This window comes from Cetorhinus maximus, chromosome 2 (genome assembly GCF_964194155.1).
Source record: "Cetorhinus maximus chromosome 2, sCetMax3.hap1.1, whole genome shotgun sequence".
NCBI lineage: Eukaryota > Metazoa > Chordata > Chondrichthyes > Lamniformes > Cetorhinidae > Cetorhinus > Cetorhinus maximus.
In genome coordinates, this window is record NC_135880.1 from 128052869 (window position 1) to 128124957 (window position 72089).

The window sequence follows — 72089 nt, forward strand, 5'->3', positions numbered from 1 at the left end:
ATGGCACCTCTCCAGATCCATCGCCTCCTGCACGTATCTTGTGATGGTGGCCAACTGGGCCTGGCCTCCGCCAGTCCACATCCGCTCTGCATTATTGTGTGCAGTCTTCTCCTGAAAAGGAGAGAGGAGCATTGATTACCTGGATTCCCATCGCATCCCTGCCACCCCAACCAGAGTGGGACATTGCAGGGCTCCAGTGATTCGTCACCCCATAGCTGCCGCATACTCACACGAAGAAGCCAGGGCTGAACCCCGCTTGTCCACGTGCTGCCTCCATCACTTTTGGCACCACACAATCTAACTTTGCAAAGCAAGGAGGCACAAGCACATGGAACACCAAGGGCAGTAGATGGATTGGTGCCCCGCCAGCTGGAAGCTCCCCTCCCAGCATGTTAGCACCCTGACTTTGACATGTTTTGCAGTTCCAGTACTGTGCCTAGGTGCAGATCCTTGAGGTTGTCCCCAAAACAGTACTCTGAGTGTCCGTCTACCACATGCAGTAGGTGCAGAACCCATCTCAGCACAACCTTCTCAGGGTGAACTAGGCATGGGCAATATCTGCTGGCCCACCCAGTGAGGGAAACATGCCGTGATGGATTCAGTGCTGCAACAGCACTCAGAGCTGGGGGCGGAGGGGGTGGGGGTGCTGGGGGGAGGCTGGGGGGAAAGCCTACCTGCTGTGTTAAGAGACCTCTGCCAACATGGTACTCACCTTTCCCGAGCGCAAGAGGTTGCTGAATCGCTTGCGGCACTGGACCCACATGCGTCACACCACGTCGTGGGAGCTGACTTTGTCTGCCACCTCCTCCAAGGCCATCATAATATCAGTCATCTCAGCAGGTATCCAAGCCAAAGAAAGTAGTTCCAGGAAGTTGGGGATAGGGGAGTTGGAGTTGCAGTGGCCGAGGCTTGTTTTGTTAAGCCCACAAGAACTCTTTCTCCCCCACCGTCCCCTTAAAAAAATGAAATTTTAGGGCCTTTTCAACCAACCACTATCTGATCCTGGCTCGAAAGTGCAAATCATAGGACCCCAATTTAGTTATTTCAGTCAACCCATTTTCCTCTTTAAGTGGCAGCTTGTGCTGCAGCCTCCTTGGCAAGGCCCAGGAAAATGGCAACTGTCATGTGTCTTGATTTTAAAATTTTCAACTTTATTTGCAAATCCCTCAGTGGCCACGCTTTTCCCGGCCACTGCAACCTTCTCCAGTGCTGTGACGTTCTGAGATACCTTCGTTGCTCCAATTCAAGCCTCTTTCACATCTCCAATTCTCCATCACTCACAGTGCCTTCAGCTGCCTAGGCCCTGAACTCTGGAATTTCTTTCTTAAATCTCTCCACCTCTCTATACCTCTCCCCTCATTTAAGATACTTCTTAAATCTTTGGGTAAGCTTTTGGTCACCTGTCTTAATACCTCCTTATGTGTCTTGTTCTGTTGCAGTCAGCACCATGAACTGCATCGAGGTGGCTGATTGTTGTTTGTTCTAATGAACTCTTTTCCCAATTGGGGTTCATGGTAGCAAAAATTAGAAATTGGACATTGGTGAAGGAAAAAAGATAAATTAGTCTATGATGGCTCAAAGAAGGAGAAAGGAAAGGATCCTGGGCGGAATTTTCCAAGCCCGGTGGTGCGCATGGAAAATATGGCGGGACCCACTTCATGATGACGTGAAGGCAGGTCGCGATCTTCCACTAAAGCCCGCCAATGGCAGGCCACGTTTCCTGCCATCAGTCAGCGGGGAGCTAATTGTAATACATTAGCATATAATTAAAAGGCTCATCGACTGCTGACGGGGTAAACTGGATCTGTGGAGGTTACAGGAAGAGGGGAGTCAGGTGGGCCGGTCACTCCCAGAGTCACCTGGGTAGACGGCCCCAGAGCGTGCACCTGCTGATCCTCCTCCCTATGGGTACCCGAGGGTCCCTGGCTGACTCCGTGAGTGGGAGGAATAGCTGGAATGAGATTGAGCTGCCCAGCACATCTCTCGCATACACACTGTTGGAGGCCAACTATGGCATCAGTGATGGAGTTAAGCCCACGCAGCAGTGCAGGAGTGATGTCCTGGGCCAAGGTCTCTATGGCGGCTGCCAACCTGCCTATGTTGACCTCGGTGCGATGTAATGCCGGCGCTATCACCTCAGCCTGAAGGCGGATGGACTCCTCCATTGTGCCTTGCGATCTGAGGAGTGCAGCAGCCATTCATTCCTGATGTTCCCAAGCTTGCCAGCTCCAGCAACTGTGGCATGACCGAGTCCAGATGCTCGTCATCTGGCTCAAGTTCAGCAACGTTCTGGCTTCCAGCAATCCTGTGAGTGCCAGACACCTGGGAAGTCCCTGCCCCCACCTGCTGTGGATCAGGCAGTGTTATGTGCTCACTAGATTGTGGTCCTGAGGCTACTCTAAAGCTAGGTCCCACCGAGATGTGTGTCTCTGCGCTAGTGGAGGGTATGGGTGAGCGCTGTGATGGGACTTCAGGGAGGGTGCCTTCAGATTCATCTTTGGAGGTTTCTTCACAGCTTGCTTGGAAGCTCTGGGTCATGGACTCTTTCTGCTGCTTCCCAGATGTGCCTGCGAAAGCAAGGGATGATAATTAGTACATGGCAGTGGCCTGTGAAAGAGGACACATCACTCACAGCATGGTTGTCTGATAGATGTTGCACTGCTGGATCCTCACTTGGTAGAGCGATGCAGAACTCACCATCAGCACAGGACCGGTCCCGGTCATCGCCGGCCAGCTGGATGGCTCTGTTTTAAAATTCTGTGAGAACTTTGAATTCCGGCACCCCCAAATATCTGCGACTTTTCCCTCCTGTTGTGAGGCAGTTTATCCTGCATGGATAGAGATGGGGAGAGTGTATCAGGGTGCCTGCCAGGCCAGATGATAATTATGCCTGGCCTGTGTGGGTGGTGAGTGGTCCCATGGACGGGGTGAGGACAATGGTGGCTAGTGTGTGAAAGAGTGAATGGTGATGTCCCTTGCACTGGCAGTGAGTGAGGGCCCTGTGGATGTGTGCTGGGTTTGTGAGCGTGTGAGTTGGGAGTGATGAAAAGAGTGGCTTACCCTGACAGAACGGAGGAGATCATTCATCCCTTTGCGGCACTGGGTGGCTGTCCTCTTCTGAAGGGCATTGGCACTGACCACTGCTGCCACTGCCTCCTAAGCTGGGTTGGTGACATTGCTACCTATCCTGCGGCTAGAGTGGGGGTAGAGCACATCCCGATGGGTCTCCACACTATCCAGCAGTCACTCCAGGGACTTGTTGTTGAAGTGGGGGCTGCAGTCTTTTTGCCTTTGCAGGCCATGTCTCCCAGTCAACAGTGGTGAGCTGGTGGCAATGAGCGCTTTGGTGGCCTTTTAAAGTTGGCGGCCGGCGTGATGCGACAGCAGGTGAGCAGGTGGATGAGAACCCACCCGCCATGGAAACAGTGTGTTTCAAGGGAGTGAATATATAGTGAGGTGGGCTGGGCAAGATATGGCGTGAAAACCCGTCATTTTCATCGGCGGGTAGGGCTCCATTTTACCCTCTGCTACCGCACTTAGTGCAATGCTGAGAAAATTCAGACCCCTGTCTCTTTTTCACTGTTACAAGCTGCAGGAATTCTTTTGTTCTCACTGTAGGGTTCCTTTAAAAAGCTTGTGCGTATGATGTTTAGATTTTGGACCTCACAAGCTGTGGGTAGCTCCACCGTTAATTCTTTTGTGTAAGAACATTAAAGGTTTTGTTTAACTGTGATGCCCAACTTTCTCTACAGTTATATTCAGTTATTTTGCAGTCATTTATCTGTGCTCTGTTTAAGATATAGATCTTAATTAAATTAGAATTATCGAGGTATCAACCTGTGAAAACATAGGGCAGAATTTTGCTGTCGGCGAGCAGGGGGGGAGCGGGGCCAGCTCGTCGACGCGTATAATGACGCGGGATGATGTTGGGCGGAACCCCCGACGTTATCCCGCCCCATTTAAATTTTCAGGAAGGCGGGGACACAGCGAAATCAGCTGCGGGCCCGCCGACCTGTCAATGGCCAATTGAGGCCATTGACAGGATCATTGAAACAATTAAAGGACCTGCCCGTCCAATCTTAAGGTTGGTGAGCAGGCCAGGAGCCCCGGCGGGCAATAGAAAAAACATGAAACCTCATCCACCGGCAGTATGAGGTTTCATGTAGGGATTTAAACAGTTTAATAAAGCTTTAGTGTAATTTATGAACATGTCCCATCTCATGTGACATTGTCACACGAGGGGGACATGTTAAGGGTTTTTTTTTCTATTTTTAATGTTTTTAAAAGTGTCAGTGATCTCCCTGAGGCAGCACTTAGCCTCAGGGAGATGTGTGCTCTTTTGTGCGCATGCGCAAAAGAGCGCACTCTGGCTTTTGGAGAATCCCCCCCGCCCGCACAGACATCACGCTGGGCGGGCCTTAACTGGCCCGCTCACGTAAAATGGCGGCGGGGCCCGTTTCTCTGGTGGGGATCGGCTCCCCACCCGCCGGAGATTGGGTCGGGCCTGCCCGCCCGACAGGCAGAAAATTCTGCCCATAGTCTTTTATTGTGTCTACAGTGAAATTCTGCTTAATTCTGTGAAATGATGTGGAAGTCTCGTGTTCCTGACATAATAGCCTAGATTTGCATCCTCAAGGCAGGCAGTGGGAGTTGGGAAAATTCTTGGCTTCCCTCCTCGCCTCTGTAGAAAGTACCCGCAAGGACTGGATTTTCATTATGCGGGGTGGATGCTGTTACGCCAGCTGATCCGGGAAAAAGTTCAAAGGCAGCCTTAGAGGCTACCAGGTGCAGGCTGTTTAAAAGGCCTTCCTTGATGCTGTGGGATTTCGCCCCAGTTAAAATAAAAACAGATATCATGGGGCAGTCAATTCTGGCACTCTATCTTCAGGCCGCTAATGCCTGTGGAAGGCCTGAAACTATTTTACAGCAGCTACGTACTTAATGCTGAAATGTGAAGTTACTAAAGGAAGGCAGATACTCACTTCCATTTGGTTTGCATTTATATCTTAAAGGTAACATATGAGGTAAAACTCAGAATATTATGCAAGATGCAGCTGGGACATTTTCACATTTCTATTCTAAGTGAAACTTGAATTGAGATCTCTGTAAAAGTCGGTGTTAGTCAGGTTTCGACCTAGTTGATGCTGGTTCACACTGCTACAATTGGTACAGATGAAAAACTGCTAATCCTGAAGACACAATATCTATTGGCAATGCATGTGCCTGTATTGGTCATTTAGTGTGTAAATTAAAAATGCATCGCTTTATGCATTAAAAACATTAAAGAATATTCACGAACAGCCTTCTGTTTTGAAGGCTCCTCTGCACTGAATTAATTTTACTACTAGCTATTGCAGCTGACCAAGGCTGTGTTGTGTATTGACTAATGCAATTGACACAAATGCACACTGTAAACTATGTACATAATATTCTAGGCCACCTGTCAATATGCTGAATGCAAACACACCACAGGCTGCAGTAGCACCTCAGGCACCTCATTATACTGGGGCTTGCAGCCACTGCACTCTCTTAGTCTCCAAACACTGTGGAGATCAATTGCCGTTTAGTATGCGCTGCATTACAGCAATGTCAACTTGTAGACAAGTTCTTGTGGACCAAGAAGCAGAGGTGGGGCTATTGGTGTTTTTTTTGTCTGCATTTGAACAATTGTCAGAAGTGCAGGCTGCAAATGGATGTCAGAATTTCTGAACAAACATCATTGAATCCTGTCACTGAAGTGCACAAGGGCTAATTTATTTCACATAAAATGCAATGCTCTTGAAGCTGCTGTGCACCATAAACAGCATACTTTATCTTCAAGTTCATAATTGAAACAAATGATCTGTCATAAAAAGTCATACACTTGAATTGTGATTTGTTTCTTAAAAGTGCTTTTCTTTCTCTATATGCAGACAGTTGTGTTTACCGGGAGTCAGAATGACATCCATTTTGTGGAACTAATTCTTCCCCAACTACAGGGTTAGGAGTTGACAATGTAAGATGGATGTCAATGCAAACAGAGGAGTACAAATGAAATATCAGCTGCTGGAATGAAAATTTAAAAATAAATAAATAAAAAACAAAATATGTGACAAACTTAGCAATTCCAGACGCTCCTTGTTGCTAGGTTCTTTCTTGATAGTCCTGTCATGGATGAAGTGCTGTTCGTGTGGCTTCTGATTAACCACAAGCTGATTAAGCTCTACAATATTAGAATATCAGGAAATCGGTTTGAAAATTTGTAATAATAACCATGGTTCGGACTATTCTGAGGAGAATGATAAATGAATCACAAAGTTATTTCCACATGCCCCTGGGCCCAGAAATTCAATGGCATTTTGGCCCTTATTCAAGAGATTAATAGGCATCATAACCGCCAATACAGTGGACAGGAAATGCATGCTTATTAGGAACAGAATGTGCACTGTCTACCATACTGATATTGGCAAAATAACGGGCTGAAGGCCTTGTCTATAAGAGTCTAACTCCGGTTTGAGGATCCCTATGCAAACTTGGGTTGTCCTGAGGCAGCCAACATGCCTATGTAGACAGCAGTGAGGAAAGCCAGGTCTACATGTGGCCCAACTTACAGGGCCTGCTGAAAGGCTGCCACCAACCAGGAAAGATTTTAAAATATACTTACCTTGATACACTTGATCGAGACTTTAACGACCCTCCGGTCATTACATTAACACAGGCCTGATTGCTGCAACTAATCTGGGCCTGACCACCACTCCCTATGGCCTGATCGCCCATTACCCTCCTCTCCCGATTGGCTTCCCATCGCAGTGCCTTTGAAGAACATACCTGATGGCCACTGTCAGTGATACAGTGGCTTGATCTGTGGGGCCTCTTCTCTGACAAGTTGCCTGCAGCCTAATGTTATCTACACCTCAGCCCAGCCAATCCATTTAGTTGCAGGCTTTGCTCCCTGTGTCCTATATATATACTGACTTTCAACTGCAAATTAATTTTCACACTCTTGGTTCTTTCATTTGTCTAATGGATTGTTTACAGGTGGTTATTTTTCACCCCGAAATCTCTTAGATAATATCAGAATGCTCAATGTCACCCATGGTGATAAATATCACCAAACAATGAATTAAAATTTAAATGGCATTTTGGCCCTTATTCAAGAGATAAATAGACATCTTAACCGCCAATACAGTGGACAAGAAATACATGCTCATTACAAACCGAATGTGCACTGTCTGGCATACTGTCTACATAACAGAGTACACAGTCTGGTAAACTTGTGTTGAAGTACCCCATTGTGTACTAATGTGCAATCTAACAACAAAATGGCATACTGCTCACTGGCTGTTGCCCTTCACCTCTAATAATAGAAGTTTTGTCCTTTAAGTAAGTTGAAAAGGATAAACAATTTTTAAGACAGCTAATCAACCCAGCTTCATAAAACCTGCCTTGTAGTTTGGGCTCAATTAATTGTGTGGATCAAACATTACCGGCAGCTAATAGGTATTTTTCCTGCATTTTAAGAATATACTGTCTTGAACGTGGAGCTGGGAGGAACAGGAGTGCAGTCACTGAGCCTTTCATTTTGTTGAAGGTTACACAAGAAGACTGACTTACTTCAAAGTTGTGAATCTGTTGGGGTAAATTTTCTCAGAACTCCTTCCAATCTGCCGCCACACCTCAGGCAAAATCTCGGGGGCAGACGACCCAGAAGGCAAAAACAGTTCGGACCAGTATTCTTAGTTCCCAGTTTTTACTGTTTTTTTCCTTCTGGGCAAGCTAATCATCAGAGGAAGCAACAGTCTAGCCTGGATTTTCTGCTCGCTTTAAATAGAGTCACTGAATTGTTACAGCACAGAAGGAGGCCATTTGGCCCTATGTGTGTGCACCAGCTCTCCAAATGAGCAATTCACCTGGTGCCATTCACTGTTTTATCCCCGTAGCCCTGCACATTCTTTCTTTTCAGATAATAATCTAAATCCTTTTGAACACCTCAGTCGAGTCTGCCTCCACCACATTCTAAGGCAGCGCATTCCAAACTTTAACCACACGCTACATAAAAGAAGTTTCTTCTCGTGTTCCCATTGCTACTTTTGCCAGTTACCTTAAAACTGTGTCTTCTCATTTTTGATTGTTCTTTTTATTCATTCATGGGATGTGGGCGTTGCTGGCTAGGCAAGCATTTATTGCTCATTCCTAATTTCCCTTGGGAAGGTGGTGGTGAGCCACCTTTTTGAACTGCTGCAGTCCATGTGGTGTAGGTACGCCCACAGTGCTATTAGGGAGGGAGTTCCAGGATTTTGACCCAGCGACAGTGAAGGAACGGCGATATATTTCCAAGTCAGGATGGTGAGTAGTTTGGAGGGGTACTTCCAGGTGGTGGTATTCCCATCTATCCTTCCAGATGGTAGTGATCATGGGTTTGGAAGGTGCTGTCTATGGAGGTTTGTGACTTTCTGCAGTGTATTGTGTGGGTCATAAACACTGCTGCCACTGTATATCAGTGGTGGAGGGAGTGAATGTTTATGGGAAGGGTGCCAGGCAAGCGGGCTGCTTTGTCCTGGATGGTGTTGAGCTTCTCGAGTGTCGCTGGAGCTGCACTCATCCAGGCAAGTGGAGAGTATTCCATCACATTCCTGACTTGTGCCTTGTAGATGGGGGGCAGGCTTTGGGGAGTCAGGAGGTGAGTTACGCGCTGCAGGATTCCTAGCCCCTGACCATCTCTTGTAGCCACATATTTATGTGGCTAGTCCAGTTCAGGTTCTGGTCAATGGTAACCTCCAGGATGTTGACAGTGGGGAATTCAGCGATAGTAATGCCAATGTCAAGAATTTCAAGGGGCGAAGGTTAGATTCTCTCTTGTTGGAGATGGTCATTGCCTGGCACTTGTATGGTATGAATGAATGTTACTTGCCACTTGTCATTCCAAGCATGGATATTGTCCAGGTCTTGCTGCATTTGGGCCTGGGCTGCTTCAATATCTGAGGATTTGCGAATCGTGCTGAACATTGTGCAATCATCAGCAAACATCCCACTTCTGACTTTATGTTAGAAGGAATACCACTGATGAAGCAGTTGAAGATGGTTGGGCCTAGGACACTGCCCTGAGGAATTCCTGCAGTGATGTCCTGGAACGGAGATGATTGACCTCCAACAACCACAAACATCTTCCTTTCTTTTAGGCATGAATCCAATCATTGGTGTGTTTTCCCCTGATTCCCATTGACCCCAGTTTTGTGAAGGCCCTTTGATGCCACACTCAGTCAAATGCTGCCTTGCTGTCAGGGGCAGTCACTCTCACCTCACTTCTGGCATTCATCTCTTTAGTCCATGTTTGAGTCAAGGCTGTAATGAGGCCAGGGGCTGAGTAATCCTGGCAGAACCCAAACTGAGCGCCAGTGAGCAGGTTATTTCTAAGCAAGTGCCATTGATAGCACTGTTGATGACCCCTCCCATCATTTTACTGAGGATTAAGAGTAGACTGATGGGGCGGTAATTGGCCAGGTTTGATTTGTCCTGCTTTTTGTGTCCAGGACATACGTGGGCAATTTTCCACATTGCCGGGTAAATGCCACTGTTGCAGCTATACTGGAACAGCTTGGCTTGGGGCGTGACAAGTTCTGGAGCACAAGTCTTCAGTACTATTGCCAGAATGTTGTCAGGGCCAATAGCTTTTGCAGAACCCAGTGCCATCAGCCGTTTCTTGCTATCAAGTGGAGTGGATTGAATTGGCTGAAGACTGGCACCTGTGATGCATGCGCGCGAAAGAGCGCAGAAATCTCCCTGAGGCACAGAGCTGCCTCAGGGAGATTAAGTTCACATTAAAATTTTTAAATAAAGAAAGATTAAAAATTATTTAGACATGTCCCCTCATGTGGCAGTGTCACATGAGCTGGGACATGTTTATGAATTGTGAAAATCTTTAAAATTTATTTAATGAAACCTTCAGGAAACCTCATCCTGCCCGTGGATGAGGTTTCTTGAAAAACATGAAGGCCGCTTGGGCTCTTTGCCTGCCCACTAACAGGGCAGCGTTGTTAATTATCTAAATTAGTTTCCTAATGGCCTTAACAGGCCTTTGACAATTTGGTGGGTAGCAGCCACCTCCGGTGCGGGGCCGCCGAACGAAAGATCTAAATGACGTACGGTGACGTCGGCATGCACGCCTGACACCACCGCATGTCATTTTACACATCGGCGTGCTGGGCCCGATCCCGCATGCCGACATCAAAATTCTGGTCTATGTTACAATGAACACTGTCCCCTAAATTTTCTCCTACTGACACTTGGTCCACTTGACCCACCTAATTCCTTGAACCAGGTCTGGCCATGCCTCCTTTCTCATTGGACTGGAAACATACTGCTATCAAAAACTTTTCTGAACACATTCAAGCAACTTTTGCTCCTCTCTGCCCTTTACTGTCCTGGTCTATATTCAGATAATGAAACTCCCCCATTATAACTACTCAATAATTCTTGCACTTCCCTATAATTTCCTTGCAAATTTGTTCCTCTACATCTTTCCAATTAGTTGGTGGCCTGTAGGCTACACCGAGTAAAGTAATTGTACCTTTTTGTTCCTTACCTCTAGCCAAATAGATTATGTCCTTGACACCTCTGGGATCCTCTCTCTCTACAATTTACCCTTAATCAATGCTGCCACCCACCCCCACCTCCTCCTTTCCTTCTGCTGGTTTTATTGCTCAATATTAGAATAACTGGCACTAAAGATTATGGAATGTTAATTGCAAATTGCATTTAGCACAACTCATGGGACAGAATTTTCTGCCTGTTAGGCGGGTGGGCCTGACGCAATCTCCGGTGGGCGCAGAGCCGATCACCGCCAGCGAAGCGGGCCGCACCGCCATTTTATGTGGGCGGGCCAATTAAGACCCGCCCAGTGTGACGTCCGCCAGGAAGCGCTATGCACTTCCTGTGTGGGTGGGGAGGAATCCCTAAAAGTGAGAGTGTGCTCTTTCATGCATGCACATGAAAGAGTGCACATCTTCCTGAAGCTAAGTGCAGCCTCAGGGAGATCGCTTCGACTTTTAAAACTATTAAAAATTGAGAAAAGAAAAATCTCTTACATGTCCCCTCATGTGACAATGGCCTCAATTGGCCATTGACAGGTCAGTGGGCCCTCAGCTGAAGCCTTCCTGAAAATTTAAATGAGGTGCGGTGACGCCAGGGGTTGTGCCCAACGTCATCCCGCGTCATTTTATGCGTCGGCGAGTGGGCCCTGCCCCCTGCTCGCTGACGGCAAAATTCTGCCCATGATTTTAAATTCAAAACTGCCCTTGAATCAGTCACCATTGGGAGTTTTGGCGAAGAGCACTTATTTGCAGACTCCAAAAATTAATCTGGATCTTTTGGGCGCAATGAGACTAAAATTAATGTTTTGAATGATTTTTTTAAAAAATTATTAGTGAACTGACTACTGTACCCAATCTAACTGAAAAAATATTTTCCATATTTTTTGAAAATGATTTTCAGTCATTTAAAATTGGGTTAGTAATAGGTGTTGGATTGACACCATTTTATTTTTTGTGATAAATGCTTTCCAGCTATATTAATCAAATTTTACCCAGTTACCACTACTAAGTGCATCAAGGAATTTTTCTTAAAGCAATATTTTAAATTTTTATTGTGTTACGTTTTAAAAAACTGCCTGATTGATCTACTTCATGGCAGATTTTATAATCAGCCACATGCAAATGGGTTTGAGCGGCAACTTGGGGAAAAAGCTTTACAACGGATTCATCCTGGGCACACTTTGTGCCTGTTCAACGCTTTACCGTTAAGCAGAAACTCTACCCCTGCCACAAGCAGGGTACTTCATTCACTTCATAATGTTAACTGTAATATTTATTGCTGTTCATCTTTTTATGCAATTAAATGATGTTATTCTTATCATCAATTTTAGGCAGTATTTTATGGATATTTGATAGTTTTAGTAACAAAGCAGATGTAACTGAAATATCACATTGCTGGCATAAAGCATTGATTGATTCTTCAGCCAAGGTCTTCTTCCAAGGCCTCCGAAAAGAACATTTAAAATGTTTAAATGTTGTTGGTTAAGGCCTTGTAAAAGCTATTAATGTCTAACCTGTACAGCATTTTCTAATTGCATATCAGTTCAATATTCTACCCTTGTTCACATTTGGCATTCATGAGCCTAACAAAGAGGAAGATTTCTTCATGGGCCTGTGTTCCAACAGGCTTTGATATAGTACCCAATCTGTATTGAGGAGTCCCTTGTTTTCTAGCATGGGAAGTGTTCTGGATAGTGTAAGGAGTCCAACATCCAGATATGTAACTCCTTCATGAATGGTACCCTGGAGCTACAGTGCAACCTGCCATTGAATATGGGGCCACAGCAAGGGCATCAATAGTAGAAGCCTCGGATGCACAGGCGATAGGAATGATTGACACATCATAGAATCACGGAATCACACAGTGCAGAAGAGGCCCTTTGGCCCATCGAGTCTGCACCAACACGTGAGAAACACCTGACCTACCTAACTAATCCCATTTACCAGCACTTGGCCCATAGCCTTGAATGTTATGACATGCCAAGTGCTCCTCCAGGTACTTTTTAAAGGATGTGAGGCAACCCGCCTCCACCACCCTCCCAGGCAGCGCATTCCAGACCGTCACCACACTCTGGGTAAAAAAGTTTTTCCTCATATCCCCCCCTAAACCTCCTGCCCCTCACCTTGAACTTATGACCCCTCGTGACTGACCCTTCAACTAAGGGGAACAGCTGCTCCCTATCCACCCTGTCCATGCCCCTCATTATTTTGTACACCTCGATCAGTCTTCTCTGCTCCAACGAAAACAACCCAAGTCTAACCAACCTCTCTTCATAACTTAAATGTGTAATCCCAGGCAACATCCTGGTGAATCTCCTCTGGACCCCCTCCAGTGCAATCATATCCTTCCTATAATGTGGCGACCAGATCTGCACACAGTACTCTAGCTGTGGCCTCCAAGGTTCTATACAACTCCAACATGACCTCCCTACTTTTGTAATCTATGCCTCGATTGATAAAGGCAAGTGCCCCATATGCCTTTTTCACCACCCCACTAACATGCCCCTCCAACTTCCGAGATCTATGGACACACACGCCAAGGTCCCACTGTTCCTCAGAACTTCCTAGTGTCATGCCGTTCATTGAATACTTCCTTGTCAAATTACTCCTTCCAAAATGTAGCACCTCACACTTTCCAGAGTTAAATTCCATCTGCCACTTATCTGCCCATTTGACCATCCCGTCTATATCTTCCTGTAGTCCAAGACACTCAACCTCACTGTTAACCACCTGGCCAATCTTTGTGTCATCCGCAAACTTACTAATCCTACCCCCCACATAGTCATCTATGTCATTTATATAAATGACGAATAATAGGGGACCCAGCACAGACCCCTGTGGTACGCCACTGGACAGTGGCTTCCAGTCACTAAAGCATCCTTCTGTCATCACCTTCTGTCTCCTACAACTAAGCCAATTTTGAATCCACCTTATCAAATTACCCTGTATCCCATGTGCATTTGCCTTCATTATAAGTCTCCCATATGGGACCTTGTCAAAGGCTTTGCTGAAATCCATATAAACTACATCAACTACACTACCCTCATCTATACACCTGGCCACCTCCTCAAAAAATTCAATCAAATTTGTTAGGCATGACCTCCCTCTGACAAAGTCATGCTAACTATCCCTTATCAAACCTTGCCTCTCTAATTGGAGATAGATCCTCTCCTTCAGAATTTTCTCCAATAGTTTCCCTACCACTGACGTGAGGCCCGTTCCCTGTAATTCATGTAGTTCCCTGGCTTCTCCTTAAATAGCAGAACCACATTAGCTCCAGTCCCCTGGCACCTCCCCCGTGGCCAGAGAGGAATTAAAAGCCCCTGCGATCTCCTCCCTTGCCTCCCTCACCAGTCTGGGACACAGATCATCCGAACCTGGAAATCTATCCACTTTTAAGCCTGCCAGCACCTCCAATACCTTGTCACTCCCTATATCAATTTACTCAAGAACCTCACAGTCTCTCTCCTCGAGTTCGATACCTTCATCCTCATTCTCTTGGGTGAAGACGGATGTGAAGTATTCGTTCAACACTCTACCGATGTCCTCTGGCTCCACCCATAGATTGCCCTCTTGGTCCCTAATGGGCCCTACTCTTTCCCTGGTTATCCTCTTCCCATTGATATACTTATAGAATATCTTGGGATTTTCCCTACTTATACCAGCCAGAGCTTTCTCAATATCCCCGCTTTGCTCTCCTAATTGCTTTCTTAAGCTCCACCCTTCACTTTCTGTACTCCAGTAATGGCCTCCGTTGGTTTGCTTCCATTGTACCTGCTAAAAGTCTTTTTTTCCTTCTCATTGTAACCTGAATATCTCTGGTCATCCATGGTCCTCTGGGCTTGTTATTCCTTCCTATCACCCTAGAGGGAACATGTTGAGCCTGTACCCTCCTCATTTCCTTTCTAAACGCCCCCCCCACTGCTCCTCTGTAGATTTCCCCACAAGTAACTCTTCCCAGTCTACCTTGGCCAGACCCTGCCTTATTTTACTAAAATCCACTCTCCCCCAATCCAAAACAATTTTTTGCAACTTGTCTATTTCTTTGTCCATAACAAGCTTAAACTGTACCATGTTGTGGTCGCTATCACTAAAATGCTCCCCCACCACTACCTCAGCCACCTGTTTGTCTTCATTCCCCAGAATTAGGTCCAGCACTGTGCCGCCCTTGTTGGACCCTCTACATATTGACCTAAAAAGTTCTCTTGTACACATTTCAAGAAACCCACTCCATCCAAGCCCTTAACACTATGTCTATCCCAATTAATGTTGGGAAAGTTGAAATCACCTATTATAATTACCTCTATCAAGAATGCACAAATAGTTGCCTCAAAGGCCTTTGGGATTCTAGTAACCCACTCTGGAGAAGCTGGTGCATGATTATAAAATTTAAATGAGGCTCTGTTCACCAGATTTTGGCAGCGGTTTGAATTTAACTGCTGTGGCTTGAGTTTCCCAGAGCTTGGGAAACCCAACGGTTAAAGGAAGGTGGGTGCTGCCAACTCCAGCAGTTAAGTGCTTTTCTGACACTTCCTGTGGGCCAGGAGAAGCATGTTCACTTCCCCCAAACCCTCACTTTAATCTTCTGCTATGATCTCTCCCTGCATGATCACTTCCCTCCAATCTTTTCCCCGTGATCTCTCCCTTCCCCACAACTGTCTGATCATTCCACGACCTCTATCTTCTCGCGTCCCACTATACCCTGATCTTCATCGATTGCCAGGGACTAACCCCAGAGACCTGGTTGGGGACACCTGCTACTGGTGTTCCCATCCAGTAATTTGCCAGCCTCTCAATCCAGCCGGCTACCAGGCATGAAATGGAGTAAAATAACTCTAATGAGGGTCTGCATTCAAATTTGGCAGCCCCCCCTGCTCGCTCCTCGCTGCTCCATAAATATTGAGGCCTTTGTGTACAAACACAATATCTGAATAATATGACACATACCACAGGCCTCGCATTCTCATCTAATATTCATCCAGCCCACACACTCCAAGGGATCCCCCCTGAACAGATCTACGCTATTTGATGTGCAGAGGCCCTTCACTTGCCTATTATGTTAATCCAAACACAAATTAATTTATCCTTTTGACATAAGAGCCGTGACATTTAAGATGCAATGAATTTGTCCACAGAAAATTCTTCCTGTAGTGCATTCTTTCTTCTCTCTTAGCATGTATCCCCTGACAATATTTACTTTAACATTCAATTTTGTAGTGTTTTTACATAGCAGGGCAGCATTTCTGCTTGCAACTGTAACAACTGTTATTTTCCTTCATGGGCAAATAGAGCCTCTGATGTCCATATTAAAAATATTTATGCCTAACTTTTATGGTCTTTTTTGAAATCATCGGCTCAATTATAGGAGGCACTAGATTCCCTGCCACTCCCCCCACCACAATTCCTAGATAAAAAGTGGAGGCAGCCCCCTGAGGGGAACACCAGCTACCAACTTATTGGTAAGTTGGTCGTTGGGAGGTGGGGGTTAAGGTTTGAGAGGTCAATGGGGGGGAGGGAAGCCTGATAGGGGTAAAACCTTAAGGAGCTCTCCAATGGCCCCTGGGGCACATTAAGGAGGGAACCCCCGCCCCCACCAACTCCCCCACACCCTCACACTCCACCTGCCACCAGCTTGCACAGGGAAACCTGCCTGGCTGGCTGCCTGGCATGGGGCTTTTCTACTGCTTGTTAAATCCTGGTGGTAGTGGTATGAAACTCTTAATGGCAATTAATCATCCACCTAAGGGCCTCAATTGGCTCACTGGTGGGCAAGCTGTACCCACCAAGCCCTCTGCTAGTGTAATTATAGTGGGGGCAGGAGTAGGTAGTAGGAGGTGGGCAGGCCACCTGTTGAATTCAATGAGCCCCACCGCCTTTAAACCCACCCGGAGGTGGCCGGGGTGGGGGGGAGGGGTGGGGGGGGTGGGTGGGGCGGGGGGGTAATAAAATCCAGCTCCAAGCAACTTCTGCCATGCTCTTGACAAGTTCATTGTGCCTTTGAGACAAGTTTGCCTATAAATATAGCCGTGCAGCGCTTGTTTTTTGTGCACCAACTCATCTACTAAGCCCCTAAGTGTGGTACTATTCAGAAAGAAAGAAACATTTGCATTTATATAATGCTTTTCATGGCCAACAGATGACTCAAAGTGTCTTACAGCCAGTGCATACTTTGAAGTGTAGTCATTGTTGTAATGTATGAGACTTGGCAGCCAATTCACACACAAGTTCCCATAAACAACAAAGTGATAATGATCAGATAATCTGTTTTTTGTGATGTTGACTGAGAGATGAATATTGGCTAGGAGACTGGATAATTCTCCTGCTCTTCTACGGAATACTATATTGAATCCTCTTCGTCAGGCTTACGCAATTCATGGCCTGTGAACTCAGCCCACCAAATATGTTGAGCATTCAGCTGATTGATATTGAAAAATGCTATAAAGCTGTTCCTCCAATCACAGGTTGGTTCCTCCCTGCATTTGCTGCTGATAGGCTTAGCAAGCCTGTGAGGGCGAATGGAACCTCTGTTTAAAATTTCATCCAAAAAAAAATAGCACATCTGACAGTGCAGCTTTCCCTCAGTACTGCATTGGAGTGTCAGCCTTGAATTTTGTGCTTAAGTTCTGAAGTGGAATTGAACCTGATACCTTGTGACTCAGAGATGTGTGCTATCAACTGAGCCATTGTTTATTCAGACCATGGAAATGTACCTATGTCCCCACCTAAAAATGAAAGCACCCCAATTTCAGTACCACCCTTTCACTTGCAAACTGTCAGCCATTACTTTTATTTGAAGCCATCCTCTCCCATCTCAAAATATATTCAGATTTCTCCATTCCAATAGTTATGAGTGTGCCCAAGCCCTCATCTGAAAATAGGGCTTTTCTCACATTTCATTCTGCCCTTCTCAATCCTGTTTGGGAATTTCACAGCTGGAATAACAAACTCTGGTGTTCATGCGAGTTAGTTAATGAGAAGTGCTAAAAGATTATTATCATATCTGTGTTGAGATTGATTGATAGGTGTTTGTTCCCATAGACAAAATTGGCTTCTTAAGAATTACACATTTCAAAATGACATCTTATCTCAATTTTGTTTGTAGGTTGAAGAAAAATGAGCATTTTTGCAAACAGGAAAGAAAAGCTAGTACTTTTTTTAATATTTTGACTGAACAGGGTATATGCACTTATACCTAGCCTGCCCATATCTATATACCAATAAAGATGATAAAACTTGTGAATCATATTTGCATTTAAATCATGTTCAGGAATATCCTCAGGTCTTCTATCTCTACGGTGTTCTACTCCAAGCTTCCTACTAAGTGTAGCAAATGTTTACATTAAATAACCACTTACAAAATAGTGTGTACAAGTCAATTAATGTATTTTCACTGTTACAAAGAACCTGAGCAATGTGCCATAGCAACAGTGCATATCAGGCTGCAGTACTGCCCAGAAAGGAATTATCTGTCTGCAATGGTTATTGATGTGTTGGGGATGAGACAGATTTATTCAGTGGCATAGAGAAAAAGATAAGGGAATTTGGGAAGACCAAGTAAGGGAAAGGAGGTGCCTAATGTAAAACTGACAGGGTAAAGAATTAGAACATCAGAATGAACAGAAGACTTGCAGGTTCAATGGTAGATATCTATGGAAAAGAGAATGCAAAAAGTGAAAGGATGCACAAAATAATTTTTAAATGTGGAATGACTGTGGAAAAATCACAGGATAATGAAACTAATGCAAGGGAAGGGGCTCTATTATTGACAGATAAAAACTGGGATAAAACTGCATTTTTAAAATATTTTGACTGAACAGGGTAAGGACAATAGGGATATGCTGCTGAGGGCAGCAGGAATATGCCAGGCGAGTACACAAAGTTCACTAAGTCCTTTAGGGAAGGAAATCTGCCATCTTTAGCTGGTCTGGCCTACATGTAACTCAAGACACACAGCAATGTGGTTGTCTCTTAATTGCCCCCTGAAATGTCCCAGCAAGCCGCTCAGTTCAAGGGCAATTAGGGATGTGCAGCAAATGCTGGCCACGCCATTGATGCCCACATCCCATGAAAGAATAAAGGAAAAAAATAATACAGGACAAAGAAAGTTGTGACATGAACCTGAAGTTTTGAAGGCTCTGAAGAAGAGTCATATTCAACTTGAAACATTAGCTCTAATTCTCTCTCCACCAATGCCCCAGTTCTGCTGAGTTTTTCCAGCACTTTCTGTTTTTGTTTCAGGTTTCCAGCATCCACAGTATTTTGCTTTTGTTTTAGTGGAAATTTAGAAGTCTCTTTCCCCAAAAAGCTCTTGAGGCTAGGCCAATTGAAATCTCAAAACTGAGATTGCTAGATTTTTGCTGAGTCAGGGTGTTCATGGTTAAGGAACCAAGATGGAGATAAGATAGAAATCATCCATGACTTAATTGAATAGCAGAACAGACTCAAGGGACTGAATAGCCAACTCCTATGTTTAATGACTGTTCTAAAATGGTTTTAAAGTACCCATGAGAATTAAAAATTGTCTTGTTATTTTAATTTACTGGCCTATTTTGGCTCCATGTCTATTTCTTTCTTCCGGAAAAAATAATTTGAAGTTTCAGCCTGAGCCACATGGTTTGTCAATGTGATGTTTTTTCATCAATCAGAAAGATCAGGAAATGTTATGTTATTATGATAATACTCTATAATTTGCATTATACGCCAGCAATAATGACTTCCAACATGCTGTCGTATATATTTCACATATAAGATTACATTTTTTGGCCCGTACCAGTTTGGTCCATCTCTCAATGAATGGTGACTTTTATCGTGGAATGAGCAAGGACTATTGGAGCAATAGCCTGAATTGTAACAATCATGTGTGAAAACAGTCTGCTGGAAATTGCTGAAAGGAAAGAAAACTGTTACAGACGATTATACCTGTCCACCAAGGTGTGAAAACTGATATATTTTTTCGCTTGAGTGATTCAAAAGAAATTGTTTCGTATCAAAGAGGTTCGACGCGACAAATATCCCATTACTGGCTGCTAGTTCCTTAGCTCTGGCAAGGATTAACCTGTTAACCTGGCTCAGTGAGTCCTTGAAGCTCAAGTCTTCTGCAAGTAAAAGTTTGAAGCTATGAACACTTTATTAAAGGATGGCTGAGGCTCAGCTGATTCAGCTAATTAAACTGCTTCATTCCAGGAAACTATAAGAAAGCTTTCTGAAAGGGATGCGTAAATAGCGTGGGTAGAAACCTGTACATATTGTACCCTTTTTACAGATGTAAAGTGTGTGCAAAACATAACAATCTGGCAATGCATGGGATGGCCTGTGCCCAATCTGCACAGGGAATGGTCCCTTGAATATATAAATTAAGGTTCTAATGCCTATAGCCATTTGGTGGTACAGAACTTGAGTATTCCTGAAAAAAGAGATATTTTTTGTCGAAGCTTTTCGTCTTGCACTCATCAGGCCAATTCACAAGGAAATACCAATGTCGGGGAAGCAACATATTTATACTGCATGAGAAGAGAGTGCTGATTGTTTGGCAAGTAGCTGAAACAGAGGTACAACAAAGACCAAATTCAGGATAGCAACAATATAGTTTGACTCACAGGAAAGTTAAGAACAGGTAAACTAGCTATTGAATTTTTCCAAGAGTGTATTAAACACAAGGATCATAATTTTCCCATTGGCGTGCGGGGCGGGCTCCTCATGCCAACACATAAAATGATGCACGGTGATGTTGGGCAAGCGTCCCGATGTCACCACGTGCCATCACGATATTTAAGTGGGAGGGCGCACGATGTTCTCGGATGCGCACCTGCCATTAATTAATCATGTAGTTAAGGCCCTTGAGACAGCAAATGACCGCAATTTTTCGGGGGCCGTGTGATCTTCAGGACGTCGCACGGGCACAATGGGCAGGCGGGTAGGGGACATTTGTATAAGCCTCATCCACGGGCGGGATAAGAGGGATGAGTGGGGTCGTGAATGTTATCTGTTAGATATTTAATTGTGAAAGTTATTGATACTTGTCTGTGTGAGCAGGAATACTTCAAAACTCATACCAGCTGCTTGGACAGGAGCAACAGCCTTCAGGTCAGCACTCTACTGTGAAGATCATTTTTGGAGCCTGCAGTTTTCAGGAAGCCTTCCCTTAGTCTGGGAATGGGAGTTATGCTATCCTCTGGAGGCACTTCCTCTGAGGAGGAAGGGAGGGCTAGAATAAGGAGGAGGCCAGGAGCATTCAGCCTCCAGGGGAGCCACCTTTGGGAGGAGAGGCACATGCAGAAGTGGCCGCAGAAGGCGCCACTATCCTGCTGCCAGGGTATACAGTGGCGAAGCAGCTACCTCAATATGTCGAAAGTGCAGTGCCGAAGGAGGCTCCATTGCTCACTTACTTCCATCTGTCAGATGATAGGCCCTGAGATCTGCGTCAACTGTATGAGTGGGCAACCCATGCCAGTGGCGCTAAAGGTCACAGCTGCCATCAACTTCTGTACCTCCGGCTCTTTCCAGGGCTCAGCGAGTGATCTTTGCTGAGTCTCCCAATCAGCTGTCCATACTTGTGTCAAGCAGGTTACAGACGCTCTGTTCAGGCGTGCATTGACTTTCAGCCACTACTGTTGGGGCCAGGCAAGCCAGACAGAGTGAACCAGAAGTTTTGCAGTGATTGCTGGCTTCCCCTGTGTCCAGGGTGCAATCGATGGCGCACATGTGGCCAACAAGGCACCAGCAGGTAAGCCCGGTGCCTTTGTCAACAGGAAGGGCTTCCACTCCATGAACATGCAGATAGTGTGTGATCACAGGATGCTAATTCTACAAGTCTGTGCAGCTCCCACAACACTTACATACTCAGACACTCCCAGGTGCCGAGGCTCTTCAGTGCTCCAACCCGGCTAGATTGATGGCTGCTGGGTGACAAGGGCTATCCCCTCAGAAGGTGGCTCATGATACCTCTCCGCCATCCAAGAACAGAGGCTGAGCAGCGGTACAATAGGAGCCATTTCTCCACAAGGGCTGTGGTATAGAGAACCATCGATCTTCTCAAGATGCGCTTCCGATGCCTGGACCATTCAGGGGGTGCACTCCAGTACCCCCCAGATTGTGTGTCGCTGATAGTGGTTGCATGCTGCACTCTCCACAATCTGGCTCTGGAAAGGGGCGATGCAGTGGACACAGAAGATGTAGACACAGTTGCCCCAGATGCACACAATGAGCCCAGCAGTTAGTCCGAGGATGAACACGCACAGGAAGATGTTGAGGGGGTAGATGCTGACCCGGGCAAACACCAGGGAGGCTTTAATCCAAAGAACCTTCAGCTAGCCAACCACAGATGGACCTTCAACACATGCCAGGTAGGCTTCATACTCGACACCTGAGTGCTAAATCTGCCCGGATAAGGAACATTAACTAAGGCCCTTGTCAATAAAGCTCAATGTCAAACAACTCACTCATAACATCATGAGGTCCCGTCCACCTGCAGAAGTAAGGAATCACTCTGAGCCATGGTTATATATGAAATTTAATGAGATTACAAAAGTACCTTCAAAAACCAAAAAAAAGGCATTGCACATCACACCAAATCTTAAATGAACTAATATGGGACAACATAAAAGCACCAGTGAGAAACCTGATGTGTCCCTGTTGTGCCTTAAATTTATGCTTACGGGTGCTACGTCTAAGTGCTGTCCCCTCGCTGGCACTGGCATCTGAGACAGCTTGCTCACTGTGCTGTACTGTTGGCCTCGATGACCTTGGCATCCACTGGCCCATGGAGCCTGTGCTGGCCCCGCCTGGGAGGGAGCAGCCAGTTACACAGCTGGCTTCTCCCCAGTTGCCGCAGCCTCTTCAATGCCACGGTCACTGGCAGAGGGCTAGAGGACTTGCTGCCCTCATCCGGAGCGCCTTGAGAGGAGCCCGCAGAGACGACAGGCAGCTGCTGCGCTGACGTGAGGTAACTTCGGACCTTCCTGCTCACTGTAGATGGATGGGCCCCAAGCTGGGATACTTGGTACCCAAACCGTCTCCTACACGGGCACTGATCAGCTGAGGTCAATGCCGCACTGAGGGCTTGCAGGTCTGCAACTACAGGAGGGCCTGATTGTTCTCCCGGAGGAGCCTCTCCATAAAGAGTTGCCACTCTCTTCATGGGGGAAACATGGTGCTCGGCCATGAGGCTCATTGCATCAGTGATGCTCTGCGTGGACTCCTCCAGCATGGGCACCATACCATGCAATGCCCCATGTATCTCCTCCAGATCGTCCCACATACCCTGCTGCACTTCCAGCGTTTGCTGTCTCACGGACGACTCCAGAGGCACATCATTAGCCACCAACCGAGCATGTGCCTGGCCCCCAGCAGTCTTCCGACTACGCCCTGGGTGCTCTCTGTCTCTGCCCGCACCTCAAACGAGTGTGAAGTGCCCCCACCACCATGCCCTGGGACTCTAAGCGATGATCTAATTCCCACTGAGGTGCCAGTATCTGCACTGGTACCTGCCTGGCAGAGATGGTGTGACGCTAGTGAGTCGATTTGCTCTGTGCCCTCAGGTGTAAGTGGTGAACCCTCTGTCTCCTCCTCCCGGCCCTGCTCGTTGATGCTGAAAGGAGAAACATGGACATTTGATTAGTTACAGTGCAGACAATGTCAATTTGCATGCCGGCCCCTGGATCATTATGTGCTCATCCTTCTATTATCAATGGCCAACCCATGTTGCAAGCTTCCAATACTGAGCAGTCAGCAGTGGCATGGCTGCTGGGACAGACAATAGTGCTCGGCAAGCATACCTCCCCATGGCACCCCAGCCTTCCCGTCACTCATGGACCTGGGTGCATGGCGTCTCTCCAGAACCTGCTGCTCAAAAGGAGTCAAGATGGCCAACTGGGCCTGGCCTCCGCCAGTCCGCATCCGCTTGGCGGAATTGTGTGCAGTCTCCTCCTGGAAAGGAGAGAAGAGCATTAATTTGTCCCACCTGTATATGGATTCCCATCACATCCCTATCAACCCAACTAGAGTGGGCAGAATCTTGCCCTCGGATGGCATGCGGGCCCCACCGGCTTGGCGGTGGGCGGGCAGCCGATCCCCACCACTGAAACGGGGCCCGCCGCCATTTTAAGTGGGCGGACCAATTAAGGCCCACCTAGTGGCATTCCCAACAGGAAGCGCTATGTGCTTCCTGTTCCGAAGGGGGGAGGGAATCCCCATCTGTCAAAGTGCGCTGTTTCGTGCATGCGCACGAAAGAGCGCACTACTCCCTGAGACAAAATCCTGTCTCAGGGAGACCAGTGACAGTACAAAAAACTTTAAAAAGACAAAAATTTAAAAATTATTAACATGTCCCCCTCATGTGACAACGTCACACAGGATGGGACATGTTAATACATTTTAATAAAGACCACATAAACTTAATTAATTTTTAAAAATACAGACATGAAACTTCATCCCGCCAGTGGATGAAGTTTCATGAATTATCTGGAGCCCGCTGGAGCCTCCTGGTCTGCCCACTAGCCTTAAGGTTGCACGGGCAGGTCTTTAATTATCTTGGTGAGCCTGTCATTGACCTTAACTGGCCATTGACAGGTCAGCGGGTGGACAGCTGATTTCGCTGTCCGCCCGCCTTCCTAAAAATTTAAATGGACCGGGATGACGTCAGGGATTCCTCCCAACATCATCCCGCGTCATTTTTCCCACAGCGACCAGGCCTCACCCCCAAATCGCCAAGGGGAAAATCCTGGCCAGTGGGACATTGCAGGACTCCAGTTCCTCATTGCCCCGCAGCTGCAGCACACACCCACCTTGCCCAAATGCTGTGTCCTTCACATGTGGCACCACAAGGTGTAACTTTGCTAAGCAAGGAGGCACAAGCACACAGAGCTCAAATACCAGCAGATGGATTGGTGCCCCGCCACCTGGAAGCTCCCCTCCCATCGTGTTAGCACCCTGACTTTGACATACTTCCCAGTTCTATCTGCTGGCCCACCCAGTGAGCGATACATGCCATTAAGAACTCAATGCTGTAACTGTACTCAGAGTTGCTGGGGGGGCGGTGGAAGGATGACGGCTGCATTAAGTGACCTCAGTCAACATGGTACTCACCCTTCCCGAGCGCAGGAGACCAATGAATCTTTTGCATTACTGGACCCATGTGCGTCGCACCACATCATGGGAGATCACACTCGGCCACCTTTTCCCAGGCACGTTTGGTCAGGTGGGGAGACCTCTGCCTCCCCTCCCTCAGAAGCAGGACCTCCTGCCATGCTGCCACCTCCTCCAGGAGGGCAGCTAGGCACTCATCCGAGAACCGAGGGGCACGTTGCCCCGCTGCCCTACCCTCCGGCCTGGCCTGCCCCGCTGGCCTACCCTCCGGCCTGGCCTGCCCCACTGGCCTACCCTCCGGACTTGCATGCTGAACAGAAGCCCTCTGCTGAGCCCTTCCGCCGGCCATTGTGAGCAGCCTTGCAAAGGCTGCCAGGCTTTCATTTAAACAGGCCGCTGGGTCACCTTTGGACCCGACGGTCTGCGCACGCCCACCACCGCCCGCCCTCTCCCACTATCCTCGGAAGTCAAGAAGTACGCTGGGTGGGCCTTAATTAGCTCGCCCACATATATATACGGCACAGATCTGATCGTAGGCGGTGATCAGGTCCGCGCCCGCTCCCGCTCGGCCCGCCCAACATGGGGAAAATTCTCCCCAAGGTTATGCCAGCTTTCTTTTCCAAATGTATTGATAATGCTAAAGTGGGACACAGTCCCACGGTTGAGTGAGCATTTATGCGAGATGAGATTGAACAGATTAGTAATAGGGCTACTAATTTACACCGTGCGCTACACTGTGCTTGGACTCAGGTGTGCAAATTTCTTTCATTTTTCGATTTGATCCATTTATGCCGTTATATTGCTTCAATAGATGACCGCACCATAAGCAGTGCCCGTTTGAAACACGCCCGCACTATGAACTCAATTAAGCAGAAGCGGTTTGGCAACACAAATGACACCACTAAACACAAGACAAGTCTCTCTGACCTTTACTCTCAGAAAGTGAGGAGTTTGTTCTTGCGCATGGTTTCAATTTTGATGTGCCTTCATCCCAAATCAAATGGGGATATGTATTTGCTGAGTTTGAACTCCTCTACTCCCAACTAACCTGCCACAAACCAGCGTACACTAATGATGTTTAATCCTTGAAAGCGCACCTAGCTGATCTAGCGCATGCATATTGCGGGATTCCGAATTAGCAGTCTGATTTTCACAAGCAGCATGAATGACTTACAGTGTTGCGGGGCCTTAAGAACAGCCCAGACATACACATTGGTAAACCTGACAAAGGGACGGGAATAGTCATCCTTAACAAGCGTGACTATATCAACAAAATGTCATTCTTAATGACAGGTCCAAATTTGTATCCATCGGACCTGCCACTCAATATAACCAGACAGCCTTGCTCGAAAGTAAGCTAAAGAAATGCTTGCTAGATTTGTGTAAGAGCAATGAACTGCTTCACGATATATATGACAGGATTCATCCTCATGGCTCGCTGCATCCACGTATGGATGGATGGCCCAAGACACACAAAAGTGATCTCCCTTTATGCCCTATGTTATCCATGACCTGTTCTGCACAGCATGAATTGTCCAAATGATTGCGCGAATTGTTACAACTAGTTTTGAACAAATTTTCCACATACACGGTGAAGGATTCCTTCACATTTGCGAAGACCATGCAGGACTTGCATATCGTTAGCAATGCTGTGTCCATGTGCTCGTTGGACATTGCTGGCCAATTCACCATGTTCCACTTAAAGACACCGTGGATATTTGTCATGGCGATCTAGACCCATCACCTTTGTGTGAATCAGTAGTCATTGAGCTTATGAACTCGGCAACTTGCGCTGTTGAGTTCAGTTTTAATCACACCATGTATGCCCAAATAGATGAAGTTGCCATGGGATCCCTTCTAGGCCCAGCTCTCACAAACACCTTTGTTGAGTTCCATAAGAAATATGCCTTCGATGGGATGGCACCCAACCTCCAACCCCTTGCATATTTCTGCTTTGTGGACGATATGGTTGCTATATTTAAATCTACAGCTGCATGAAATAATTCCCTAGCATGTCTTAATGGGCTCTATTCTGCGCTCAGATTCACTTTTGAAATGGAGCAATCAAATGAACTCCCTTTCCATGACATATTAGTTAAGAAAACTGCTAGGGAGTTCTCTGCCATGATCTACCACAAGCCTACCTTCACTGGTCAATATACCCATTGGGATTCATACAGTTCCATGCGCTATACGATTGGCCTTATTGGCAACCTCATAACTGGGGCCCAAGCCATTTGCTTACCATGCAAGCTTGATGCTGAAATAGGATGCATAAAGGACATCCTCCAGGATAATGGCTACCTTGATCAGATCATTTCATGCTGTGTATCGCACAAACTCAAACAGGCCCAAGGCCATCATTTTCAGTCCTGAAAAGTGCTCCGTCTACCTCAGATTAGCCTGGAAGGGCAAGGTATCTCAAAAATTCGAGCATTAGGTGAAACTAGCTGTTTCACGCTGCGGCTATGCAGTAGCAACATGAGTAACTCCACTAACAGGATGTTGCCATCAAGCCAAAAAGATGTTCTGCATATCACAGAAATGAGTAATGCGGTATATGAATTTCAGTCCCAATGTGATGCTCGGTATATAGGCCGTACATCCCAAAGACTGGCCGATCATATCAAACAGCATGTCCCTTCCGCTGTTTGCAACGGACAAGGTGCAGTCCGTACTCAAAACACAGTGTCCAACATTAGATATGGTTCCGCAATTGGACAACACTTGCTAAACAATCCTCTGTGTGCTAAGAGTTATGCTGACAACATTTTAAAATCATTAGTCAGGCTCGCAATGTGGCACATTTGCGTGTACTGGATGCTATATATATATATTAATACACAGGGCCCTGTTATTTGCAGACAGAAAGAACATGTACACATGTTGCGCCTATTTCAGCTAAACAAAATAAGTGACAGCCATTTGCTAGTTCATTCCTCAGGGAAATGTCTTGATCAATCATAGTCAAGCTGCCTGGTTTAAATTTCAAACAATACTTAACTGTCAGTGACAATCAACTGGTGCATTCTCCATGGCAACTCCTCTACCAATCAGAGGCCACTTGTCAACCAATCAGCACTCTCTTCTTATACAGCATTCATATGTTGTTTCCGCTGACATTGGTATTTTTTTGTGAATTGTCCTGATGAGTGCAAAGACAAAAGGCTTTGACAAAAAATGTCTCTTTTTCAGTAATACTCAAGTTCCAATGGCTGTTAAACAACCTTTTTCACAAATCAGTCACCTTATGAGTGGGACAAGAATTAGGCCCGCATTGTTCAGGATTCTTCAACAGCTTCTGTGGCCACCATGTTAGTTTTTAATTTTATTTTTTTCAATAGCACCTTCCTTCAGATTCAGGAGGAGCAGAAGTGTTCTTGCAAATGCACAAGATCACATCCACCCTTGCCACCTCTACTCCCATAACCTACAACAATCATCCACTCTGGGACTTACATATGTACATAACATACATACAAGTGAATTAGGAGCAAGAGTAGGCCACTCAGCCCCTCAAGCCTGCTCCATCATTCCATTAGATCATGGCTGATCTGAATACAACTTCGACCCCACATCCCTGCCTAACTCCAATAACCTTTCGCCCCCCCCTTGTTAATCAAGAATCTATCTAGCTCTGCCTTAAAAATATTCAAAGGCTCTGCTTCTACTGCCTTTCGAGGAAGAGAGTTCCAAAGACTCATAACCCTCTGAGAGAAAAAAATTCTCTTAAATGAGCGACGCCTTAATTTAAGTTCTAGATTCTCCCACAATAGGAAACATCCTTCCACATCCACCCTGTCAAGACCCCTCAGGATCTTAACAGTTTCAATTAAGTTGCCTCTTACTTTTCTAAATTCCAGAGGATACAAGCCTAACCTGTCCAGCCTTTCCTCATAAGACAACTTGTGCACTCCTGGTATTAGCCTAGTAAGCCTTCTCTGAACTGCTTCTAATGCATTTACATGTTTCTTTAAATAAGGAGACCAGTACCGTACACAATACTCCTGCTGAGGTCTCGCTGATGCCCTGTACAACTGAAGCATAACCTCCCTACTTTTGTAATTAATTCCCCTCAAAATAAATGAAAACATTCTATTAGCTAATTACTTGCTGTACCTGCAGCAAGTAATTGTGATTCATGCACTAGGACACCCAGATCCCTCTGAATCTCAGAGCTCTGCAATCTCTCACCATTTAGATAATATTCTTCATTTTATTTCTTCCTGCCAAATGAACGATTTCACTTTTGCTCACAATATACTCCATTTGACAGATCTTTGCCAACTCATTTAACCTAGCTATGTCACTTCGTAGCCTCCTAACATCCTCTTCACAATTTACTTTCCTACCTGTCTTTGTGTCATCATCAAATTTAGCCACCATTCCTTCAGTCCCTTCATCCTAGTCATTTATATGAATTGTAAAATGTTGAGGCCCTAGCGCTGACCACTCGTCAAATCCTGACAACCAGAAAAAGACCTATATATGCCAACTCCCTGCTTCCTGTTAGCTAACCAATCTTCTATCCAGGGCAATATGTTACCCCCTACACCAGGAGCATTTATTTTCCACGATAACCTTTGATGTGGCACTTTATCAATTGCCTTCGGGAAATCTAAGTATAGTACATCCACCAGTTCCCCTTTATCCGCAGCACAACTCCTTCAAAGAACTCCAATAAATTGGTTAAACATGATTTCCCTTTCACAAAGCCATGTTGACTCTGTCTGATTGCCTTGAATTTTTCTAAGTGCCCTGCTATAACATCTTTATAATAGCTTTTAACATTTCCCTATGACAGATGTTAGGCTAACTGGCCTGTAGCTTCCTGTTTTCTGACTCCCTCCCTTTCTGAAAAAAACAGAGTTACATTTGCTATTTTCCAACCTAATAGATCCGTCCCCAAATCTAGGGTATTTTGGAAAGTTAAAATCAGTGCATCAACTATCTCACTAGCCACTTCTTTCAAGACGCTAGGGTGAAGTTCATAAAACCATAAGACCATAAGACGTAGGAGCAGAAGTAGGCCATTCGGCCCATCGAGTCTACTCCACCATTCAATGAGATCATGGCTGATCTGATAATCCTCAATTCCACTTTCCTGCCTTTTTCCCATAACTCTTGATTCCCTTACTGATTAAAAATCTGTCTATTTCAGCCTTGAATATACTTAACAACTCAGCCTCTACAGCCTTCTGAGGTAAAGAATTCCACAGATTGTCTACCCTCTGAGGGAAGAAATTCCTCCTCATCTCTGTTTTAAATGGGCACCCCCTTACTCTGAGATTATGCCCTCTGGTCCTAGACTCTCCCATAAGAGGAAACAACCTCTCAGCATCTACCCTGTCAAGCCCCCTAAGAATCTTATACATTTCAATAAGGTCCCCTTTCATTCTCTAAACTCCAATGAGTACAGGTCCAACCTACTCAACCTCTACTCATAAGAAAATCCCTCCATACCTGGGATCAACCAAGCGAACCTTCTCTGGACTGCCTCCAATGCCAATATATCTTTCCTTAGATAAGGGGACCAAAACTGTTCACAGTATTGTGGTGTGGTCTAACTAGCACCTTGTATAGTTTTAGCAAGAATTCCCTATTTTTATACTCCATTCCTTTTGAAATAAAGGCCAACATTCTATTTGCCTTCCCTATTACCTGCTGAACTTGTATGTTAGCTTTTTGTGATTCATGCATGAGGACCTCCAAATCCCACTGTGCTGCAGCTTTCTGTAGTCTTTCTCCATTTAAATAATATTCTGATCCTCTATTCTTCCTGACAAAGCGCATAACCTCACATTTTCCACATTATAATCCATCTGCCAAGTTTTTGCCCACTCATTTAACCTATCTATATCTCTCTTTAGGCTATTTGTGTCATCCTTACCACTTGCCTTCCCATCTATTTTTGTGTCATCCGCAAACTTGTTCATCTGGACCTGGAGATTAGTCAGCCCGCAGCCCCAACAATTTACACAATACTATTTCCCTGGTGATTGTAATTTTCCTGAGCTCCTCCTTCCCTTCCAATTCCTGATTTACAGCTATTTCCGGGATGTTACTTGTGTCCTCTATAATGAAGACCAAAGCAAAACACCTGTTTAATTTGTCCATCTCCCTACTTTCCATTATCAATTCCCCAAATGTATTCTCTATAGGACCAACGCTCACTTTGTTAACTCTTTTCGTATTTAAATACCTATAGAAACTCTTACCATCTGTCTTTATATTACTAGCTAGTTTCTCTTATATTCTAATTTTTCCCTCCTTATTAATCTTTTTGTGATTCTTTGCTGTTCTTTATATTACTTCCAATCTTCTGGCCTGCCACCCGTCTTTGCATAATAATATGCTTTTTCTTTAAGTTTGATACGGCCTTTAACTGTTTTAGCTAATCACGGATAGTGGGCCCTCCCCTTGGAATTTTTCTTTCTCATTCAAATGTATATATTTTATGTATTCTGAAATACCCCTGTAAATGTCTACCACTAAACTTTTATTGACTTATTCTTTAACCTCATTTGCCAATTCACTTTAGCTAGCTCTGCTTTCATGCCCTCATAATTACCCTTATTTAAGTTCAAAATACTAGTCTTGGACGCATTTGTTTCTCCCTCAAAATGAATGTAAAATTCAATATTATTATGATCGCTGCTACCTAGGGGGTGCCTTCATAGGAGGCCATCAATTAAACCTATCTTGTTGCTCAATACCAAGTCTAGTATAGCCTGCTCTCTGGCTGGCTCCAGAACATGCTGTTCTAACAAAGTATCCTGAAAATATTCTATGAACCCCCTCGTCTATGCTCCCTTTGCCCATCTGATTTTTCCAGTCTATATGTAGTTTAAAATCCCCCATGATTATTGCTGTACCTTTCTGGCAAGCTCCCATTATCTCTCCTTTTATACACTGTCCTACTGTATAGTTACAATTAAGAAGCCTGTACGCCACTCCCACAAGTAACTTCTTGCCTTTATCATTCCTCATCTCAACCCAAACCGCTTCTGCATTCTGGTTTCCCGAACTTAGGTCATCCCTCTCTAATGTGCTAATGCCATCATTCATTAACAGAACCGCCCTCCACCTTTTCCTAACTTTCTGTCCTTCCTAAATGCCACGTACCCTTCAATATTCAAGTCCCAATATATGTCATCCCGGAGCCATGTTTCTGTAATAACTATCAGATCGTACTTATTTATTTCTATTTGCGTGATCAGTTCATCTGTTTTGTTTCAAATGCTACATGCATTTAGATGCAGTGTTGCAAATGCTACATGCATTTAAGTACCTGAAGGCTACTGAAGGTGAGGCAAGTAGCCTAAACTTGTTTTTTTAATGTGGTTTGAGCTGCTTTGTGGAGGTGCAACCAACATCAGCAGCTCACCCTGAAACTGCAGATGAGGCCTAAGAGCCATACAATTTCTTTCAATCCTCAGCCTGTTTCTTCACTCCCTACTTCTGTAGTGCCGAGAAGCTATAAGCCAATTTTAACCCCTTTGTGAACTGATTCTTGTTTATTCGTAGATACATTTAGTTTTTGGTTATGCATGTCATAAAATTTATAAATACTGCAAAGGCTATGGGCTTTGAAAACATACCAGCACTAGAACTCAGATCTGTGCTTCAGAACTTGTCGTGCCCTTAGCCAAGTTGTTCCAGTACAGCTACAACACTGTCATCTACCCAGCAATGTGGAAAGTTGCCCAGGTATGTCCTTTCCACAAAAGAAGGGCAAATCCAATCCAGTTAATTACCGCCCCATCAGTCTACCCTCGATCATCAGTAAAGCGATGGAAGGTGTCACTGACAGTGCTATCCAATGGCACTTACACAGCAATAACCTGGTCACTGGTGCTCAGTTTGCATTTTGCCAGGGCCACTCAGCTCTTAACCTCATTACAGCCTTGGCCCAAACATGGACAGAAGAGCTGAACTCAAGAGGTGGGTTAGAGTGACTGCCCTTGACATCAAGGCAGCAGTTGACTGAGTGTGGCAGCAAGGAGCCCTAGCAAAACTGGAGTCAATGGGAATCAGAGCGAAAACTCTCCACTGGTTGAAGTCATACCTAACCCAAAGGAAGTTGGTTGTGGCTTTTAGAGGTCAATCACCTCAGTTCCAGGGCATCCCTGCAGGAATTCCTCAGGGTAGTGTACTAGGCCCACTCATTTTCAGCTGCATCATCAATAACCTTTATTGCACCATAATGTCAGAAGTGGGAATATTCACTGATGATTGCGCAATGCTCAGCACCATTCATGACTCCTCTGCTGCTGAAGCAGTATCTGACCATATGGAGCAAGACGTGGACAACATTCAAGCTTGGGCTGATAAGTGCCAAGTAACATTAGCACCACAGTGCCAGGCAGTGACCATCTCCAACAGGAGAGAATCTAACTATCTTCCCTTGATATTCAATGGCATTATCATCGCTGAATTTCCCATGATTACCATCCTGGGGTTTACCGTTGACCAGAAACAGCCATGTGGCTATAAGAACAAGTCAGAGGCTGAGAATTCGGCAATGTGTAACTCATTTCCTGACTCTCCAAAACCTGCCAACTATCTTTGAAAATGTTATTTATATAAAAGTCGCCCCTTCAATTTCTTCTTAAAAAATTGGACTCAGAAATTTGACTTTTACACAGGTATATATGGTACTTCCAGATCAGTACTTTAGCCCTTATAAATTTGTCTATTGGTGCAATATTTTCTGTAATCTAAGTTGATCGGTGTCATAGGGCTGAATTTTTCCAGATTCCTGGAGACAAGGCACAAAGCAGGATTGTGATGGAGCACTCTCCACTTGCCTGGATGAGTGCAGCTCCGACAACGCTCAAGAAGATCAACACTATCCAAGACAAAGCAGCCTGTTCAGTTAGCACCTCATCCATCAAATTGAACATTCACTCTCTCCACCACTGATGCACAGTGGCAGCAGTATGTACCATCTGCAGGATGCACTGCAGAAACTCACCAAGATTCCTTTGACAGCACCATCCAAACCCAGCCCTCTATCACCTAGAAGGATAAGGGCAGCAGATACATGGGAACACCAACTTCTGCAAGTTCCCCTCCAAGTCACACACAATATCCTGACTTCGAATTATATCGCTGTTCCTTCACTGTCACTGGATCAAAGTCCTGGAACTCCATTTCTAACAGCACTGCAGGTGTATGTGCACCACATGAACTGCAGCAGTTTAAGGAGGCAGCTCACCACCACCTTCTCAAGGTCAATTAGGGATGGGCAACAAATGCTGACCTAGGATGCCCACACCCTATGAAAGAATATATTTTTTAAATGTGTAAAAATCGATCTCATGTAAAAGTCATTCCATGATTTTTTGGTTTAAAAGTTTGTAATTTTCGATATACCTTATGTAAAAGTTGTCCTTAGATTTTTTAGGGATCAAAGCCCCAAATTTTCAGAACCAAAGTATAATCCAGCCCACAGCTGTTACAAGTGATTCACAAACATAGGCCATGGACTATACAATCTGAAATTCAGAAACCAAAGACCGGTACCAGGGAGTGAGAGAGTGGGTATCACTTGTCAATTTTATGAATTGCTGTGTTTTCATCATTTCTACTGGAATTTGTTGGGTTTTACTTTAATTTGTTGATTATTTGAAAGATGAAAACCAATGATTTTATACTGCGTGGGCCCAAATCAGACATGCATGTCAACCCCTCAATAATATTATTTGCATAAAGCCAACCCTTCAATTTCTGCTTAAAAAATTAGACTCAAAATTTGACTTTTACACAGGTGTATATGATAATTCCAGATCTATTTTAGGCCTTGTAAATTTGTCTATTGGTGCAATATTTTCTGTCATCTACGTTGACTGGAGTCATAGGGCTGAATTTTTCTGGATTTCTGGAGACGGGGATGGAGGCAGGTGAGCTGGAAAAATAGCGAGGTGGGGGGGCTTCTGAGCATCTTGGGGGGGGCTTCTGAGCATCTCCCCGCTGCTGAGCAGTGGACCCATGCACCTCTGAGCCACTGCATCAACCCAGCTCTCAACATTCCTCAAAACTGACAAAATACGGTCGAGGCTGGTGCATGCGTTCTGCATTTACTTGGTGGCATGTGGCTCTCCATGAGGGTCGCCAATCTCTCAATGGATGGAGCCATGTGCTCATAGGCCAGACACATGCCACCCATGGCATGGATGGACTCCTCCATCGTGCACACATGGTAGTGAACAGACTCTGGGAGCTCTGACAGATGTCCATACATTTCTTGCTGATGCTCGATCAGCAGCCACTTAGCTGACAACCCTCAAATCTCAGCATCGGCATGGAGCTGAGCATTGCTGGGCCTGTCCTGACTCCTCCAATAGAAACTAGCTGCCAATTTCACTGCCTCTGTCACATGCTCCTTACATGTATGCTGTGCTCACCAGCTGGTGCCACCCATTCTAACAATGCACCAGGCTCTACCGATAAGTGCTGGATTGACGTGATGGTGCATCCTCAAATGGCACCTGCTCCTACAACTGGACAAAGAAAGAGTGTTGCCCAACTCCCCCACTTCTGTGATGCTCATAGGCTGTTCCACTTTCAGTGGACATCAGTGTGGAACTGGGAGGCCTGCTGCTTGCATTCCACTATGCTTAGCACTGTATTGAATGCTAATGATTAGCTATGGCAATCTGGTGTGATGCTACCCTCTGTCTTGATTTTCCAGCCCCTTAGCAGATGGTCTTGGAGGCAGATGGGGGCTTAAAATCATGTGAGGCGGTGTCGAAAATCTGCTGTCTTTACACCAGTTGCTGATTTTACAAGAAAAGGTATTTAAGGTGATTAAAGTGGCTTTTCACTGGCAGTTTATTGGCCTGTTTCAACTTTCTAATAAGTGCATGGGACTGCGGGAGCCACAGGGCAGCATTACCCCGACATGTTTATGAGGGCAGCAACAAGGTGGAGGCTGAGGTCGTTCCAGCATTTGGCAGCCATGGGGTGAGGCAGGTTGCCTTCACAGGAAAACTAGGGCAGCATAGCAACAGCATATTGCAGCAAGGAGGGGGAATTAATGTACCAGGGATTTAGGTAAAATTCTCCATAATGCCATCTGACTGCTGGCATGAGGATGCATTGAAAGGGGGCTGAGAGTGGCTGGGGTTGGGTTGTTGGAAGATAGTGACCCTTGAGACCATCAACACCATGAAGCTTCATAAACATCATCCACTCAGGAGGCAGGATGTCCAGCGAGGAGGAGCACCTGATGAGGAGGGAGGTGCACGCACAAAGATCTGGACAGCAGCAACCTCATGGCCACCTGCAGGGGCAGCCTCAGGATGGGGAAGTGGTAGAAGGCCGCATAGGGGACCACGAGCAGGCCAACACAGAAAAGAAGATGTCCTGCAGCAAGAGTGTACGGTCAGAGGCTGATCTACCTCCAGATGTTGGAGAGGCAGTGTTGGAAAATAATGCCTCTGCCCCGAGAGACCATCACAGACCTTTGTGCCAAGCTGGTGGATGAACTGAGCACCGTTGGCACTGGTTTTACTACCAATATCAATGGGGCGCAGTTCATCCACCCTTGATTGGATCACTAATGCCAGTGCTGATGAAGGTCGCCGTGACCCTTAATTTCAAAGCTCTAGTTCTTTCTAGGGGCCCACTGCAGACTTGTGTGGCTTCTCCCAATCAGTGGCACATCATTGCATCAAGCTAGTGACAAATACCCTCTTCAGGAGGGACAGTAAATACATCCATTATCACACTGATCCAGACAGTCAGTCTGAGAAAAACAGCAAATTCAGGGCCGTTGCTGGATTCCCCAGCTGCAAGGTGTGATACACTGCATACATGTGGCCATCAAGGCTCCCACCAGCCAGCTGGTGGCCTTCATTAACTGGAAGGGATTTCATTGCATCAGCAACTGGCCTGCGAGCATTGCCAATAGATTCCGCAGGCATGTGCACGGTGCCCTGGAAGCAGTCATAATGCCCACGTACTCAGGCACTCCCAGGTGCTCATGTTATTCATATCCCTCGCAAGCCTTCAAGGTTGGATTCTTGGTGACAAGGCCGACCCATTAAAGAGGTGACTCCTGATTCCAGTAAGGAATCCTAGGACGGAGGCAGAGGAGAAATACACCTGCCACCTGGTGACCCGAGCCACTATCAAGCAGGCCATAGGTCCCCTGATGTGATTCAGGTGCCTGGAACGTTCCAGTGGGGCACTTTAATATGCCCCAGTGAGGGTCTCCAGATAGTGGTGGCCTGCTGCACTTTGCACAACCTGGAGCTGCAGAGGGGCAGGCCTTGGCCAAACGAGGGTATAGTGGAGCGCAAGGCATCCTCAGGCAAGATGTATGATGAGCAAGCTGATGACCAGCCGCAGCATCCGGAAAGACATGAAGGGTCACTTGGAGGGCACATTGACATAGCGGGAGGTGTCCATACGTACACAATTCAGATGTACTTTCCACATCATCCTCCCAGTGAAATTAAGGTCCACCTTTGCCCTCCACTGTTGCCATTCACCTCAGTTGCAAATCCAGGCTCCTTTACCCTGTATCAATTGGTGCATCTGCATAGTCAAAAAGACAACCACAGATGCTATGGTACCTCTCAAACAGTCTCTGGGATGAGCCAGAGTATCCCTGCACTTCCAAATGGTGTCCAATGGCAGATGTAAATGTTGACATAAAAAATATCACCTTTATTATAAACATTTGCATACAAAAGTAGTAAAACTTTAGCCATCTATTCAATTGTGAAGTCCAAATGTATCTAATGTTATTTCTTAAATGTTATATAAGTGTTCCTATGTGGTGCTCCCCCTTCACTGCTGGTCGCAATGGAGGCAGGCTGCTGACCTTGCTTCCCTGTGAGCTGGGATGACCTTGGAGGCCGTCCTCTGGTTTGCCTGATGCCTGGAAGCTCCCGGCATGCTGAGACACTCATGCACAGATTCAAGAGCCTCCTCCATTATCATGGCAACTTGAGCCGCTGGTGTCATTAGCCGAGGAGCTTCGGTCCACGCTTGGAATGCCCTCTGAGGACCTCCATGAAGCAGAAGGCAGCTGCTCCTCCTCCCTCACAGTACACACTTATACTGCTCTGTTGAGCTGAGATAGACAAGGAACTGGGGGGCACTCCCAGGCTCCTTGTTCCCCCTCTACCTTGCCACAGTTACATTGAGCTCATGGACAAGGGGGCAGCATGCAGATCTGTGCTCATCTCCAGCATCCACTGGTGGTCTGCTGGATGTAGCTCTTAATGAAAGTTGCCAATCTCTTGCTGGAGGATGCAAGACATGTAGAAGAAAGGGAAGTGGCAGCACGCATGGCGACAATTACAGCACTCATGCATAGACTCCTCCACTATCCAAGTCAGGGTGCAGATACCCTCTGGAATCTCCACCAAACTTTCATGGACCTCACACAGAACTCCCAGCATCTGCTGCTTCATGGATGACTCCTGAGGCTCATCATCAGCCTGGGGTTCAAAAGCAACATGGTCTCCCATAATCCTCCGAATATTAGTGGCCTCAGCCAACTCAGCCTCCGGCAGCTTGTCAGGTGCATATATGGTGCTCTACGCGCAAGCACGTACCAGTGAGGTGAAAGTGTCTGCCCTGGTGGACCATGATGTAATATGCCTTTAAGGGATATCATCATGATATCACTAGAAGGGAAATGTGTCATCCAGTCTTAGTCTCACTTTTACTTTGAGCAGAACACACACACCCAGCTCTGATGCCTTCAAGCTTTACACCTATGCATAACTGTTCTCACCTGCCTTATCTTAATGAACTCACAGTGTGTTTACCCAATCCCTTATGAGTGATTGCTGCCGTGTGTCTAATACAGCAAATAAGTCCAAGGTATTATATCATGATAAGAACATAACTGACCTTGCAGGATAATGAAATGATCACTGCACCTCTGAGGCACCCTCCTCCTCTTCAGAGATGTACGATTGTCCCCCGGAGGCAGCAGTTCACATGGTTGTTGACTTGCATGAGAGAGCAGAAAGATTAAAAGGTTTTGTCCTTCCAAACATGAGCCTTCAGAGCCAGCTGATGTTCAGATTGATGTAAGTGGAGGGCACAGGAACACCATCCCTCATGCCCACTCATGTGACTACTCACTCTCTGGCGCTCATTCTCCTATCTCACTATCCATAATGAAGCAGGTGGCATGCTGCCCTGCCAGTTCCAGATCCTTCTCTTCCATCGGCATTAGGATTGCAAGAAATGGTACCCTGCTGTTGGTCCGGGCCCTTTACTTCACACGTGGGCTCTGTTCTCTTCCAGGAACAAGGAAGAGGAATGCTCATTGCCCCATGAGAATAGGCACAATGCCTAAGAGGCCGGCACCCTATTGCTCACTCATTCAAAAGCAACTGGCATTCAACCACTCTAGAATATCCTTGCAAAGGTCGCCACTGACAGACCAGTACCTATTGACCAAGCTGTATCCATTCCTCTTCTAGGAAATGTTGCAGCCTTAACCCATTGTCAAAAACACGGTGGGCTCTCCCTCTCCAACACTTCTCCATTTGTGAATGCCTACGGGAACCGCGGTGTGGGATACTCACCGTGGCAGAGCAAAGAAGGTCATTGGTGTACTTACAGCACTGCAGCCACTTTTCCCAGATGCTGCTGATCTTCATCCCAGGGCTTGTTTGATTAAAATGGGGGGAGTCTTCCCCTCCTGTCCCTGGGGAAGATTACTTCCCACCTTTCCCGAGTAGCCTGATGGAGATCATGCAGGGAGCCATCACCGTTGGGCCACCTAGGATCTACCATCTGCCATGCCAACAAGCACCTCTCCTGGCAAGCAATGCCTGCCTTGCCAATCTCTTGGCCTTTCCCCACTGGCAGGGCTGCTGGCTGCATGTTTAGGGAAGGCTGGCTTCAAGGAAGGCTCCATATAGGGAGGCCTTTGGGTGCACTCCAGTGCTGGCAGGCCTTTGAAGATGGTGCAAGAACATTCTTTGGCATTAGCTGATGCCGCAGTTGCCAACTCACCGCCCGCCTCCTACTCTGGAATGATGTCCCCTTGCCTGCCTGCATTTAATTGGTTGGTGGCGTAAGAAAGAGATACAATAGGGGATTGGCCACTCATTTCCAGCCCTGGCAGTCAAACCAGCTCGAAAAATCTTGGTCATTGTCCTTGTTAAGCCTCTCTGCATGGGTCACGCATGTCACTGCATATGTCACGACGGTCACATTATACATGTATGCCAGTCATCTTGCCGGCCCTCACTAGATCATTGAAGCCCTTACAGCACTGTTGCCATGTTTGTGCCACAACCCCTTCACTGATCACTTCTTTGCTCACCTCCAGCAAGGCCTTCATCGTGAGGCTCCCTGGCCTCCCCCCTATGTTATGTAAATTGTACCTCTCTTACACACCACCTGCAGGAGCACCTCCAGGGAAAAGTTACTGAAGCATGGAGTAACCCTTCCTCATAATGAAGCTATCGCCCAATTCACAGAATTTCATTTCATCCTGCAGCTTTCTCTCTGTATAGCTAATATGAAGGCTGCAGACCACCCTTTAAAGTAGCATCCTGAAGTTCACTGCCAAGACTAACTCCCTCCTGCCACCTGTTATTGGTTGGCTCTCTTGGAGCCCTAATATTAATTGAGCAAGATACCTACAGAACCAAGACCCCGAATTACCCCAATGTTGGGACCTCGAGCTAATTGGCAAAACCCAACTCATAGGACCGGATTTTATCTACTGAAGTGGATAGCTTGAGCTGGGAAATTTTCCAGACCCATTTTGGTAAAAGTGAGCTGGGGGGGGCGGGGGGTGGGGAGGGTGGGGGATGGGGAATGAAGTCATTAATGCTGAAGGCAGATGCTAGGGGGGCATTGAGTCAGGCAAGCATCATGGTCAGAAGGCCCACCTCAGTTCCTTGGGACTTGGTCCTAGTTATTTTAGAAGATTTTACACCCTCTAGCCCTCGCCATCACACCCCTCGCTGCATAATCCACTACCCATGTCTCCTCATACCCATGTTAACTCAATGCCACTCATGCCACCCACTCACCCAATGGTCCCTCATAACTCCCATGCCATCTCAATGCCAACTCACCCAGTATCTACCATGGGCTGACCTCAGGAGCAATGTGGAACTGAAATAAAATAAACTTCTAAAAATATAATATAACTCTTACAACTCTTACTATGCAGACTTGATAGTGAAAAAAACTAACATTCATGAAAGCATCAAAGATTTTAGATCTCCTCAAGTAGTTAATCTCTTATAAAAACAACCAAACGTCTACTTGGACCGCAAAGCCTTTAATACCTCTTTAAGCTGTTGATCAAACTGTGAACTCAGTATCCCCTGTTAAGATCATTGTATCATTTGAAATTCAGCCAAGCATTCAAGATGAAGAGACCTTAGGGAAATATAACAAATAATTCTACTGAAAATGCTCAAACAAATGCTACTCCAGCTGTCCTGTCAATTAAAGCAGTCCAGCAGAGGTTTTTTTAAAAAAAAATCATTGACAGCTGCAGCCAGATTTTTTTACAGTTTGAAGAGCAGGGGTTTTAGAAAAATGACAGTTAAACAAATCTTTTCTGCCCTTTAAGAGTGTTTACATTTATTCCATCAATTTGTGACTCCTACACTGCTGGTTAAGGCCCTTGCAACAGCTAAAAGGGGGTCTGTTTGAACTCAGCACTAAGTTCAAAAGGCCCTGCTGAGTTTGGGTTTCCTTCCTATGTGATTGACCACACCACTCCCTTTCACCTACCAGCAAAAATTGGATCTGTTGGAAATGGGGTGACACTTCCACATCCGGGTCCAGCCCACCACCTTTAAAGATCCAGGGAGTTTTCCTGACTCCCAAAAATCCAGCCCTAGTATCTCCTGTCGGAAAGTTTGCTTATGTGGATTCAAGTGTCTGTTGAATCTTGTGAGACTGTTCAAGAGGCTGACGAGGAGAATACTTTTAAAATCAAAGTGGGATTTTAGAAGTTGATAATACTCTGCTGTATCAGAATCATCTGAAACTTCCAAAGACCTTCATGCTGATTTGCATCATATAAGTTAATGGCTTATGGTTTAAATGTCCCTCAGTAATAGATCAATTTTTTATTAATTTTGTTACCATTTAATGTTTTTTAAATTTCATTTTTAAGGTTGGAGTGTATACATTATTAATGTTTTTTGTTGAGTACTTGAATTGTGAAGACAGACAGCAATAGTGTGACACTTGGACACATGGTAAAGCTGACAATAATTAAAATAATCCCATAAAACGTGTTATTAAACTGCTCCTGAAGCCAGAATGATTATATAATACATTTTATAACAATTTATCTTCTTTGCCTGACTGAGATATCAGTTGAGTGTCTCCAGTGCTCAAGATTTCTATCAAAAGGACAGAAGACAAAACAGTACCATGCATATATATGCACTAGGAGATCTTCCAAGACATTATGGACATGCAAAAATGATGAGTAGGAAAAGACTAACTGGTCATTCAAGACTGCCCAACACAATTGTGATGCCTGAAGCATTGCCAAGGTAAGTGTTATCTCATGTAAGGAGCTATGCATTATTTTATAACAAGTCAAATTATTATATCCAAGTAGACCTTTCCAATTAGGCATAAAGAGACTGCCTTGAGGAAAGATGACTGCAACTACTGTTTATCCATGTTTAAAGCTTGTCTAAAGCTTTAACTCCATAAATGTAGAAAGTGCTTCAAATAGGAACATACTAAGAGTCATCAGAATCTAACTGTTGTTGCAAATAAAAGCTCATCTCTAGCTTAATTGCTGCATGTAAATCTCTATCACGCACTCAGCTTAATTAGGGAGCGACCTCAGTTGTTGCAGAAAGTTAGGATTCTTCAATTCTTGTCTCATGTTCTCTAAGCCTACACCTATGTCAAATCATGCCAAAACCTATATCTTAACACTGGAGCTAGCTCAGTGACAAAGATACAAATAATCTTACAAATATTCCCATCCTCAATAATGGAGGAGCACAGCACATCAGTGCAAAAGATAAGGTTGAAGCATTTGCTACAATTTTCAGCCAGAACTGCCGAGAGGATGATCCATCTCGGCCTCCTCTGGAGGTCCCCTGCATAGCAAGTGCCAGTCTTCAGCCAATTCAATTCACTCCACTTGATGTCAAAATATGGCTGAAGGCACTGGATAGTGCAAAGGCTATGGGCCCTGACAATATTCCAGTAATAGTATGAAGATTTTTGCTCCAGAATTTGCTGCACCCCTGGCCAACCTGTTTCAGTACAACTACAACACTGGCATCTACCCGGCTATGTGGAAAATGGCCCACGTATGTCTGTACACAAAAAGCAGGACAAATCCAACCCAGCCAATTACTGCCCCAGCAGTCTACTCTCAATCATCAGTAAAGTGATGGAAGGGGTCATCAACAGTGCTATCAAGCAGCACTTGCTTAGCAATAACCTGCTCACTGATGCCCAGTCTGGGTTCTGCCAGGGTCACTCAGCTTCTGACCTTATTAGAGCTTTGGTTCAAACATGGACAAAAGAGCTGAACTCAAGAGGTGAGTGAGGTGAGAGTGACTGCCTTTGACATCAAGGCAGCATTTGACTGAATGTGGCATCAAGCAGCCCTCACAAAACTGGAGTCAATGGGAATCAGGGGCAAATCTCTTCACTGGTTGGAGTCATACCTAGCACAAAGGAAAATGGTTGTGGTTGTTGGAGGTCAGTCATCTCAGCTCCAGGACTTCACTGCAGGAGTTCCTCAAGACAGTGTTCTCAGCCCAACCATCTTCAGCTGCTTCATCAATGACCTTCCTTCCATCATAAGGTCAGGAGTGGGGATGTTCACTGATGATTGCACAATGTTCAGGACCATTTGTGACTCCTCAGATATTGAAGCATTCCATGTCCAAATGCAGCAAGACCTGGGCAATATCCAGGCTTGGGCTGACAAGAGGCAAGTAGCATTCACACCACACAAGTGTCAGGCAATGACCATCTCCAACAAGAGAGAATCTAACCATCAGCCCTTGACATTCAATGGCATTACCATCACTGAACCCCCCACTATCAAAATCCTGGGGGGTTACCATTAACCAGGAACTGAATTGGACTAGCTATATAAATAATGTGGCGACAAGAGCTGGTCAGAGGCTAGAAATCCTGCAACGAGTAACTCACCTCCTGACTCACCAAAGCTTTTCCGCCATCTACAAGGCACAAGTCAGGGGTGTGATGGAATACTCCCCACTTGCCTGGATGAGTGCAGTTCCCACAACACTCAAGAAGTTTGACACCGTACAGGATAAAGCAGCCTGCTTGATTGGCACCACATCCACAAACATTCACTCCCTCCACCACTGACGCACAGTCACAGCAGTGTATACCATCTACAAGATGCACTGCAGGAATTCACCAAGGCTCCTTAGCCAGCACTTTCCAAACCCATGACAACTACCATCTAAAAGGACCAAGGCAGCAGATCGATGGGAACACCACCACTACCTGTAAGTTCCCCTCCAAGTCACTCACCATCCTGACTAGGAAATATATTGCCGTTCCTTCACTGTCGCTGGGTCAAAATCCTAGAACACCCTTCCTCACAGCACTGTGGGTGTACCCACACCACATGGGCTGCAGTGGGTCAAGAAGGCAGCTCACCACCACCTTCTCAAGGTCAACTAATCAGCCAGCGATGCCCACATCCCGTGAATGAATAATAAAATATATATTTTGTTGCTATTTGTGGGAGCTTCTGTGTGCTCTTTGGCTGTTGTTTTTCCTGCCCTACAGCAGTGAGGACATTTCAAAAGTAATGCATTGGTTGTGAACTTCTTCAGTACATTCTTAGGTGCTGTATAATGCAAGTCTTTTTTCCTTCTTTCTTTCCTGCCTTTCCTTGTTTCCCTTCTGCAGTAAATATGGTTTATCTAGTGTGTAATGTGCCTTTATGAATAATACTTGTTAAGGAAGATCACATGATCTGTCATAACCAAGAGTGGAGCAGTGCGGGTTGCCTCAGAGTCAGTGTGGAGATAGAGTTGGAGTTGAAAGCACACATGTAGCTGCTGCTGAGTATATTGTAAATAAACTTAATGTTTCCACCCAAGAAGTGCCTGCAGCTCAACTCTATCATCAATAGTAGCATCTCAGCCACCCTCACAACAATAGGATAAAAAAGGGTTGAACAGAATAAATCAAATTAGAAAGAAATTGGTACTTTACCTTGCGCAGTGATTGTAAGTAGCAAGCTCTGTTAGAATCAAAGGAGTAACCCCTCTCAAATTGCTGCAATTTGGGAGAATTGATCCTTTTGAACCAGCCACAGATGATTGGTCTCATTACATAGAACACCTCACGTTCTTTTTTCAAGCAAATAAGATTACGGGGGAAGAGAAGAGGCAAGCGACCCTCTTGAGTACTTGTGGGAGCAAAAGCTAATGTCTGATTCAAAGTTCGACAGCACCCAGTGCTCCAGATTCAAAGAATTTTGATGAACTGATGGGCCTCGTGAAGTGTCATTTTCAACCAAAGCCCTCAGTCACCATGCAGAGGTTCAGGTTTAATTCATGAAATAGAGCCCCGGGAGAGACAATTGCATGCTACGTGGCAAATTTGAAGCACCTAATGGAACATTGTGAGTTTGGTATGACTGTAAACAGCATACTCAGAGATCATTTAGTGTGTGTGTGAATGAGGACACTATTCAGAAAAGATTATTGTCCGAAGTGAACCTGGATTTCAAGAAGGTGCTAGAGACAGCGCTGGCCATGGAAAGCGCAGTAAGAGATTCAAAAGCAATAAAGGGTGCACAAAATGGCGCTGTCCTCCACATGGAGTGGGAAGCCCCAGCCAAAAAGGGTGTGAAAATGCAAGACTGCCGAGAAGCGGCAAACAGCCCCTGCTAGCCGAAGGATAAAGAAAAATAATTTAGCAGCGAAATCGAAGAATAATTTTAACAGAGGTGGAAACAATCAGCCTTTTAGCGAGTGGCAGGTTAAAAAAATTGAATGCTAAAATTGTCACGGGAATGGACATATAAGGAGGGAATGCAAGGAAAGACTCAAGCAGGCTGGTAAATAGAAGAAGCCCAATGAAATCTACAATGTAGAAGAGACTGAAACAACAAATTCAGATATTGTTTATCATTTATCCATTGTTTAATCTGAAAGTTAGAAAGACAGAACCAATATTTGTCACAGTGAAAGTAAATGGCAAACCTGTTAGAATGGAAGTGCACAAGGGAGCTTCCACTACAGTAATTGGGGAACATATCTTCAGATTTTTGAATAATGGCGAACATCAACTAAGTTTAGAAGAAACAGCCGCCAAGGTAAAAACATATACAGGTGAAGACATTCAAGTAAATGACATAAGCAGAGCAACTGTTCAATATGCAAGCCAGTCAGCAAAGCTAGCTGGGATGGTGGTAGCAGGTGAATGCACAAGTCTCCTGGGGTGAAATTGGTTAAAGGAGATTAAGTTAGAATGGGCTGAAATTTTCCAATTGAGAGCAAGCAGGCTACCAGAGTCACTTGGAAAGCATGCCACCGTCTTCAAGGACAGACTTCGGAAAATCCAGGGCCTGCAAGCAAAAGTTCATGTGGATCTGGGAGCAGCTCCTTGCTTCATGAAGGCGAGACTGGTGCACTGCGAGGGAAAGTCAACACTGAACTGAAAAGACTAGAGAAACTGGGCGTTACACAACCTGTCCAGTTCTCAGAAAGGGCAGCACCCATATTCCCCTCCCTTAAACCCCACCAAAGTGTTCGAATTTGTGGAGACTACAAATTGACAGTTAATAAAGTAGCTAAGCAAGACAGGCACCCCATTGCAAAAATCGAAGGCCTGTATGCCAAGCTGGCAGGAGGGACATCGTACATAAAGCTTGATATGAGTCATGCTTATCAACAACTGGAGTTGGATAATACATCCTGGGAATTGGCCACAATTAATACCCACTAAAGTTTGTACCAATATACACAATTGCCTTTCAGTTCTCCTCCACTTGTGCCATCTTTCAGAGAACAATAGAAAGCTTACTGCAGGGACTGCCCCATGTTGTAATCTATTTAGACGATGTATTGGTGACAGGATTCACAGTAAAAGAATATTTGGCAAACTTCGAAGAAGTCCTAAAATCTTTTTTGCAAGCTGGAGTGCATCTAAAAAAAAAGTGCATGTGTGAAATGAGGGAGGTCATCTATTTGGGTCACCGGGTAGATTCACAGGGCCTCCACCTAGTTGAGGAAAAAGTGAGAGCCATAAGAGAGGCACCTGCGCCAAAGAACGCCTCAGACCTCAAATCATTCCTAGGAATGATCAACTATTATGGGCAGTTCTCACCCAATTTATTTACAGTGCTGGCCCCTGCATTCTCTATTCAAAAAGAATCAACATTGGTCTTGGGAGGCATCCCAAAAAGAAGCTTTCATAAAGGTGAAACCATTGTTGTACTCTTCCAATCTATTAGTGCATTATGACCAGACGAAAGATTTGGCGCTGACATGTGACTCATCTCCCTACGGAGTGGGAGCAGTGCTCTCTCATCGGGTGGATGACGGCACGGAATGGCCAATAGGTTACATATCAAGAACGCACAGCATGGCAGAAAACGGGTACTCGCAGAAGGATAAAGAAGACCTATCTATCATCATTGGCGTCAAGAAATTTCACCAATACATACACGGCTGCCATTTTACAATCATTTCAGACCACAAATCATTGCTAGGATTGTTTAGTGAGGACAAGACCATATCACCAATAGCTTCAGCAAGAATACAATGATGGACTTTAATTCTGGCAGCATACGAATACACTTTCGTACATAGGCCTGGCAATCAAATCGCAAACGCCGATTCCCTTAGCCATTTACCTTTAATTGAAAATGATGTACACGTCCCAATTCCACAGGAACTTGTTTTACTGTTAAATTTCTTAGGTTCCTTGACAGAATGCACTCGACAGATTAGAGACTGGCCAAGTTGGGACCCAAGTATTCTCAAGTATGAGAACAAGTGCTACAGGATTGGTCACAGGAGCCCATATCTGATGAAATGAAACTGTACTTCAACAGAAGACATGAAATAACCAGTCAGAATGGCATCTTATTGTGGGGAGCATGAGTGAAAGTTCCTCCAAAGGGAAGGGAGCCACTTTTAATTGAACTATGCAGTGCCCATCCAGGAATTTCCAGAATGAAGACCATAGCATACAGCTGTCTATGGTGACCTGGGATAGATGGCAAAATAGAGAGTTTAGTGAAGCACTGTGTGCAATGTCAGCAACTGCAAAAGTTGCCAGTGACAGTTCCATTAAACCCATGGGAGTGGCCAGGTAGACCCTTGGTGCGGTTACACATTGACTATGTTGGGCCTTTCCTGGGAACAATGTTTCTGCTCATTGTCGATGCCCATTCAAAATGGTTGGACATATATGAGGTGAAGTCACCAATGTCGGTCGCTACAGTTGAGAAACTACGTCAGAGTTTTGCCATTTATGGACCATCAGAAGTAGTCATTTCCGATAATGGCATGGCATTTACGAGTGCGAGTTTCAATGGTATCACTCATGTGAAAACTGCACCGTACCACCCTTCCTCAAACGGACAAGCCGAAAGGGCGTTTCAAAAGTTCAAGGCAGGCATGACAAAGCTAACTGGCGATTCCTTGGCAACCAAGCTAGTACACTTTCTTTTTCATTACAGGACTACCTCTCACAGAACAGATGTCACACCTGAGGAGTTATTGTTGAAATGCCATTTCAGGATGAGATTGAGTTTAAGAATACAGAATTTAGAGGGGAAGGTGGGAAGGAGTCAGGGAAGCCAGAAAACTAGACATGATTGGCATAATCGCGAGAGGAAATCTACCGTGGGAGAGCTGGTATATGTGAAAAACTTCGGGGAAGGACCAAAGTGGTTACCGGGTGAAATATGTGTGCTGACTGAACCTCTATCTTACCACGTGAAGGTGGAAGGCCAGATCATCCAGAAACATGTGGACCATTTAAGGAAGAGAGAGACAATTCTCCAAGATTTGGTTCCACCAGTGGTCATGACCGGGCTTGCATTTTCTGTTGGGGATATTCAACCCAGGACTGACATGTCTGATTTTCCTGTAAGGGTTGAGGATACAGAACTGCAAGTGCCCACCGAAGCACCTGATGCTCAGGCAACTCCAGAAAAGGAGGTTCCTGACAAAGAATCTGAAGCTGTGGAGCTGTAACATTCCACATGTACAAGGAAACCACCTGAAAGACTGAACTTGTAAATTCCTTACCAGTGTAAATATTATATTGTCTTGAACAATACGTACTTGTAAATATAATATGTATAGTGCGCTAAAGGCGGAGAAATGTAATAATTATGGTTTTATTTCGTGTGTAATGTATCTTTAAGAATAATACATGGTTAAGGAAGATCACATGATCTGTAGTAACCAATAGGAGAGTAGCGTGGGCTACCTCAAAGTCAGTGTAGAGATAGAGTTGGAGTTGAAAGCACATGTGTATTTACTGCTTAATGTTTCCACCCAAGAAATTTCTACAGATCAACTCTATCATCAATAGTAGCAAGTCGGCCACCCTTACAACACCTTCCTTTCTTCTTTCTTTCTCTTCCTTTCTTCCTTTCTCCCTTTCTTTCCTCATTTCCTTTTTCATTTCCCCACTACCTCAAAATGGTGATTGATAGGAAACTCGTTGGAATCTGGTAGATTCCACTCCAAGTTTCAATAACTGACAGTCAAATGATTTGGTTTGCATCCTTGGCCTAGACTGAAATTCCAGGCTCCTCAGTCATTTGGCAACGCAAAGCAACAGAAAAACCTCCCATTGTTATTCCCATCTTTGTTTCTGTCAAACTATTTATCCCTTAAATATAGTTATTTTATGGAGCGGATGATAAAGTCTGCTATGTGATAAGTTTATATTTATTCAGTGCACCTCCACTGAAAATGTCAACACAGAGAATATCAAATAATTGTGCTCTTGGAGCTTGTATCAGCACAGTTTTTTATCTTTCCATTATAGTGATGTTGATTACTATAGATACAGCCGTGAGTTTACTTCTGTAGGAAAATTCACAGTCAGAATTTCAGGATAAGCATAAATATGATAATTTTAACATTTTCCACCTTTTTTCCCCACATATAGACCTAAAGCTCGCAGCATGCCCCCATGGCTGACATTTCACTCTTGAAAAGCCGCATAGTATTGTATCCAGGACACACTATACCATGTCTCTATGACATTAACATTCTCATTATTAATAGCCAAATTATCTGCTTTAAGATTGCTTATTCGTCAAAAAGCCATGTTAAAAGTTGTCTCCAGACAACCCTTGCACAATTCATGTTACCCATATTACTTTATAAAGTAAAGGAGAAATAACGAGCAAAGAGCAGGACAGAAAAAAAATGACCATGAGATAATTAATACTGAAACCATGAAATGCCAAGCTTACTGGAGCATTTTTATACCTTTTCTGCTTCTAATTGCTTTCTGCCAGATGTTTACTATACTATAGTGCATTTAGAGACCGAAGGCCCAGGAGGGTATGTATTAACCTTTAAAAACACAATATTGCTTACATTATCATCTGAATTTTGACACAGTAATAATTTATCCATATTATGTTTAACATATTTTTTTTTAAAAGGGTGGCATGGTAAATCAAATATTTCCAAATATTAAAGTCCTGCCAAGAGATTATAATTATTTGAATGCAGTGTTTTGTCGTTCCCTCCCTTACGACTTTAGTCAGCTGTGAGCCATGCAAAAATCTGATACACACGGATAGAAAGAAGGGAAACAGAATCTGAGCTGTTTAAATGAAGATAATCAGAGGGTGCACCAATACCAATCAGTTTGTAAAATGGTCTTCAATATAGTCCAGTGAAACACCATTTGTTTACAACGACAATGTGTTCCAAGAGCTGTGATTTCTAGTCAAATTCATATCAGAAAGGCCAATAATACTCATCTGATGAATTTCTGTCTCTTTCTGGCTAATTCACCTGCAACTTTCCTTTACAGCATTGCATATTTTCTCCACTCCTGCTCCCCCAGTTTGACTAAATTAAGAATTTGACTAATGTGAATTTTTTCCATGTAAACTTATACCCTGCCTTCTGTTATTTTATTTAGATTTTGAATATGGGGTAAGGTAATAGAGCAACATTTAATGCCTAATACCTAGTCACCCTTGTGGTGGATCTTTGCCCTTTGATCCAACCTTTGGTGATGGAGCCATAGAAAGTGGCATTAAGTAGGGAATTCCAGATTTTGACCCGTGAAAAACTTATGAGTATCCTGATCAGGGTACCGTATGGCTTGGAGGAGAACTTCAATGTGTAGTGTTCCCATAATATTACTGTTCTTGCCTTTCTTGTTTGCAGAGGTTACAGGACTGGTAGTTAGTCTCCCAGTAAGCTTGCACCAAATCTGCAAATTGACCCCAGTAAATTCTCAATCTGGCTGACTTTCATAGCAAACATTGGGCAGGCAGAGAGTGGAGCAATTGCACCACCCGCCCAATAGCACTAGCAGCAAACAAGGCTCATATTATTTTCATGGTTGGCCCTCAGCTTCAGAATTTACATGAGCTGCCAATGCTCAGCAAGTGACGACAAGCAGCTCACTCATAGTGGCGGGGCTTGGGTGTGCAGGAAGAGATATACTATGGCTCCTCTATGGAGAAGTATACCTTAAAAGGGGGGAAAGAGGCAACCTCAGGGCAGGGTGGGAGTGGTGGTCCACTGAGGGAAAAAGTGGCTGTAGGGAAAAAAAAATGAGGCTGGATGAAACAATCATGATCCTCCTTGACCCAGAAAAAAATTAGTGGCACCGCTTTTTTCTATCAGTTTTCAGAGTGACCTGTAGCAGCCCCATTAAGGACTACCGGTTAGGCTTTTCCATATCCAGGATCAATAGCCAGACTGAGTGTGATGCAGAATATACCTATTGATAACTGAAAATTGCTTTGAATTCTTCCAAACGCCATAGAAACCCATTTTCAATGTTCTGTTAGTGCTCTCGCCTCAGTGTGCATTATGAAACCTGTTTGCTCACAAATTTTTCTATCAGCTTGTAATAGACCATAAGCTGTGATAGTTTATAAACCATCTTCAATGACTGCAATCTGTGGCATTTTCTGTTACTTCGTGAATTCACTTTATTTTAAAACACAGCACTAAGTATAACTTGATGCTAAAATTCTTCCAGAAACTAAAGAAAAACATGATGCAACCTCTCAAAATGTTACTGTCCTTTCTTCTGTTTGCCATTCCTTCTGAATATATCCCAATCTCTCAGTGTGCCTCTGACTTATGTGTTAAATTGTATGGCTTTCTTTTTAAACCAAACAGGGCAGGGCTTGCAAGCAGGAATTCCAGCTGACAAACTGTGTAAATGAAAAAATAATCTGGCATTGCATTTGGCCTCTCTATTGTAACCCTCAGAAAAGTTAGAAACATTTCTAACTTTGCACTAGAATTGTTTTGTGATTGAGAGCAAGCCTGATCATTGACAGAGTGTAGCTTGACTTTTTGTTTGCAAATCCTGCTCCACTCAGTAAGCTGCATTATGTGAGGTGTCGTCTGCCACATGGCTGAGTCTGCATCAGCAGGAAAATTAATGCCAGTTTCTGAACAAAGTTGTTCTTGTTGAAAGGTATCAAGCAATACTCCACATAGGTGGTAAAATGAGTTGGGGGTACAAACCATTGATGATTTCAATAAATAGCTGAATTGACTCCAGAGGATGAATTACCCATACCTATCCTTATGCTCCTTAAAGATTGGATTATTGTGCTAGGATATGTGCTATTGGTGTTTTCTGTGCCTTTCTATGCACAAAGCCTGTTTTTGTGCCTCAGTAATGTTCTCATGCATATTTGTGATAATTTCACATCATTGACTTCATTGCCCTTGCCTGTGTCACAACTCAGCGTCTTTGTTAGTGCCATGCACATTCCCAGTCAACACTTTTCCCAGATTTCACATGTTCACTAATAAATAGATGTAGGTAATCTCAGTCCAGCTTCTAGTGAGTGTCTATACACCACAAAATCGTCTTAAATTCTACAATCATACTCAATAGAATCTAGGTACTGATTTAGGAAACATAAAACAAAAAGGTCACACAGCTAAAGGCGAGATGTTTTTCTAAGATTGGATCCAAAACACATTGTTGGAGCAAAGTTGAAAAGTTTTACTTTGCACTTGACCATTTTGTTCTTGGTGCTGAGCCTGTGGCCTGGATTCTACTCATTGTTAGTCATGCGTTTTGTGTGGTAGTGGGACAAGCAATCAGATAAGAAGTCGCACAATTGAGCTTTTACCAATCACTGCTATTTCTGGGATTTTCCACTGGAAGTGATGCTGGTCAGTGAATATATAAATAGAAAAAGGGTGGTCAAAAGAAAGATGGGGCTGTTTAGGCTTGGTAAAGGTAATGTGGCTGATAATTGTGTATATGGACTTCCAGAAGGCATTTGATAAAGTGCCTCGTCATGGACCTTTTAGCAAAAAAAAAGCCATCAGATTAATGGTACAGTGGCAGCATGGATACAAAATTGGCTAAGAGACAGACAGCAGAGTGTGGTGGCTAACGGTTGTTTTTCAGACTGGATGGTAGTATACAGTGTTGTCTCCTAGGGTTTGGCATTAGGACTATTGCTCTTATATGATGGGGTGGTTGCCTTAGAGCAGTTAAAGTGGAGGAGATTTGACAGAGGTGCGATGGGTTTTGATAGGATAAATGAAGAGGACCTTTTTTGTCAGTGACAGAAGAATTAGTAACTAGAGGACACAGATTTAAGGTAATTGGCAAAAGAACCAGAGGCAACATGAAGGAAGTTTTTTATTTTACAGAGAGTTGTTGTGATCTGGAATAAACTGCCTGAAAAAGAGGTCGAAGCACATTCAATAGTAACTTTCAAAAGAAAATGGAAAATACAGTGCTATCAGGAAAGGCCAGAGGAGCGGGCCTAATTAGATAGCTCTATTGAAGAGCCACCTTAGGTATGATTGATTGCATGGTCTCCTTCTGCACTGCATCATTCTATAATTCTATGATATGCCTGTCCAAAGGTGCTAATGATGGGGTAACATCACATAACTTTTTTCTGTCATTACCAAAGTAAGATCACTTGCCACCAGCAACGCAAGCATATTATTGGGTTCTAGCATTGCTAAGAAACAGTGGAAGCTTGTTTAAATTATAAATTCCTCCTTCAGGGAATTGAATCTACCGAAGGGTAAATGTTTCAATCCTTCTGCTCACATATTCTACATTATTGTCCTTGTCTTTCTACTGACCAACAGATAGTCATTTCTGATCCACAGCTGGTGCTCAAGATCTGCAACTGCAATGTTCCCTCACCTCAACTAAGGCAAGCTTCCTAGTGAAAGTGGAAGTACCACCAGTAGTTAATTAGGGTGGTCCCAGGCAGGTAGCCCAGGTCAGCAATTGGTCAATTAGCTAGAAGGAAAGCCCACTTTGTCACAGATCCAATTCCAAATCTGATGCTGAGGAAAATATGACCTGAGATGCCCAAAATGAGAAGTACTTAATTTTCCAGCATGAACATCTTAATGAGCACAGCATTTATACAAAGAGTATTCTACTCCACGACTTTATTTTATTTTAATGTTATGTTTGGCCAACATGATCAGCTTTAATTCAGAATCAGCAGCACACGTTACCATTTTAATGCAGGATCATCAGTAGGTCAAAGTGTACTGTGGCAGAAGGAGATTTACCCCTCTGTTCTCGATCAATAGTTATCCTGGGGGACATGAGTAAATGGAACTATGGCATCCAAGCTTACAAAATAACATAACAGAAGGCTAATAATTTAATATAACTGTGATCTGTCAGTTCTATAACATAAATTCTACAACAATATACAGTAAATCAACAAACTTCGCTTATGAAGTCCAACCAGTGCCAAATTGAAAGTCGTAAAGTGTTTTACTGTCAAGCTTTTCACTCGCTCCAATCCTGCAGGAGAGTCCACTGAATAATAACCAAACATGTTTGTCAACTTACTGGGCTCCTCTAAAAAATTATATTGGATCTAACTTTAAAATACTCAGAGATAGGTTATTCTTTGACACCTTTAAACAAATATTAAATAAGACTTAGAAACACCAAGTCTTGCTCAATCAGTAATAAAGTGTGCATGTACCTTTCTTCTCCAGCATCTGAGGTTTTACACAAATGGCTATATCATTAAAATAAACTTAAAATGGCAGTTTGAGTGTAACTGATGGCTCAGTAGTTAAATGCAACACTTGGTATAGTACTGCCTCAAACAGGTCAGAAAAGGTCTGGTTTCATTCCCCTGAGTCTGTGCTGGAGGGCTGATTTCAGCCAGTGTGCTACTGCTACTCAGGGATAGAAATGGCTGTAGCCTATACCATCTATATCATGACATTGGCTCTGAGCATGTGAACAGATTACAATCATGTTGCATATCTTGGACAGCCTGTATTACATGCTTCCTTGCGTTATTAGTTTATTCCTCAAGAAACAATAGATAATAAGGAATAACCAAAAGGATAGACGAAGACCTGATTGAGGTAATGTTTACGCTGCATTTCCCCTAACTAAATCTCACCAATTGCAGAAGGAGTGCAGCTCTAAGAAGGTGTGAATAGCTGAAGGTGTGAACCCCAACAATCATATGTTTTGACTCCGTTCCAAGTTGAGTGGAATACCTGAGGAATTCCTGTGGCGGCTGCGGCGAAAGGTGGTGCGTCCGCAAGGCGTCGAAACAGTGGCTGACTAAAGTAACCAAGAAGCCACCTAAGAAGTGGAGGAAATCTCATAAACAGAGCTATTCCACTTATGTGTACAGGGTGCTGACCCAAGTCCACCCTCCCACCTGGATCTCATCCAAGGCCATGAGTGTTATGAATTCCTTCATTGTCGACATTTTCGAGTGCATCGCCTCTGAGGCTTCGCACCTCATTCACTACAACAAGCGCCATACCATCTCGGCCAGGGAGATTCAGAGTGCCGTGCGCTTCATGCTGCCAGGGAAACTGGCCAAACACACCATCTCCGAAGGCACCAATGCCGTCACCAAATACGCCAACTCTGTTTAGATTGATCATTCTAAAGATTATAACCCTGATCCATCTTTCTCAGTCAAGTCTGATCTGGGAAGGAGCCATCAGTGGGAAAAGCATGGTTTAACAGCCATCCTAGTGGAGGCATGATAAGGGAAATAGATGTAGGTATGGGAATACAATGACAGATCTTACCATAAGCTTATCACCACCAGTTTATCAGCATAGCACTTCTGCTGGTACCTCATCCAATCTCAGATGGAGCAAAAGCAAGCCCATGAAATCTATGAGTCAAGTACTTGGTACTACAAAACTATGAAAAAGGCATCCCTTCAAAGGAACATTAATCAATATGTCTGAATGGGGCAAACTGGCCAGCATCTGTATTATATTGCATCAGTAGCACTGTTCATGCACTGAAGCCACAGTAACAATTTTTTGTGAGGAATTAAGAAGGCTGGTGTAATCTTGGTGTACAGGTTCTTAGTGCCAGAGCTGCCATCCAATTGCAGTCCCCAGTAGACGATGAGGACCATCTGTTCGCAATGAAAGCAGGGCTACAGGTGTTGATGTTATTTGTCCTAGAAGGAGTGGAGGATGTTAAATAAGCTAGAAGATTGAGGGCTACATAAGATAGAAAGATAAGGTTGATGAAGGTGGAAGAGGTAAGAAGTGTCGGAGCCATTGAGGAACTTGCAGGTGAGATCAAGAGTTTGAAAACGATGCGTTAGATGATTTGGAGCCAATGAACATGAGTGAAGACAGGGCTAGTACATAATGTTTGAATGATGACTTAGGAGATTTGAATAAGATGTAATTTATGAATGGGACAACTCTATGATGGTGATATCACGGTGATGAAAATAAGTGGCCTTTGTGGGAATGTAGTTCAGGGTCAATCAGGACATTGTGAGTGTACTGTTGGGCTCAATGTGAATGAGCTGCCAAGAAGCCACAGGTCATAACAGACAGGTTTTGCTCAAAATCAACCAGGATGGTTTGAATTTGATGTTATTGAGTTCTTACTCATTCAGGAATAAGCAGTCAGAACGGGTAAATGTTGAATCAAGTAAGTGAATTGCTCTTGCGCAGACCCATCATGGATACAACAGGCCAAATGGCCTCCTCCAAACTGTATCCATTCTAGCTTTCTATGATTCTAGTTGCAAAAAGGTAGTTCTAGATATTGATAACATAAATGTGAAAAATAACTGTCATGTCAAAAGATGATACCAGCAAAGGCATCAATTTCATGCAGAAGAGAAAAGGTCCAAGGATTCAGCCTTTGTGCACACCCAAGGTGATCTGGCAGGGGCAGGTCAAGAAACCATTATTGAATTCAGCAGGAACAGATTGAAGTTAGAGCAACAAAGAATAAATGGTGGAAGAAGATGGAATAGCTGGCCCTGTTGAATGCCAAGGGAATGAGAAGGGACAGTGAACCATAGTCCAAGACACAAAGAATATAAATGGTGACTTTAATCAGAAACAAATCGGTCCAGTGTGTAGAGTGGAAAGCAAATTGAAGAAATTTGAAGAATTAGTGTTGAGCAAGGTTGATATAGAGCTGGTTGAAAATGACATTTTCAGGAACTGAATCAGGAGAGAGAATTAGAGATAAGGTAGCAGTTGAACAGGAGAGAAAAATGAAGAATATTTTTTGAGAGGGAGATTCAAGAATGCAAGCTTGAAGGGTATGGAGGCAGACTGTCTGAAAAGGAAGATGAAGGAGATACAGGGAGCATTAGTTCATAGCAGAATCATTATACAATGAAGATTTGATTTCAGAGGAGGTGGAAGAAATGATTTTGCATGACCTGGAGGAAGACAGCAGCAACTGCAGAGTGATCTGAGTTTAAGGCAAGAATAAGGAAGGAGATAGCTGAGCAGATAGTCTAGGTTTCTGAGGCACAGAAATCCATGAACATGTTAGATTGGTATTGAAGCTGAAGGGGGAGAGGCAAAGGAAGGTGCTGGGAGGAGGCAGCCTGATGAGATGGAAGTTACTCTCCCTCTTCAAGATAATCCTGGGACAGTGGGAGGATTTGGATGAGAAGAGGGAGGGTTGTGGTAGATAATCAAGTGACAAACTAGACCAGTCACTTACTAGGTGTAATCTAGTCTGCAGACCTTAGAGTTATGGGTGCAGAGGTGTAAATTGTTTTGAGGGAACAGTAAGGGAGGAAGACAGTGTGTCAATGATGGGATGAGAGCAACATAGGAGATATTGAACAGGTCAAGATGGATGGTCAGAGGAAAGGAATTTGGGAATTTGAAAGGGTGTTGGAAAGGCAGCTGATGGTTAGTTTCTTCGAGGAGCTGAAGGTAATTGTAGAGGGGTTTGAAATAGGTTGAGTAACGTGAATGTGCAACAGAAATGAAAACTGCTCACAATCGTAAACATATAAATATCCTGCGTTTTATTTTTTCAATTAAATGATTCACTGAAATATTGATCAGCAAAGATCCCACAGAAAGCCAGGGGAAAGCACACTTAAAAGACTTGAACCAACACAATTGTTGCACTTATTTTTTTTCCCAGCGGTTCCAGCTGCTGTGTTATTTCTGACCTAGCTGAATATATAGGCACATAAATAACATTTATAAGACAACAAACCCATAAAAAATCTTATAATTCTGAATGAAGGTACCTATAAAATCATCCACTGCAAATCATTTGCAAGAATTCAGGATTATCCTATCTCTAGAGCATTGGGTTTGTGTTCTGCGACATTCCCCAAACGAAAGTAAATGCAAAAAATAGAAGACTCCGGGTTTCATCAGATTGTATTGTATTGATGGGCTGCAGCTCTCAGGAATGCATGGATACCCTTCAGCTGCTTTGCAAAGTGAGGGTGACTTGTACCCTTTTAGAGGCATAATTTCACTGGCTATGCCAACCACTAGACATAGATATAAGCTAGAATCAGATGTAACGGTATTACAGTTGAATAAAGGCAACTACAGAGGCATGAGGTAGGAGCTGGCCAGAATTGACTGGGAGATGAGCCTAGCAGGAAAGACAGTGGAACAGCAATGGCAGGAGTTTCTGGGAGTAATTTGGGAGACACAGCAAAAATTCATCCCTAGGAAGAAGAAGCATACTAAAGGGAGGACGAGGCAACCATGGTTGACAAGGGAAGTCAGGGACAGCATAAAAGCTAAAGAGAAAGCATACAATGCGGCGAAGAGCAGTGGGAAACCAGGGGATTGGGAAGCCTATAAAGACTAACAGAGGACAACTAAAAAAGAAATAAGGAGGGAGAAGATTAAATATGAGGGTAAACTAGCCAGTAATATAAAAAGAAGATTGCAAAAGTTTTTTAGATATATAAACGGTAAGAGAGAGGCAAAAGTGGACATTGGGCCGCTGGAAAATGACACTGGAGAAGTAGTAGTGGGGAACAAAGAAATGGCGGAGAAACTGAATAGGTACTTTACGTCAGTCTTCATGGTGGAAGACACAAGTAACATCCCCAAAGTTCAAGAGAGTCGGGGGGCAGAGGTGAGTATGGTGGCCATTACCAAGGAGAAGGTGCTAGCAAAACTGAAAGGTCTGAAGGTGGATAAATCACCTGGACCAGATGGATTACACCCCAGAGTTCTGAAGGAGATAGCTGAAGAGATAGTGGAGGCATTAGTGGTGATCTTTCAGGAATCACTGGAGTCAGGGACGGTCCCAGAGGACTGGAAAATCGCTAATATAACCCCCCTGTTTAAGAAGGGAGTGAGGCAAAAGACGGGAAATTACAAGCCGATTAGCCTGACCTCGGTCGTTGGTAAGATTTTAGAGTCCATTATTAAGGATGAGATTTCAGAATACTTGGAAGTGCATGGTAAAATAGGGAAAAGTCAGCATGGTTTCATCAAGGGGAGGTCATGAGTGACATATCTGTTAGAATTCTTTGAGGAGGTAACGAGTAGGTTAGACAAAGGAGAGCCAATGGATGTTATCTACTTGGACTTCCAGAAGGCCTTTGACAAGGTGCCGCACAGGAGGCTGCTCAGTAAGATAAGAGCCCATGGTGTTAGAGGCAATGTACTAGCATGGATAGAAGATTGGCTGTCTGGCAGGAGGCAGAGAGTGGGGATAAGGGGGTCCTTCTCAGGATGGCAGCCGGTGACTAGTGGAGTTCCACAGGGGTCAGTGTTGGGACCACAACTTTTAACTTTATACATTAATGATCTAGATGAAGGAACTGAGGGCATCCTGGCTAAGTTTGCAGATGATACAAAGATAGGTGGAGGGACAGGTAGTATTGAGGAGGCGGGGAGGCTGCAGAAGGATTTGGACAGGTTAGGAGAATGGGCAAAGAAGTGGCAGATGGAATACAACGTGGGGAAGTGTGAGGTTATGCACTTTGGTAGGAAGAATAGAGGCATAGACTATTTTCTAAATGGGGAGAGCATTCATAAATCTGGAGTGCAAAGGGACTTGGGAGTCCTAGTCCAGGATTCTCTTAAGGTTAACTTGCAGGTTGAGTCGGTAGGTAGGAAGGCAAATGCAATGTTGGCATTTATTTCGAGAGCACTAGAATATAAAAGCAGGGATGTGCTGCTGAGGCTTTATAAGGCTCTGGTCAGACCACATTTAGAATATTGTGAGCAATTTTGGGCTCCGTATCTCAGAAAGGATGTTCTGGCCCTGGAGAGGGTCCAGAGGAGGTTCACGAGAACGATCCCAGGAATGAAAGGCTTAACATATGAGGAACGTTTGAGGACTCTGGGTCTATACTCGATGGAGTTTAGAAAGATGAGGGGGGATCTGATTGAAACTTACAGAATACTGAAAGGCCTGGATATAGTGGACGTGGGGAAGATGTTTCCATTAGTAGGAGAGACTAGGACCCGAAGGTACAGCCTCAGAGTAAAGGGAAGACCTTTTAGAACAGAGATGAGGAGAAACTTCTTTAGCCAGAGGGTGGTGAATCTATGGAATTCATTGCCACAGAAGGCTGTGGAGGCCAGGTCATTGATTGGTAAGGGGATCAAAGGTTACAGGGAGAAGGCAGGAGAATGGGGTTGAGAAACTTATCAGCCATGATTGAATGGCAGAGCAGACTCGATGGGCCGAATGGCCTAATTTCTGCTCCTATGTCTTATGGTCTTATGGCCTTATTATCAATTCTTGGAAGGTACAGGTTCTGGATCATTTAATACTTCGAAGATGCAAGTCTCAGTGGGGTAGAGGAACAAAGGGGTCTTGTAGAACAAATACATCAATTACTAAAAGCTGTGCCAGAGGTGAGTAAGGCCATAAGAAAAGCAAATCAAGCATTCGGTTTCATTGCTAGAAGGATAAAATTGAAAAGTACGGAATTATGCTAAACCTGTATCAAACCTTGTTTGAATCACACTTAGAGTGCTGCATGCAGTTGTGGTTACCATATTATAAAAATGTCATAGGGCACTTGACAGGGTGCGAGAAGATTTATGAGAAATGTGAGGGTATACATATCTGAGAAGGATTGACAGACTAGATCTCTTCACTCTTTAAAAAAGAAGGCTGACCTAATAGAGTTTTTTAAAATCATGAAAGGTTTTGATTGAGTGCATACAGGGAGAATGTTTCCCCTTGTGGAGAAGAGCATAACTAGAGGCCAACGATATTAGATAGTCAATAAAATACCCACCAGAATATTTGAAGAGACTAATTCACCCAAACAGTAGAAATGTAACATAGGAACTCCATTACATGGGATCGCCCAGTGCAGCTCTACCATCTACATGTCAGTGGTCTTGGAAGATGAATGTTCCATCACTTAAAAACCAAAGTAAGACAACCCACCTTAGGTTGGAACCTGACATATATGGCTCCCAATCTAATTTCAAGTTATTCTGTGAAACCTATACTGAAATGTGAATTCAGCACCCATATCCAGGAGATGCCATTGCAACAATTGCAATTATAGTTCATCTATCCCTGCATTATTAAATAGGAAAGCTCTACTTCTCCTGAGGGGCAATGCATTCATTCTAAAATTCAGTGTCTCGCTTCTCAATTCCCTCCTTCCCAGCTGTTATGTCCTAGGCCGCATCCCGAGTCATGCCATCTTTGCTCAGAATATGACCTTGTTAAACATCACAACTGCATTCCTGAACCCATGCTATCTATAAGTTATTCCTTGGCAATTTATCAAGTATTTATTTATTTATTTAGGATCCAACTAATAGTTCAGAATCTTATTTAAAAGAGATTCATTCCCTTTTGCAGCCAATAAGCCATATGGAGTTGAACATAGCAACCTAAAATAGGAAGAGGAAATAGGAAAATAGGAAGAGCCTGGGAAGAGTTTCCTCTGCAATCACCGTCGCCATGAAGCAGTCTGTGAAGAGTGTCCTCTGCAGTCACCGTTGCTGTGAAACAGTCTGGGAAGAGTGTTCTCTGCAGTCACTGTCGCCGAGTGAAAAAAAAACAAAGAGTGACATCACAGGAAAACCTTAAGTTCATTGGTTGGTAAGTAACTGCTAGTTTGAACTATCTATTCTAAGTTGATTTCAGATTAAAGGTGACTACTGGGGCCCAGGATCAGAGACCTAACACTTCAGCTTCAACTCAGCGGAGTGAGTTCCAGTTGACTTTAAAAAGTGTATTTTGAATCTCTATTCTAACTTGCTTTCAGATTAAAGGTAAATAGGAGCATTATTTTACAGATTGATAAACTAAAGACCAGTAGGAAATTTAAAAACAAATTGAAAAACTAATTAAATAAAATAGAGATGGAGGGCCAGGCGATATGTTGTAGCTGCATGATGTGGGAGCTGGTGGACCCCATTGTGGTTCCTAGAGACCACATCTGTAGCAAATGTTGGATGCTCGAGGAACTCCGGCTCAGAGTTGATGAGCTGGAGACTGAGCTTTGGATACTGCGACACATCAGGGAGGGGGATTGTTACCTGGATGCTGTGTCTCAGGAGACAGTCACACCCCTTAGATTAACTACCTTAAATTTGGCCAGTGGTCAGGGACAGGAGGGTGTGACTATGAATGAGGCAGGTAGAGAGATCCGGGAAGTAGCACTGCAGGAGCCTCAGCTCATGCTCTTATCCAACAGGTTTGAGATTCTTGCTCCCTCTGTGGATGAGAGCGGGGACTGTAGGAAAGATGAGCAAACTGATCATAGCACCATGGTACAGGGAGCCATTCAATTGGGGGGAGAAAAGAGAAATGGAGTTGTAATTGGGGATAGTATAGTTAGGGGGATAGGTTCTCTGTAGCCAGGATTGAGAGTCCCAAAGGCTGTGTTGCCTGCCTGGTGCCTGGGTTAAGGATATCTCATCTGGACTGCAGAGGAACTTGGAATGGGAGGGGAAAGATCCAGTTGTCATGGTCCACATAGTTACCAATGATATTGATAGAACGAGGAAAGACATTCTGCTGAGGAAATACGAGCAGCTAGGGGCAAAATTAAAAAGCAGAACCAAAAAGGTAATCACCTCTGGATTACTACCTGAGCCACGAGCTAATTGGCACAGGGTCAATAAGATTAAAGAGGTAAATGCATGGCTCAAAGATTGGTGTGGGAGAAATGGGTTCAAATTCATGGGACATTGGCGCCAGTACTGGGGAAAGAGGGAGCTATTCCGTTCGGACAGGCTCCACTTGAATCATGCTGGGATCAGTGTCTTGGTGAATCGCATAACTAGGGTTGTAGATAGGGCTTTAAACTAAATAGAGGCGGGGAGGGTTCAGTTACATGGAAATATAAAAAATCAAAGTTTAAGGAGAAGGTAAGAGTGCAGGTTAGTGACGAGGCTGATTGTTACCAAAAAGTGAAAGGAAGGGACAGAGTGTGTTAATGCCATATTGCACCAAAGAATCATATAAGAGTAGGGAAAATTGACAATCGGGCAAACTTAAAGGCTATGTATCTGAATGTGCGTAGCATTCAGAATAAAACTAATGAATTAGCAGCGCAAATAGAGATAAATAGGTATGATTTGGTGGTGATTATTGAGATGTGGTTACAGGGAGAACAGGCTTGGGAGTTGAATATCCAAGGGTACTCAGTGTTTCGGGAGGATAGGCAGGAAGGAAAAAGAGGTGGTGTAGCTTTGTTAGTAAAGGAAGAGATCAGTGCTATAGTGAGGAATTATATAGGCACTGGAGAGCAAGACATAGAGTCAGTCTGGGTGGAAATAAGAAATAGCAAAGGAAAGAAGTCCCTGGTGGGAGTAATCTATAGGTCCCCAAACAATAGGGCACAGTATAAACTAGGAAATACTGGGAGCATGTGAGAAAGGCACGGCAATAATCATGGGTGATTTTAATATGCATATAGACTGGACTAATCAAATTGGCAAGGGTAGCCTTGAGGAAGAGTTCATAGAGTGTATTAGAGATTGTTCTTTGGAGCAATATGTTGTGGAACCAACCAGGGAGCAGGCTATTCTGGATTTGGTTTTGTGTAATGAGATGGGGTTAATTAATGATCTCATAGTAAATGATCCTCTAGGGAAGGGCGATCATAGCATGCTAGAATTTCAAGTTCAGTTTGAGAGCGAGAAACTTCAGTCCCACACTAGTGTTCTGGAGTTAAACAAAGGTAACTACATAGGCATGAGGGCAGATTTGGCCCTAGCGGACTGGGCAGGAAGACTACCCAGGACAGGGTAGGACAGTTGATGAACAATGGCAGATATTTAAGGAGATATTCAATTCCTCCCAAGTAAAATATATTCCAAAGAGGAAGAAAGATGGTAAGAGGGAGAAAAAGCATCCATGGCTAAGCAAGGAAGTTAAAGATAACATAATGGAAAAAACTAAGGCCTACCAATTTGCAAAGGTCAGTGGCAGGCTGGGAGATTGGGAAACTGTTAAAGATCAACAAAGGGTTACTAAAAAAACAATAAAAAGAGCAAAGGTAAATTTGAAAGAAAACTAGCGCAAAATGTAAAAACCGATAGCAAAAGCTTCTACAAGTATATAAAAGGAAAGAGAGTAGCTAAAGTGAATGTTGGTCCCTTGGAGGATGGGATTGGGAAGTTAATAGTGGGGAACACAGAAATGGAAGAGATGCCTAATCAATATCTTGCCTCAGTTTTCACGGTGGAGGACACTATTACCACCCCAATAGTAACAGGTAGTGCAGAGGGTATAGAGAAGGGGGAATTTAGAACAATTACCATCACTAGAGAAAAAGTACTGAGCAAACTATTGGGATTAAAGTGTGACAAGTCCCCAGGACCTGATGGCCTACACCCCAGGTTCTTAAAGGAAGTGGCAGTGGGGATAGTGGATGCATTGGCTATAATATTCCAAAATTCCCTGGATTCTGGAAAGGTTCCAGTGGATTGGAAAAATGCTAATATAACGCCATTATTCAAAAAGTTGGGGAGAGGCAGGAGGTAGGAAACTTTCGATCAGTTAGTTTAATGTCTGTCGTTGGGAAGTTGTTGGAATCCATTATTAAGGAAGTAGTAATGGGGCATTTGGGAAGTCAAAACGCAATCCATCAGAGTCAGCATGGTTTTATGAAGAGTAAATCGTGTTTGACTAATTTGCTAGAGATCTTTGAAGATGTGACAAGCAAAGTGGATAATAGGGATCTTGTAGATGTAGTATATCTGGACTTCCAGAAGGCCTTTGATAAGGTGCCGCACAAAAGATTAATACACAAGATCACATGGAGTTAGGGATAATATATTAGCTTGGATAGAGGATTGGCTAACCAACAGAAAGCAGAGAGTCGGGATAAATGGGTCTTTTTCTGGATGGCAAGCTGTAACTAGTGGGGTGCCACAGGGTTTGGTCCTTGGACCCCAACTATTTACAATTTATATTAATGACTTGGATACAGGGATAGAAGGTACTATAGCTAAATTTGCAGACGACACCAAAATAGGTGGGAAAGTAAGTTGCAATGAAGAAATAAGAAATTTACAAATGGATATGGACAGGTTAGGTGAATGGGCCAAAATTTGGCAGATGGAGTTTAACGTGGATAAGTGTGAGGTTATCCATTTTGGTCAGAAGAATAAAAAGGCAACTTATTATTTAAATGGAGAGAAACTTCAGAATGCTTCAGTGCAGAGGGACCTTGGTATCCTCATGCGTGAATTGCTGAAAGCTAGTATGCAGGTACAGCAGGTAATAAGGAAGGTAAATGGAATTTTGCCATTTATTGCTAAAGGAATAGAGTATAAAAATAGGGAAGTGTTGTTGCTACTGTACAAGGCATTGGTGAGACCGTACCTGGAGTACTGTGCACGGTTTTGGTCCCTTTACTTGAGGAAGGATGTCGTTGCATTGGGGGCGGTTCAGAGGAGGTTCACTAGATTGATTCCAGAGATGCGGGGCTTGTCTTATGAGGAGAGATTGAGCAGTTTAGGCCTATACTCGCTAGAGTTTAGAAGGATGAGAGGAGATCTGATTGAGGTATATAAGATGCTAAAGGGGATAGACAAAGTAGACATGGAGTGGATGTTTCTCCTTGTGGGGCATTCTAGAACGAGAGGCCATAGTTTTAGGCTAAGGGGTGGCAGATTTAAATCAGAGATGAGGAGGAATTACTTTTCTCAAAGGGTCGTGAATTTGTGGAATTCATTACCTCAGATTGCAGTGGATGCCGAGATGCTGAATAAATTTGAGGAGGAGACAGACAGATTTTTAATTAGTAACGGGTTGAAAGGTTATGGGGAGGGGGCAGGAAATTGGAGTTGAGGCAGAAATGAGATCAGCCATAATCGTATTGAATGGCGGAGCAGGCTTGAGGGGCTGAATTGCCTACTCCTGCTCCTAGTTCTTATGTTCTTATGGAACAGGAGTAGCCCATACTGCTCTTCGAGCCTGCTCCATCATTCAATAAGATCATGGCTAATCTTCTTCTTTAACTTCACTTTCCCACCCTATCATCATATCCTTTGATTCCCTGAAGCTGAATAAAGGTTGACATATTATATCTATCCTTTTGCCTGAAGAGTCCCTTCTGAAAGCTTCATCTATTGTATTCTTTCAGATGCAGACTGAGGGAGTACTATAGATCTGCAGCACACCCTTTACATGTGCATAGTCATAGAGTCATAGAGATAAAGATTTGTCTGCCCTATCTTTTGGATGTAGGGGTTGCAATTGGCAACCTTCCCATACCAGCTCCACTGGAGGTGGGGAGCATGCAAATTTGGTGCTCCCACCTCATTACTATGATTGTAGTGTGGAGCTGAGTGAATTCCTCACTATTTTGCCCTGCCCTGCTGCTGGCTGCCCCTTCACTCAGTTGAACAGCATTTTGTTGAGAGCATGTGGTGCAGACAACCTGCTCGTCTTCAAGGCAGTCTGTCCATCTGAAAAAAAAAAATGCATTGAAATAATATTACTGGAAATTAATAGGTGGAAAATGGAACAACAGAGAAGAGAGAGGGTCCTGGGGTGATAGATGTGGTGCTGGGCGCATTGGTTGTGGAGGTGGACAGGAGGAGAGAGACCATTGTCCCTCAGGGGGCCAGGAGGCTCTTAAAAGCCACATTCAGAAGGGAGTGTGAGTAGATGGCCAAGGAAGTCAACCCCTAGAGTCCAGAGAACCTTGCAGCAATACCACAGTATGTGTAATGACCTCACATGGGTGGTCAAGGTCAGTCAATGCATCTTCACATGCCAGCTCCTACCCACCACACTGCCAACCTCTTACACTCACCATGCAGCATTCTCTGGCACTCAGAACTCACCCATGGAGCATCCAGATACTCCATCTCACTGTCACACAACTAGAAATGCTGCCAGCCGCACATCCACCTCTTGCCGCCTTCACACATCTAGCAGTTCAGCTGTGCCACACAGACCACCCAAGTATGTTGCTACTCAATCACTGACATTCTGCCTTCTCTCTTGCCGGACAAGATGGCATACAATAGAAGGGAGCAGAGCAGAACCAATAAGGCCAAGCATGCCTGTTCCTCTTGAGGAGATGGTTCTCAGCATGATGGGGCTGAATGCAATGGAGTACATGGTATCTGAGAACATTGAAAATGACATAATATTTCTTCCTTATGCCCCTGCACAATTTCCAGTGCACCCTCATTCTGCTATTTGCCATGATGAGCAAGCAGCTGATGGTGTGACCATGGACTATTAGCTTCTCATCCCGCATATCCCCTCCTTGCCTCTTGCCAATCTTCACCTTCTGATTTCCTTTTTTTAGATTCACAAGAACTACCCCCTGCCCATCAGCAGCCCAAAGATGGAGAGAGAGAGCACACACAGGGGATGCAAGGGTGTAGTGGTACCGTCAATGGGTAATGCTCTGGAGACCCGAGTTCAAAGTACATAAGTACAAGTGATAGACAGAGCTAAGCCATCCAAAAACCAAGGGATCATATCTAAGTTCTACTGTCCTGCCACATCCAGTCTTGAATAGTGGTGGTTAATTAAACAACTCACTGGAGGAGGAGGCTCCACAAATTTCTCCATCCTCAATAATGGGGGAGGCCAGCACATTAGCACTAAAGATAAGGCTGAAGCATTTGCAACAATCTTCAGCCAGAAGTGCCAAGTGGGTGATTCATCTCGCCCTCCTCCAGAGGACCTCAACATCACAGATGCTAGTCCTCAGCCTATTTGATTCGCTCCACGTGATATCAAGAAATGACTGAGGCACTGGATACTGCAAAGACAATGGGCCCTGGCAATAATCCGGCAATAGTACTGAAGACTTGTGCTCCAGAACTTGCTGCACTCCTAGCCAAGATGTTCCAGTACAGCTACCACACTGGCATCTACCCGACTATGTGGAAAATTGCCCAGTTATGTCCCATCCAAAAAAAGCAGGAAAATCCAACCTGGCCAACTACTGTCCCATCAGTCTACTTTCAATCATCAGTAAAGTGATAGAAGGGGTTCCCAACAGTGTAATCAAACTGCACTTGCTTAGAAATAACCTGCTCGCTGATGCTCAGTTTGGGTTCCGCGAGTGTCACTCAGCTCCTGACTTCACAACAGCCTTGTTTCAAACATGGACAAAAGAGCTGAACTCCCAAGGTGAGGTGAGAGTGATTTCCCTTGACATCAAGGCAGCATTTGGCTGAGTGTGGACTCAAGAAGCCCTAGCAAAAAATTGAGTTGGAAAAGCTCTCTGCTGGTTGGAGTCATACCTAGCTCAAAGGAAGATGATTGTGGTTATTGGAGGTCAGTCACCTCAGTTCCAGGACATTACTGCAGGAGTTCCTCAGGGTGGTGTCCTCTGCCCAACCATCTTCAGCTACTTCATCAATGACCTTGCTTCCATCATAAGGTCAGAAACAGGGATGTTCGCTGATAATTGCACAATGTTCAGCATCATTCATGGCTCCTCAGATACTGAAGCAGTCCATGTCCAAATGCAGCAAGACCTGGGCAATATCCAGGCTTGGGCTGACAAGCAGCAAGTAACATTCACACCACACAAGCGCCAGGCAATGATCATCTTCAACAAGTGAGAGTCCAACCATCGCACCTTGACGTTCAATGGCATTACCATCACTGAATCCCACACTGTCAACTTCCTGGTGATTACCATTGACAAGAAACTGAACTGGGCTAGCTATATAAATACAGAAAATGCTGGAAAAACTCAGCAAGTCTAACACCATCTGTGGAGAGAAAGACAGAGTTAATGTTTCAAGTCCGTAGGACTCTTATTCAAAGCTAAAAAAGTTGTGAAGAAGAGTCATATGGACTTGAAACGTTAACTCTGTCCTCTCCACAGATGCTGTTAGACCTGCTGAGTTTTTCCAGCATTTTCTGTTTTTGTTTCAAATTTCCAGCATCCGCAGTATTTTGCTTTAAGCCATATAAATACTGTGGCTACAAGAGCAGGTCAGAGGCTAGGATCCTGTGGCGAATAACTCACCTCCAGACTCTCCACCATCTATAAAGTACAAGTCAAGTGTGTGATGGAATACTTTCCCCTTGCCTGGATGAGTGCAGCTCTAGCAACACTCAAGAAGTTCAACACCATCCAGGACAAAGCAGCCCGTTTGATTGGCACTCCTTCCACAAACATTCACTCCGTCCACTACCAACGCACAGTAGCTGCAGTGTGTACGATCTACAAGATGCACTGCAGGAACTCACCACGGCTCCTTAACAGCCCCTTCCAAACTCACAACCACTATCATCTAGAAGGAAAAGGGCAGTAGATACATGGGAACACCACCATCTGGAAGATCCCCTCCAAGTCACTCACCATCCTGACTTGGAAATATATCGCAGTTCTTTCACTGCCACTGGATCAAAATCCTGGCACTCCCTCCCTAACATCACTGTGGGTGTACCTACACCACATGAACTGCAGTGGTCCAAGAAGGCAGCTCACCACCACCTTCTCAAGGGTATTTAGGGATGGGCAATAAATGATGGCCTAGCTAGTGATACCCACCTCCCATGAATGGATAAAATAAAAATTATAGCACTAGTGAAAAGTCCCCATCACTTGATCTGATACTGGCAGCCACCAACTCAGATATTAACACTGCATATACCTTGGAGGGAAGTATAGATTTGGAATCAGCATGTGATGAGAGTCATCTGGGCCTGAGTGGACTGCAACCTTAGCCACAGGAAATGGATTGCTCATTTGCCAATGCACTGGCATGTGAGGTTGCATATGAGCTTTGCTACCGTGGACTCAATGGAGTGGCATAGATGAGAACGTTGATGAAAATTGCACATGATGCTGGGTACATTGGCCCACCTGCCAGATCTCTTCCCATCACTAACAAGGAACATAGAGGAGTCGGGCTCCAACTTGGCTGAGGACATCGTGCAGACAGTGCCCTCCTGCATCTGCCCTATCTCTCTGTTATGCTACAGACCCAGAGACACTGTCACTGCTACTCCTAGTATCTGTTGCAGCCTTTGTGTGCACAGTTCACCAAATCCTCTATGATGATGCAACAAAACTCTTTGACAAATCCAGGAACTCACCACAACACCACCAAAGAACTCACTACAACACCACCAATGGCACTCCAGAGTATTTCCAAGCAGTTTGCAATAGCAGAAACCTTTTAATATCACTTTACCTTCAATTTGGGTGCCTGGCCCTTTAAAAAAATGCTCATGCAGGGCCTATCCTGCAGCTCAACATTTGCTGTTTGAAGAATGAAATGCCAGTTTGTTGCCTGGACCTGCCTGATCCAAATTAGGTACCCTGGTGTCATATCGGCGATAGGGCTGTGTGACATCAGGACAGTGTTGTACAATGGGGACGCTCACCTAACTGCCTTTTTCAGGAGGTCTTCTCGCACGGGCAGCGCTGAAGTAACTGGCATCTTGATGGCACCATGCCTCCATAGTGCTGATGAAATTCACACCCATAGTTTACAAATCATTTCTTCTGTGCTGATGTCTTTCGTTTGGCTGATGGAAGACCAAACAGGCCAATGGTAACAACATTGTCTCCAATTTTAACACCCCACGCCAGGCAGGAGCCATGTTGGAAAATCGAATATGAACTTCTGTTCTGTAGAAGCTGCTGCAGTCTCATTGCTTCAGTTGGGCATTCTTTGTTTTCAGCACTTCACACCACAGAAGAGAAACTTAGTGATTTCTATCACACTCCTCACTTGGTTTGAAAGAAAATCCATCAATAATTAGATTCCTGTAATGAAATGTAGGACATTGTAATCGAAATAAAATGCCTGAACTGTAATAATTACTGAGATTCAAACCAGTCGGATCCTATTCTTTTATTACAGATTTCAACATCAATGCATAAAATTTTCAAATATTAAAAAGAAGTCAATCAAGTTTGAAGAAGGAATCTCTACATGAAAGCATGACCTTTTCTAGCACATTTTCACAATACAGAGATCATGTAAAGGTCTTTCAGCAGCCAGTATCATTCTTGTGCAATTATACCAAATTGTCTGCTGAGCAGCAAGTCTTTAATTAGGCAGTCCAGTTTACATGTATTTTTATGTCTATAGATATGCTTACCAGCTAAAAAAAAAATGAGAGACAGAAAACGACCAGTTGGTCCATCAAGCCTGCCCTACAGTTCTGATGTCTGGAGTATAATAACTAGACTTCCTACACCACCCGATAGCCATGTAATCTCCTGGGAAAGGGAAAAAGGAGGAAGAAAGCCAGGATCAAGAAGGGAAAATAAAACCTTTGGAAGATTCATTTCTGACCCTTCAGATGATCAGAACCGGTCCAGGGAATCACTTTGAACATGTTAAGTATTACTCAACTTACAATTTTATGATGCATTTTCTGCATCACTGTTTAACAGCAAGCTTTATATGCAACATTGTGAAGGCTGTTCCTCCCAGATGTTCTGTTCGGGTGGCACCACCCGCCGGATTTATGGCCGGAATTTTACAGCTCCATCACAGTGGGGACGGGTGGTAAAATGCGGCGAGCCAATCTGAACTTGGTTGACATTGGCGGGAACGTAAAATCCTGTTGCCA